The sequence below is a fragment of the Leptosomus discolor genome, chromosome 27 (assembly GCF_034619465.1).
Source record: "Leptosomus discolor isolate bLepDis1 chromosome 27, bLepDis1.hap2, whole genome shotgun sequence".
Classification (NCBI taxonomy): Eukaryota; Metazoa; Chordata; class Aves; order Leptosomiformes; family Leptosomidae; genus Leptosomus; species Leptosomus discolor.
In genome coordinates, this window is record NC_141417.1 from 2,219,575 (window position 1) to 2,280,522 (window position 60,948).

General features: G+C 50.0%; 5 protein-coding genes across 5 annotated transcripts in view; all 5 read left to right on the forward strand.

The window, feature by feature from the left end:
- The window catches only part of LOC104342966 (keratin, type II cytoskeletal 4), a 5,430-nt gene extending 235 nt beyond the window's left edge, over positions 1-5,195 (forward strand). The window contains exons 1-9 of the mRNA XM_086478682.1: positions 1-224; positions 990-1,204; positions 1,534-1,594; positions 2,273-2,368; positions 2,972-3,136; positions 3,228-3,353; positions 3,632-3,852; positions 4,166-4,194; positions 4,717-5,195. The exon at positions 1-224 is cut by the window's left edge and continues 235 nt beyond it. Coding sequence (XP_086334808.1) covers positions 1-224; positions 990-1,204; positions 1,534-1,594; positions 2,273-2,368; positions 2,972-3,136; positions 3,228-3,353; positions 3,632-3,852; positions 4,166-4,194; positions 4,717-5,195 — 1,616 coding nt within the window. The remainder of the gene's footprint in view (positions 225-989; positions 1,205-1,533; positions 1,595-2,272; positions 2,369-2,971; positions 3,137-3,227; positions 3,354-3,631; positions 3,853-4,165; positions 4,195-4,716) is intronic.
- Positions 5,196-19,414: 14,219 nt separating this feature from the next.
- On the forward strand, positions 19,415-26,437 carry LOC104342967 (keratin, type II cytoskeletal 4-like). Its single transcript, XM_086478700.1, has 9 exons — positions 19,415-19,966; positions 21,179-21,393; positions 22,556-22,616; positions 22,939-23,034; positions 23,869-24,033; positions 24,473-24,598; positions 25,030-25,250; positions 25,899-25,927; positions 26,043-26,437. Exons 1-9 carry the CDS (start codon positions 19,415-19,417, stop codon positions 26,435-26,437), a joined length of 1,860 nt encoding a protein of 619 aa, XP_086334826.1.
- Positions 26,438-30,939: 4,502 nt separating this feature from the next.
- LOC104342969 (keratin, type II cytoskeletal cochleal) lies at positions 30,940-35,944 on the forward strand. Its single transcript, XM_086478684.1, has 12 exons — positions 30,940-31,363; positions 31,463-31,635; positions 32,457-32,677; positions 33,270-33,330; positions 33,834-33,929; positions 34,052-34,216; positions 34,338-34,463; positions 34,796-35,016; positions 35,124-35,158; positions 35,400-35,429; positions 35,601-35,735; positions 35,772-35,944. The coding sequence occupies exons 1-12, from the start codon at positions 30,940-30,942 to the stop codon at positions 35,942-35,944; spliced, it is 1,860 nt and encodes a 619-aa protein (XP_086334810.1).
- A 5,278-nt stretch (positions 35,945-41,222) lies between these two features.
- On the forward strand, positions 41,223-47,631 carry LOC104342970 (keratin, type II cytoskeletal cochleal-like). The gene is made up of 9 exons (XM_086478745.1): positions 41,223-41,807; positions 42,405-42,619; positions 44,348-44,408; positions 44,903-44,998; positions 45,284-45,448; positions 45,990-46,115; positions 46,604-46,824; positions 47,182-47,216; positions 47,327-47,631. Exons 1-9 carry the CDS (start codon positions 41,223-41,225, stop codon positions 47,629-47,631), a joined length of 1,809 nt encoding a protein of 602 aa, XP_086334871.1.
- A 7,727-nt stretch (positions 47,632-55,358) lies between these two features.
- On the forward strand, positions 55,359-59,864 carry LOC104342963 (keratin, type II cytoskeletal 6A-like). The gene is made up of 9 exons (XM_009946723.2): positions 55,359-55,862; positions 56,895-57,109; positions 57,647-57,707; positions 57,908-58,003; positions 58,249-58,413; positions 58,632-58,757; positions 58,992-59,212; positions 59,501-59,532; positions 59,668-59,864. Exons 1-9 carry the CDS (start codon positions 55,359-55,361, stop codon positions 59,862-59,864), a joined length of 1,617 nt encoding a protein of 538 aa, XP_009945025.1.
- Positions 59,865-60,948: the final 1,084 nt, after the last annotated feature.

Here is a 60,948-nt window from a genome sequence, read left to right on the forward strand (position 1 = left end):
ACGGTAGTGTTGGAGGAAGGGTTGGCCTTTGTGGCCCCAGGGGATATAGTATTGTGCGAGGGTACCCCGACCGCAAGGCTGATGGCATCCAAGGTATCTGCATTGATGAACGGCTTCTGAAGCCCCTCTGCGTTGGGGTCGACCCGCTGGAACATGAAATACGCTGTCAGGAGAAGGAACAGATCAAGACCCTCAACACCCAATTTGCCTGCTTCATCGACAAGGTGAGTGCAAACCTGCTCCGTGCTTGTGCTTCTTTGAGAAAAATAAACCACAACCAGCTTCCTCCAAAACCCCAGTCCAGGAGTCGCTGGGCTGGGTCCATGCAAGGGTCCAGATTCTCACAGAGCCACGTCGGGTCAGAGTGAGATCTTCAGTATTGGGGAAGGGCTCGTTCCAGCTGGTGTTTGTATCGTGGCACCGGACTTTCTTGCAGGTGACCTCAGTTCAAGGCTGGATTTCTCATCGCAGCCTTGTTCTAGCTCAGCTAGACGGGCTCGTCTCTCTGACCTGTGTTAGACCCTTTTTCCCCCTTTGTCTTTAAATATAGTGGCTGTTCCAAAAACATTCCTGAAGGCAAAGGAGGTTAATCTTGATTCAGGCACCTAAACATTAGATATCTAAGTCTGAGCTGTCACCTTAGGATCCCTTTGTAGAAAAACCAGAGACAAACAGGTTTCACCCTCTGGGGACTCAATCTTGTCCTAAAATACATCAGAGGCATCGTCCAGAGGAGCTTTATTTCATTTCATTGGTGAGAAAGGCAGATTCAGACATGTGACTTTCAGATTTCTAAATAAGGGCAGATAATTTTCTGTTCACCATGGCAGGGCAGATAATTTGGTGATCACCGTGGCATATCACCTCTCGCTTCCCAGAAATGCTATTCTATCACCTGCAGCTTCACAGTGAGAGCAGACAGTTAAAATACGTCCCAACTTATTGCATTCATCTCTTTATTTGAAGAATTATTATATTTTGGCCTGCAGGTTCGATTCCTGGAGCAGCAGAACAAAGTGCTGGAGACCAAGTGGGGCCTCCTGCAGCAATATGTCCTACCAAAGAAAGGGAAAAACCTTGAGCTGTACTTCGAGAATTACATCTGTGACCTGCGGAAGCGCCTGGACTGCTTGCTGTGTGAAAAGCAAAAACTGGGCAGCGAAGAATGTGCCACAAGCCAGCTGGTGGAGGAGTTCAAGTGCAAGTAAGGGCCTTCAGGTCTCCTCTAGCTGTTGGCATTTCACTTCTCTGGTTCATCTCAGGCAACGTCTCCCAGACATGTGGCACATCGCCTTCGGGGATGTCACATTCTTCTGTCTCACTTGCAAACTCTTTGCATTGTTAATGCTGTTGTTGTTCATGAAGGAGCTTCTGATCTTGGCATGGTCTAATGCTTGGTCTCCAGACAGTGATCCTGCAGTGCCTGATGGCAGCCTCTGAGCAAGTGAAGGTTCTTACTTATACCTGATGGGTAATGTCTGTGTGTCTGATAGTATTGCTTCCCTCGGCCCTTTTCTTCTCCTTTTCCAACAGATATGAAGAGGAAATCAACAGGCGCACAACTGTGGAGAATGAGTTTGTGGCACTCAAAAAGGTGAGAAGCTCAAAATACACGAATCATTATACCTATAATGGGTTTATTGGTGTAAATCTTGGCTGAGAGTGCATTATTAGCAAACGCCTGGCGAAAGCGTTACGAGCAGAAGGAGGGAGGCCTGTAAAGAGGCACAGGGTCAGAAAAAGAGGCAAAGGCAAGTAGAAAGTAAAAATAATGTATCCTCAAAGCTTATCCTCAAAGCTTACACCATCAGCGCTACAGCAACAGTTTTATTACTCCAAGCACACTCTTGAAGTGTAATGGGTGGGTGTATTTGTGTAAGAGGGATGGAGTGGGAGAGGTCACACTGGAAAACCTGGTGTCTAAGGTGGTGGTTATTTTCTGACTGTCTCTTCACATCCTTTATACGTGGATATCAGAAAAGCAGAAATTATTTGAACAATATTAAAAAATTGTGTTTAAATACTCATAAGTCAATTCTGAGTTTGTAGCTAGATCCTAAGTAATAAATAAACTAATCCCTGTAAGTCACGTTGGAATGGTTTTGTTTTCCTTTAGGAGACACCAGGGCATCTTGACTCACCCTCTCACACCTTTCTGTTCTTGAAATCTTGTTGAAACTTGTTTCTGTTTTGTTGGCGCTGCCTCTGTCTTCTGTGTGTTTCTCCAATGTTTTCAGCAAGATTGGGCTGGAACACGTCTCCTCTCTTCCAGGATGCAGACTGTATCTTTTTGAACAAGGAAGAGCTGGAGGTGAAGGTGGATCTGTTAAGAAGGCAGTTGGAGTTGTTGAAATGTGTGTTTGAGGAGGTGAGTTTCTCTGGTCCATCCCAGCAGTTTGGTGGTGCCGTCTCATCCTTCAGGTGCTCCAGGTTTCTACAGCTTGAAACCCCTCTTGGACGTGTCTCATCCCAAGCCCTGAATACTTGAAAGCGTACAAGTATGAGGTTGATATAATATTAACATGATTATGCTGGAAATAGGGCGGTTCCCCCTTTCTAAATGCAGCTCCGGGTATGAATTGGCTGTGTCCTAACTCTGCCCTTGGGAAAAGACATCCGTCTGTCTAGTTACTCTGGATTGCAGTTGGCTGATTAGAGCTAAAGAAACTCCCAGCTTAATCCTGTCATTAACATCAGTAAAGCAGCTGAAGATGACAGGATGCCAAGGGTTAAGTCACCCAAATTCCTTGCCCTTGATGTGGACAGATTTGCTGCAGGTCAGCATGTAGGTCAGCAGCTGACATGTGGCAACTCATCCAGCAGGGAGGGTTTTCTGCTGAGCCAACCTGAGGGACATTTCTTGACTTGTTACATCTGTCAGCTGAGCAGTGTGGCTCTTTGTCCCAGCCCTTCCTTCACTACAAAGTCTGAGAATTGCTAAGAGCTGACTAAGCCATTCCCCAACCTGTAGGAACGAGCTCAGGTAGATCGCCAGCTATGCGACACTTCGGTCATCGTGAAAATGGACAACAACCGAGACCTGGACATGGAAAGCATCATCAAGAACGTTGAATGCTGGTACCAAGAAATAGCTCAGAAGAGCAAAGAAGAAGTTGATGCTTTCTACCAAACCAGGGTGAGTAGGAAGCAACCTGGGTGTCTGCCTGGCAGCTTAACAAACTGCAGGTCAAAAAACAAACGACGATTGTCTTGTTCCTCGGTTCCAGTTTCAGGAGCTTCAGGACAAGAGAGGCAAGTACTGCGATGATCTGCAAAGCAACAAGTGTGAGATTTCAGAGCTAACCCGGATGATACAGAAGCTGCAATGTGAACTGGAGAATGTGAAGAAGCAGGTAGGAGAGGCCCAGAGGCGATGTTTCCAGAAAGGGCAATGTCTTGGAGGACAGCTCAGATATGGGGAAAGATGACGCATTGGCCTCTAGTAGACTTAAGACCTTGTCTGGGTTGCAGCTGGAAAGTGGATAGTTGAAAAGTGGATAGAGGGAAGGGACGCTGGTGGTTTTTCTCTCTGTTTGCAATTGGAAGAGTAGACTAATCCAAAACCAGAATGTCCAGGAATTAGGAAACGAAGCCTTGAAGACACCTGCGCTGTTATCCTCCCCTCTGACAGGTCTCCTGCCTGCAAACCTCCATTTGCGATGTTGAGCAGCGTGGGGACTGTGCCCTGAAGGATGCCCGGGAGAAGCACGTTGAGCTGCAGAATGCCCTCCAGAAGGCCAAGGATGAGCTGGCTTGCATGCTGCGGGACTACCAGGAGCTGCTGAATGTCAAGCTGGCCCTGGATATTGAGATTGCAACGTATAAGACTCTACTGGAGGGCGAAGAGAGCAGGTGGGTGACAGAAACCTTGACACTTTTCTCCTGTATATCAGAGGCCAGAAAGATACCAGCTCCCCAGCGAATTTTGCAGCTCCAGGATCCTCCCAGGCTCACAGAAACTGGGGCTGGAGAGACGGCTGGAGGCCACACAGGCCATCCTTGTGCCAGCAAAAACAGTTCCTGTCCTAGGGATAATCAGACGTGTCATAACAAGGGATTAAGTGGGCTGGATGTACGGCTGGAAGTTATGAATAACATCAGGTCTCTAGACGAGCATGCAACTGGTTAATAGGATAACGTGCATTTCTCTTCTCTCCCCCAACAGGATATGTGTGGGGAACCCGGTGAGCGTGTGTAAGTAACCTGAAGGTTTTCAGCCATGTGGGTTTCTCATTTTAGGAAAGGCAGTTTATGGGGTAGCATTATCTGTCTGCCCCACCTCCCTCTATCTCTGCCACCTTTCTCCACGTCAGCCAGGGCTGATGTTGAACGTTTAGTGCCAGAAATCTCAAATACCTCTGAATTTCAAAAAAGTCATCTTTTGGATGGAAGGGTTAAGGTCAAATTCATGACCCTTTCCTACTCTTGGAAGCAACAGCAAGCTGTCCTGGTGAACCCGCCAGTCAATGCACCGATGTGCATTGGACCTAGACAGAATATGCCACCAGCCAGATGAGCAGCGTGGGAACTGGGAGGATCTGTGAGGGGATGTGTTGGGACATGGGGGAGGAGTTGGAAGGAACAGGGGCTCAGCTACGTTGGACAAATCTACAGGAAATCAGGTTTGGTCGGTTCTGGCGTTCATGAAACAACTTGCCTTGTGACAGTCTTCCAGTTTTCCTCTCTAAATAACTAATCCCGTGGGCTGTCTTGCAGCTGTGGTCAGCAGCGGCTACAATATCCCCGATGACTGCGGGATGCTGGCTGCAAACGGGGCTGTGTGCGGCTACGGCTCCCTGGGGAGGCGGTCCGGACGACACAGCTCCCAGAACGGAGGATTCAGCTCCCGGAGTGCTGGGATCCACCCCAAGAGAGTCATTAGCTCGGTGGCCAAGCAGTGTGTCCCAGAGGTGTTTTGCCAAGCTGCAGGGGTCAACTGCAAAAACGGGGGATTCAGCTCCCGGAGTGGGGGGTACCCAGCCCGCACCGTCATCAGCACGGGAAACGGGGGCTTGAACGCTAGGATGGGGGCTTGCCAGGCTGGTGGGGTGGTCAGCTTCGGAAACCAAGGCTGCGTCATCAGGCAGCTGGGGGGCTCCCCTGTCGTCGTTGCAAACAGCCCTGAAGTTGTGGGGTGCAACAACGCCGTGGTGGGGAACTACGGGGTTGTCAGAGACCCCTGTGTTGTTCCGTAGGGCCATCAGCTGGGGAGGTGGCACTGCCAGGAACGTTGGAGAGCGATGCTTAGGCACGCCGTTCCTACCACTGAGATGATGTAGGATAGTTTCTCTGCCCACTAGTAGCAACGTTTGTCACCAAGCCCACTCCCACATCTATTAGCATCAGATATATACCCCACCAAATTACGTCTTCAGAGTCCCTAAGGACATCTAAAGACAACAACCCTAAAGACACATCTAGCAAGCTTCCCCAGCAGATGCTCGACACAGTATTATTTCTCTGAGTTTATACTGTCTAGCTTACCGCAGCTTTAAGGGTTTGCTTGTTGCGCTGCATCCTCTCTCTCTGGCTTTTCCCATAACGAGCAGATTCATTAACAATGTTCTTCCTTACAAGTCACCTCTTTTTCTTCCAGCTCCTCCCAAAGCATTTCAGAAAAGAGAGTGATGATTTAACTTTCCCAGGAGGCACTGCAAAGAGCACGCTCCCCTTTCTCTTTTTTCCTTTTATTTTTTTTTTTTTTTTTTTTTTTGTCAAAGGAGAAACCCTGAGCTGCAAATTTGAGCTTAAATTTTAAACAAGGCAATTTCAACTTTCAAAGCACCTGCTAGTTACACTGCAGCCATAGGCTTTTCGTGGAATTTGCTTACAGATGAATACGTAGTACTTTCATTTGCTTCTGCATGTTAGGGATGGCTAGTTGAAAGCGTGCTGATTTTTAGAAGAGCTCACCCCCTATCCCTACTCCCAAAATACCGAGGGAAGTTATTGGTGCATAAACCTTCTGAGTTTGACATCTTGTACTCACACGAACAGAGCTTCTTTCGTTTGACTGCTCAAACTTCCCAGCTTTTCACTGCGCCTTCAATAAACTGCATTGAAAGTACATGTTTTGCCTCTGATTTTTTCCACAGATGGTATTTAAAGAAATCACAAAATGGGTGAAGAAGTACTCTTTCACAGTCTGTGGGAGAAAGAAAAAAACCAAACAGACCTTTTGACTCTCTTTAGGCTGTTTGCAGCACGGTGGGACTCGGGTGCTGGGAGAGTCCAATGGTGTGGATTCTGTTTTACCTCCTCATATCACATCACCTGTAAGATATTTTATAGCCCAAGTAACAACTGGTGTCAAAGATTGCCAGAAACCTCCAAAATAATTCTGAGTGCTGTAAGATGTCCTCTATGACAAGTTTCCCAGCCTGCAGCTGCACTCACTGCTGCAACCTCAGAACAACATTTTGATCTTTCCATGTCACTGCAGTTGAATGCAGACAGATGCCAACACTGACCTGGGCTCAACGGGCTTGTGATCAGGGTTATGGCTCTGCCGGAGTCACGTGTATTTCAGACATAAATACCTTTGCTTCGGTGCCACCAGGGCTGGCAAAGTGTGACATTTACCCTGTAGGACTTAAAAGGCAAAAGGCTAAGTTATGAGATCTCTTGGCCATAACGGGGTGGGATCAACTTTGTCTCAGTTTTGAAGTCTCCGATGTAGAGCTCAACATGGGAGCTGGTTGCTGGGGGCTCATTTAATGGAATGAAACCAACGTTTCCATGGGGTGATTCATCTGACCAAACACAGGCGCCTAGTTTAGCATGAAGTGCATCAAGCTCTAGACTCTACTGACTGCATCAATTAGATCTCTCCTGGCTCTGCAGGCAGCCTGGGGCAGGGGTATTAGCACAACCTGAGACACCACCATGCAAGACGCCTGCATGTACTCAAACGAATACACCCTGCCTGTCATCCGCTGGATTTGCAGACGCTATTATCACAGTGAGTTTCTTCCTGTCTCCAGCACATGAAGAATTACAGGTCACACAGCACCACTAATCTCCCTGCTCTCACAGGGCAAGATTCTAATTGCAACCCCAAAAAAAAGAGTGAATATTAAAGACTGACACAAGCAAGAAGATAAGCACCTCTGGGGAAGCGCATAAGGTGTCATTTCTATGCTAGGAGTAAAAACTCTTTCATCTAACTTTGACTATCTGCGTGTCAGACTCTGGTTAGGTGAGGCGGACAGTCCTCCACCTCAGCCCCTCTCTCAAACAAGGAAACCCAGTTCAGCCATTACACATTAACTTCTACGTGGCTATGATTAGATGAGATGGAGCCCACCTTGGCGGCGCTTAATGCACTCACCGCTTGCGTACGTAGTTGGGAAAGAAGGCAGGCCAGTGCTTAGAGTCCCTGCTGAGGCATCAGGCAGCCTCAGCTAACTGCCTGAATGTCACCGATTCCCCGCGCGGTTTCAAGACGTCACTCGGGGCCACGGCCAGGCGGCGTGTGCAGGATGACTGCCCAGGAACCACCGTGGCCATCCCTTTGCAACCCATAGCCAGAACAGCTCGGTTTGGCTTTGTTTCAGAGGCCACTTCTCGTTGGGTTTTGCTGTTGCTAAAAAAGACGGTTGCTTGAGAAAGAGGAGGTGGAGGAAGCCACAGCTTTGGGACCTGGGGCTAGTCCTCACCAGCTGCTGCTGGTTGACTCGACCAGTTGGTCTTGCCGTGGCTTTGCATGACGTTCCCAGCCTCGAAGGGGTGAAAGCCCAGTAAGACCCAGGTTTTCCAGAGCTTTCCCCTCCTGACCATTAAAGTTGGGACACCAAAGTGTCCCCAAATAAGAGAAGACACAAGCCTGGGCTCTCAGTTGCAGTGCCTGATTCTCTTGCTTCAGGGGTGAACTGCAGACAGGAGTCTAAAATAGATTCCTAACATTAGCAAAGGTGACTTCTCCCATCCCAACCGAGGAAGCAGTAGGCAACTGCCTAATTTCAGTGGGAGAATAATTATCTTTTAGTGGACTGAATAATAGAGAGAAGAAAGGGAGATGATACTACCTCCTCCAAAACAAGGGCAGCTCCTTTCCTCCTCATGTTTGAGCCAACACCCAAATATTCTTAGCTATAATTTTAGCAAACCAAAGAGGAAAATGAAGGCTGCATTTATTTTTTCTCTATGGCTACAGCCGAATGGGCTAGCTCTTAAGATTTTGTCACAGTAGCAAAAGGAAAAGGTTCATCTCAAGTGGCTTTCAAACTATTCATTAAAGCTTGTATTACAAGCTCAGGAACATTTCCTGGTAAGTGATTGCTACCTTTCCTTCCCATTTTTTTTTTTAAATCTTGAAGATTGTTTCAACTATTTTTTTTCTCTTCTTTCTAATAGCAATTATCTTAAACAAACAATTGTTTTAAGCTGGGGAACTGGATTTTCTGTCAATTAAAAATAACCAGACAAAACCTTTTGATAATTGAGAAATGCTTCCATTCAGTTCTTTCAGTAAAAAATATTAATAATTTGAAAATATCGTTCCGGTGATTTTATTCTCTGAAATGTTTTGGTTTTGATGTTTCGGCTGACCAATAAAAGCACCCCAAGCCAAAGCCTACCATGGTCAAGGAGATGAAGAAGCAAACTGGAAGAAGCAAAGCCATCTAGACTAAGTGTATAGTCCAGGTCTCCTCCATCATCCATGGGGTGACTCGGAGGGTGCCCCCTCCCAAAACCAAGCATGTCTTGGGTGTGTTGTGAAAAGAGTGACTCTACTCCTCTGTCAGGCAACCTCCTGCAAATATGTCACCACCCTTTATAACCAGTATTTTCTATTTCAACCATCCTGTCCAGGGTGGAAGATTTCTGCCGTAAATTCGTCTCCAAAAAAGAAAGCCTTATCACACTGACCCGCTCACCCTGAACTTAATTTATGGACCAGAAAGGGTGACTCACCTTCTCCTAAAGCATCTCTCTCACTAAATACACCAAGACAGTAATATGGGAAGAGGAGGAAGAGGTGGGACTCTTACAGGAACAGAGAGAAAGTCATCTCCAGGAAAGAGATCTCCACAGTGTGTCCCTGCAGTACAAGGCAGAAGAGACGGCACAACCACAGCAATCAACTGAAAGAAGACACTTTGCGGTAGATAGTTGAACTGGTAATTAACCCCAGTGGAACACATTAAACAAGGAAATGTTCTCCAGGCCAAGATTGGCATTTAAGCTTTTTCACTTGCTCATTATTCCCTGAGCGTGTGTGATAGTTACCATAATGTTTTTTCATGTCGAGAGCAGACACCAATTACCACCAGCCAAACAAAACCATGCAGGCTTAAAAGCCGTTTATTTCATCCAGCCATGTCCAACATAAGGGATATTTTCAAAGTCCGCCACTAGACGGGCTCTTTCCCTTCCTGCTCTGCTCCTTTCTCCTCTCTCTACCTGGAATGAGCTGAGGATGCCAGACCTCTGCGGTCTAGCTTTGGACAATGGGCCTTTGAAGCCTTTTTAGCTCAGAAGCAGCAGGAAAAAAGCAAAAGCACATTCATCCAGGCTTTGAATCAGTAGCAACAGCAAGAAATTTGAACAGCTTTGCTGGGACAAGAACCCTCTTTGGCCTCTGTGCAAGTCTATGGAGACCTTGGTGGTGGCCCACACACAGGATTCAACGAGGGCGGCACAAGATGTGGGAGTACGAACCATAGTTTTGGCTTCAAGGATCTCGGAGACTGCGGGGACCCCAGTGAGTGCAGAAGGTTTGGAGTTTGCAGCAGCAGAGGAGCTTCCAGGATGAATCATGGTGATGGTGATCCTGATCCCACCCACTCTGCAAGCAGTGAAAACAGCCAAAGCATCAGCCGAGATGAAAGCTCCCAGCAATGGTACAGCTCTGGGGATGATTCATAGATAAAGAAACCTCAGGAGCAAATCTGCCTGCTTTGCTGATAAGGTAGGAGCAGGAATTTTGCTTTATTCTGTGGTGAATTCCTTACACAGCCAAACTGGGAAGCTCCAGACACATCAGAAAGATATGGGTTGGAATATTCCACTTTAAATAAAAAATCAAAAATCAACCTGTGTAATTTCAGCTTTTTATCCTAGGTGTTAAAAAAAAAGTTTCGATAGCCCAAAATTTCCTGGAGGACAGAAGTTGCATTTTTGGGGCCTGACGAAGCGGATGTAGACTGATTGAATTTTTTACCATTACTCCCGGAATTATTATCAGGGATTATTTCCTTTCTTTTTCTTTTTTCTTCAGCTATCCAATTTTCAAGCTATGTCTCCAGCTCTCAGAAAGCACGGTGAGCACAGTGGTTCCATTTCTCCTTTCTGGTTCCTGGACCAAATGAGATGGTCTAGCTCTCCTCCTGACTTGTTCCTTTCTGTTCGTTAACGAACGCAGCATCTGCTATAATTATTACTATATTATTATTTCTCCTAGCACACAGAGGAGGCAGACAAGCAGGGCGTCTCGTGGCTGCGCAGGTGGGAAAGCCGAGGCTGTATTTTCAGGCCTGCATCTGCAGCCCAAGGAAGCGGACAGACACTTTGCATGGCAGGTGGGAACAAACGATACCCAAAGAGCCTGCCACAAAGCAGACCGTGGATAAATACAGGTAAGAAATTAGCCGGTAATTAGCTCCCTCTGTGAACACTCATTCCTTGCAGCCAGACGGCTCCACAATCCACATCATATTCGAAAGCAAGTTGTTTCTTGTGATGTGGTCAACGTTACTAACGGGAGGCAGGGGGAAGGCTTTAGTCAGAGATCTCACTTGGGATGGATCAGGGTAGGAGCAAGATATTCTGGGCTCGTGGTCCAGGCTCAGCATGCGGGTGGAGGATTCTCCATCTCCTTGGGTACAAGCAATACAGGATCACGCTGGACCTTTCTCGCCTCTGCTTAATACGGTATCTTTCCTTTTAAGGTGAATTTAATAGCAACCCCAGTTTTCTTTGGATGCTTCAACTCAGCTGAGCTGGAACAAAGTGAATGTTGGACCTTTGGTGGTCCAACCAAACATCGGGGTAAATTCTGACCTGGCTGTCCCTAAGCATTTTCGGGGGTTCAAGCTTTCTCTTCTACATCAATGAAACCTTTTCAGGGGGTCTGCTCTTCTCAAAACACGGGCCAGCAGATTTAACTTTCCTTCTCCACTTTTTCTAGGCTTATGTCACCGAGGTGGCTCGAGGAACCTCCCAACCGCAGACAACACGATCCTCAAGTCTGCTTAGAAGAAATGAAGGGAACCCAAACCTAAACCAGCCATGCAAGCCAAGTGGCTAGTTGAGTGTGAGCTGCTCGGTGTCTGCATGCAGCTGGTCCTGTGTCGGCTCCCGAGGAGCCGGACAGTGCACGCCATGCCGTGACAGAGCCGCGGGGCAGGGCGGATTTGTTGAGGCAGGAGCTGGAATTGCTGAGATGTCTGTTGAAGAGGTAGCAATTCCTCCCTTTCTGTCCCCAGGGAAATGCAGGTTATGTTTTTTTTTCCTGGAAACACCCTCATCTTTAGCACAGCCCAGTTTAGTGTAGACAGAGTTGGGTTTCGGAGGTGGACCGTCTCCTTACCCAACACACTCACCAATAGGGCTTGTGTGCTAGCTGCATATGGGAACACAAATTCCACTGATATTCTTCAGGGTTCAGGTGCTACCTACACAGGGAATCCTCTGCCTATACCCAACGCTTGGTAGCTGTGGCCCAGTTCAGGAGGTGGATTTATCCTTTTTCAGGACGAAAGGAGGCTTGGTATATTCCTCAGTGATGAATCACTCCAGGTCAGATCGTAGCTGCAGGATGAAGACTCACATTATACAATTAGTTCTGCATTTCCCCAAAAGCGATGCAAATGAGGGGGAATCGCCCCGGACTGCAGCTTTTTGCAACCTTTAGGCACAAGCTTTACAATGCCTCCATCGCTGTGAAAATGACAACCGATGGCACCCAGGCACCGGCAGAAACCCCAGCACTGAGCAGAGCTCAGAGCGCAGCAGGCATCAAGGCTTTGTACCATCAAGCGAGGACCCGTCAGCTACTGAATACCATCGCACCAGAGCAACCGCCAGCTCTGGAGGAGCCCAGATGTTGACCTAGGATAGTGTATGAAACAGGAACTCTGCCAGCTTTCTTGAAACTGGCTGTTTTACACAACAAGCATTAAATTAAGAATGTTATTACGAGAAGAAAGCAGGCAGGTGGAAGGATAAAGCATAAAAACCTTTTACATGGGCTATTTTATACAAGCAGCATTAAATTAACAAAGTTATGGTGAGAAGAAAGCAGGCAGTGGAAGGATAAAGCATAAAAGCCTTCTACATTTTACAGAATCTTTCAGTTCTGGGGTCCAGGAAAGAGGATTCAGTGAGAAACTGAGAAACAGGGTCGGAACACTCAGCATCCGAGACCTCCGGCTTTAGAGACCAGCCCATGAGTGTGCCCCACAGTGCTCTGCTTGTGACAGCAATGACGGGTTTGGGTGGGAAGGAGGTGCTAAACCTCTGCAGAGCAACAGGCAATTATGCGAAACCCAGTAGCAATCTCACGAGCAACTGGTTCTCTTTATCATACGCTCTTGGAATAACTTGAAAGAAGTCACTCAAAGGGGGTATGAAGTTTTAGGGACAGCGCACCTTGGGTGTTTGTCAGTCCTTAATTGAAATGAGGACAACGAAGCCACAGTTGTCATGCTCAGTAATTAAAGGGAAAGTAAAGCCACTCGTCTGTCCTTTGACAGGTAGCCTGTCTGCAGACGGGTATTTGTGAAGCTGAGCAGCGCGGTGACGGCGCTTGCAAAAACGCCCGGGAGAAAAAAAACACGAAATGCTCTCTGCGTTCAGCCAAGGAGGAGCTGGAAGGCCAGGTGTGCAATTATTAGGATGTCTTGAACACCAAGCTGGGTTTTGGTCACTGAGATTTCCACATGCAAGCCATTTCTGGATGGAGAACAAGAGAGGCAGGTGCTTAACAATCCCTGGTATCACACGCAGTGCCCAGCAGGCAGATTACCCCGTCGGAGAAAAAGCAACCACATAATAACAAGAACAAAGAGAGTAACGAGGCAAAACACCGATGTGTGGCTGTTGCTTCAAGAAATTACACCGGAGTTCCCCAGACGGATCTCCTCGGCATGTGCATCCCCACTGAGCGGAGGAGGAAGATGGGTGCCTGATTCACTCAGGATCACCCGGGTGCAGAGTTAAGAGTAGCCGTTAAACGAAACTGTGAATTTCTAAGGTCCCACTCAGTGCAGTTTCTTCTGAGAGGCGCAGATTTGCCTAATAGCACATTTCCTTTTATCCTCCATCATGGCCAGGGACTCCTGTTGACACAGCTATGAACAAATGTATGATTCACATGAAGATTTTCTCTTTTCCATTTCTCTGTGCTGTTTCTGGCCTTCTTGTCCAGTTACTGAGCGCTGGGTTTTCTGGGTTCTCAAAGTTTGGTGCAATGGATGGTAATAGTGGCCCAGTTGGATTTCAAGCTCAGAGTGGTCATATCTCTGGCCATGGAAGAAAGCGTTTCCTAAAACAGGAGATTTAGGCCAAGAAGTGAAGAAATGCACCTCAGAAACATAGTGAAATCAAAGAGTGACCTTGCATCTCCGAAGGCATAGGGATCCCTGCAAATGCTGGAGGACACAGCTGCAGCAGAGAAGCGTTTGGCTTTGGGAGGAGGGAGTACCAGTCCAGAGGTATAATCGTTACCGTTGCTTGCCTTTATCTCCCTGAATGTGTGGTTTGCTAGCAATTCAGAGAGTTAATCTCTGGAAATGGAGGTTCCAACCCTGTAGGCTTGCTGAGCTGCGGAAATAGAGGCTGTGGTGCCCAACGTTTCAGCTGGCTGTTCTCCAGGGCAGATAGCACCTGGGCTTTAGGTAACTTTGGAGCACGCGTTTCTGAGTATTAGGGCTGTGATGAACAGAAGTTGGTTGCAAATTCCTCTAGGACAAATCCTGATCTTTATCTCTAGTTAACCCAGTGGAGACAACCATAATGCAGAGCTTATGGTCCAAGCTGCCACCTCTGGAGTGACACATCGTGAGTTTTTTGCGTGTTGGTGGCAAAATGAATCACAAAAGTGACTCCAACCATTCATTAAGATAATAGGTACGTCCTCTAGAAGCTGTACCTGCTGTAATCTCCTTAATCTGAGTGTCCATCTGGAAAGCTTAATGAATAGGTGCTCATAAACACAGCATTGTTACTTCTCCTGGTTCATATTTGTCCTTTTATTTCGCTGAGGCTGGTAGCCGCATACAGGTACCACCTCTGCTCTTGAATCATGCCCCCATGGCCCTGCAAAGTGTGACTCCTTGTCTCCAGGTTCTCCTGCACCGGTGACTTTAGAAAACAACCTTGTGCTTGATGATACCAAGTTCTTTCATTGACTATTCACGGTGCTCATGCCTCCAGCTTCAACTCGGTGACTAGTTTTTAGGCCGCTGAATTCAGGTAAGAGGACTCCCACGCTAGAAGTGGTTTTATCCTCTTACGTTGTCTCGCCTGCCAAGTCGTTTTTACAAGGCCAGTAATAGGGTTTGCTCTCTACCGAACATCTCTCCTTGTCCCTCTCTGCAGAGGGATGCTTTTTAATTCGACACGGCACACAGAGATCGTGCTGCCGATAAAAGCTCCGCGTTCTCTGCTCTGCTGCCAATGAACTGCACGCAATGTTTGTGTGTCGTCTCTGCTTCACTTTTTTTTAAAGAAACCTGTTTGCAAAATTAACTCTATTACATTAACCACACACACTGAACAGCTACTTTCTATGGTCATTATTATGTATATTCATGTGCACACACAAGCATAGATTTACAGACCTATCGATGGGAACTAGTCGAAATTCAGTGGCTGAATTTCCCTCCTCCCACACTCTCCCCTTTCACTCGGCTGCTGGAGGGCATCTCTGGACTCCCTGGTTGGCTTAGCACATGAAGGAACATGCTTTTTGGTTAAAAAAGTCTGTATCATAGAAGAGAAGAGACAACTGTCCCGTGAAACAGCACAGCAGTATTTCCAACCTCAGACGTGGTTCTCATGGCTGCTTTTTACAAGGATTGCCCAGCTTTCCCCAGAGAAACACTCCCAGTGCAAACCTCGTGCCCTTGGCAGGCAGTTACTCTCCCTCTGCTCAGTCCTGGCTGTTGTGCTTCCACCATGACAGTGCCATGCCATTTCCACCCCATTACTCAGAGCCACAGAGTCGGTCAGATGATGCAAAAGCCTTACAAATTCCTATGCAAAAGAGAAACGTTACAAAGGAAGGGGGTGGACTCCCGTGGTGTTTGGTAGGAAACCTATTCGTCTCTTGCAAAATAAGACGGTAAATTAGAATTATGAAGGAAAGTTTCTCGGCTTAGGTCACCTGGTGACACCATCGAAGCAGAGTTTTTAAAAAAATCCAAACAGGCTGCCTTGTGGTGCTGGTGGCACCCTGCCTATGGCAGTCAAACAGCCAAAAGTCAGAGAAGCTCTGCCTGAAAGACAGCAGCTCTGCCTCCAACACCCACATTTTCCATCACACGGATAAAGAACCACCCAGAATATGACAAAGTTGCCCTGAATGAAGCACCTGTATTTGCAGTCAGGGCACCAAGCATGGCCCAGTGCATCACAGAGGACACAAGCAGGGCAGACATCCAGCTCTGGCTAGTAGGCGGCTCTCCATGTTCCTTGCATGAGACATCACCTTTGGGAGCAATAACCTCTTCTGCTTAGCTGACTGCCATGATATCCCAACATTCCATCCATCCTGGTGACGCGACCAACATGGGTCACCCATAGTTTATTACTGTCCCGCAGAAAGAGTGCAGGAGGGTAAAGGTTTTGTCAAGGCCTTATCTGCCAGCACTGCAAATGCAGGTGGTGCATCTGGGCAGTGACCACCGATGCTCATCATGGGAAAGGCCTGGAAGGAACCTCAGGAATTATCTTGTCCATCTTTTTGCCCCAAAGCAGCATAAACGGCCAGGGAGAAGCCAGGCTGAGGGTGAACAGCTACTGTGGAGCAAGGTTGCTGGGAGGAAAGCAAGGTGCCCAGTGGCGATGGAAGGAGCCCAGACCATCATCTCTACCCAGGTCCCCACAAATCCACCATCTGCTTTGATGTGGGAGCAGAATCAAACTGCACCTAAGAGACTGGGAACAGCCACCTTTGGAGGATTGGACCCGTGAAACCAGAGGAAGATGTCCCAGGGGCCTCATTAGCCATTTTAATGGTGACTTCGCGGTCCCTTTCACAAGGAGCCACAAAAACTGCCCAGCCTGCAGGGAGGGAGGGAGAGCACTGGCGCGGCCAAGCCCTGCCAACCCTGTTTTCTCAGGAGAGGGTCTTCAAAAGCGGTTTTCTCAATGGGAGAAATCAGACTTGGATGGCAGGGCTGTTACAGCTGGAGTTGTAACAGGAGGTTGGAAAAGCCCCTAGGCTCTCCCTATCTGCACGGATGGCTCAACAGGTCCCAATTTAGTAAGGTGCTCAAGCAAAATTAATTTGTCCTAATGCATCTGCGTACATGTAAATCTCAAAGGCTTAAGTCTCATGGAAGCCACCACAGTTTGAGGCACATTTAGGGCCAAGGACCTCAGGGGTTTCCCTGGTAAATCTGGGTGTAAGCTGCTGCTTTAAAACTTTGCTGAATGCTGTCAGCCTGAAAACAGCGGTTTCACCTCTTCCTCGTAAAGGGGAAGGTTAGTCCCTTTCTACAGTTCTTCAAACACTATCTGACCTGCAATCAGCTGGGACAAAGCGTGGAGTCATGAAGAAGGCCTCTGTGAAGAAGGCATTTGCATCTGACTCGAGCCAGTGCTGTGCGTGTGCGTGGCCGACGAAACAAAAGCGACTGCAATCCTTCTCTTCAGAAGACCAAGTCACGTCAGGGTGCTTCCTCCTTTGAAGCTGATGTAACCAGTGCTCAGGGCTTCCACCATGTGACTGCGAACCGGCTTTGTGAAAGCTCAGCAGATGGAAACCACAAGCGCTGCCCTGAACTGTCTCCCTCTGATGTGCAAGGCTGGGCACCTGGAAGAAGCCACTTCTTAGGGCTGCGAGGAGGAGCCAAAGGTTGAAGCGCAGGTTTGTTGCTTTCGATCCGAAGGGAAACAGCCAGGGAGAAGGGATCTCAGGGCTTGCAGCCAGTGGAGGAACACAGACGATTGGCCCACGAGCGGCATTTTTCCCTGCTTTCCCAACAAGACCGGGCGCTTGGATGGTCTACAGCCCTCAAATGGTGTGTGTATCGCCCACGCGGCACACGGCACTCTACGGTGGGCGGCCGAGCAGAGATACGGAGGGTAGCAGGGACCTGATCCGAACGAGACCCAGATTTCTCACAGCTGGAAAAACCGGCAAGCCGCTGCCCTCAAGGACGAAGGGCCACGTCTTTCCTGCCATGAAAGGGAGCTGGAGTCTCTCTCTGTGCTCGGAGCAGTGGCTGCTCCTGGTCACCATCCCCAACGCCTCGTCTCTGCCCCACAGCAGCCGCATCAAGCCAGCATGCGGGGCTGAGGCACCCGGAAAGCAGGACTACAGCCACTTGAGCCAGTAATCCGACAGCCTGGCTTCTCCCCTGTGTCTTGGCTTGCCCATGGTTATGCCCACCTAAAAGAGCTCGTGAAAGTCATGTTGTACGGACCGACCCAGAGGCTAAGAGATGCTTCAGCCCATCCGTGAATGCCCTGTTCCCAGGCGGTTCTCCAGGTGTGGCTGCAGACCACACACCCCATTGTCCTCTACAGCACTTGCACCAACGCTTCAGCACAAAATAAAATATATTTCCAGGCTATTTCCCCCTTTCAGTTATTAGCAAGAGATCCTGGTGCTTGGATTACCGCGGGCAGAATGATGTGAAGGACACAGTGCCCAAAAGCTCGTCTGCTTTCTCCAGCTGTCTCAATCTCACAAATGGAAGTACATCTCGTTGCAAGACGTGCGTCCTAATGTACTTGGACCAACCCATGCAGCTACAACGGAACTACTGCATGATTATAACTGCACGTAGTATTTTATAGTTCGTTTCAAGCCATTATGAGACCTGCAAAATATAAGGAAGATCTTTACCCAGAAAGACTCCACAAATATTATAAATCATCCTAATTCCTTTGCATTATTTTTAATTCAAGACAACCTATTTCAAGGTTACAATAGAATTGACTAAGAATCCTCCCAGAACCAGTTAATTTTGCCCCAGCAAAGATGCAAAGACTTCTTAGGGCAAGCTATGCAATCACTTGTGATTCTGTGATTAGACCCCTTTGTTAAGGCAAAAAAGGAACTTTATTTCTTTCCAAATAAATTCAAAAATATTTTTAAGAATTTTAATTAAGACGGTACGGCGCCTTCTCATTAACAGATATTACTAGAATAATTTAATGTCAAATAGGTGTGTCACAGGAATACGAGGAAAAAAGTTCACTCCAGCTAACATTTCTCAACCTGTTTGTAACACTTTGCTTCACGTCTCTGTTGCATCCCCAGCTATCGCTTGCGCGAATTCGCCGTGTGCCCCAGTCGCATCACACCCAGATACTAAACACAATTATCACCTTCCCCAGGCACATAATTCGGCAACAAATCGCTGTCTGCAGCGGAGCGTTTCCCAGAAATGCCTCCTCTTCAATCCCACATATTCAAAGGGGCACATGAAGCTCAGCCGGACCAGTGCCTCGACTTCATGTGCACGAACCCCCAGTTTGCCAGAGCATCCACCCCGTGACCGAGTTCCTCCTCAGCACCACCTCGCGCAGCTCACGCTCCATCGATAAAGAAACCACCAACCCCATCCTGCTCCACTTATCGGCACATGAGCCGGCAGACACGGCCGCAACCGAAATCGCCTACGAGAGCCGTAGCCGTACCCATGAGAGGAAGAAATGAACGCTTACGAGAACACTCCCGCCAACGTCAGTGCTGTGCTTTGACAGATACACCTTCCTGCTCCCCTATCGCCACCGGTCATTGCTCAAGAGCCAGCCCTGAGCTGGCGAGAGACCCTGGAAGAGGCGGCATCGCCACGACATTTTGCAGGAGGTCCTGAAACATAATTAAATGCTGTGGTGAAACCGAACCGTAAACAAGCCATGAATAAAAACCCCTTGAATTATTTTGCTAAACTATAATTACACAATAAGGAAGCAGATTAATTAAGTAAAATATAAGTCCTGAAACTGAAGCTTGCAAGCAAAGCAGTTTATTTTAATTTCCACATTATTTCGTATGAGATAGAAGTGTTTGCTGTGGGTTTAAAATGTTGGAAGCCATTCCTTGCTGCCAGGCAGACCAAACCCAGTGGATAAATTAAATTTTTGCATCTCAGGCACCTCCTGAAAGGTATATAAGGAGAAGGGCTCTGCCTCAGAGAAGCTAAAGGAGATCTCCTTCTTTCACTCCCTGCTCCTCTCTTGCTCTTCTGCTTTGCCGTTACCGCCTCACCTCCCGTCTCCCCCAGCCACCATGAGTCGACAGTGCTACACCTCCAGCTCTCTCCTGGGAAGACGGGGCTTCTCCTCCGCGTCCGCCGTCTGCGGCCTCGGCAGGGGCAACAGCAGCTCAGCCTCCGTCTGCCAGCCGGTGGGACGGAGATGTGGAATCGGTGGCTTCAGCAGCCGGAGCGTCTGTGACCTGGGGAGAGGGCAAAGGATTTCCTTCGGCGGGAGCTGCCGCAGCGGGGTCTATGGCGGCGCCGGCATTGGACGTTGCGGCGTGGCTTACGGCGGAGGCCGCTTTGGCGTGGGCACGGTCGTGGGGTTTGGTAACTGCGGAAGCTACGGGGGCCTGGGCAGCTACAGAGGTCTCGGGGACGGCGTGGCTATCGGAGGCTACGGTGGCGGCATGGGCATCGGCCTCGGCGGAGGTAGATCCGAAGGGATTCGGGGCGTCAGCATCCACCCGGAGCTCCTCAAGCCCCTCTGCGTGGGGGTCGACCCTGAGGAGTGCCAAGTGCGGACCCACGAGAAAGAGCAGATCAAGAACCTCAACAACCAGTTCGCCTGCTTCATCGACAAGGTGAGCCCCCGCTTCCCTCCGCGCAGGCTGTCTGTCTCGTGCCTCCAGGCTCTGATGGATGGATTGTCTCCAGACAGACAGTGTCGGTAGCTACTGCTCCCGGCACCCCGATATTGTAAACATTTCTGATAGACCGTGGGGGTCCTGACCTGGAGACTGTTTGGATTTAAGCCTTGCCCCAAGGGAACCGCACCGGTGTTTTACCTTTCGATGCTCACCAGTCTGCTGAATAGCTAAGTCAGGAGCGGCTCCAGGGATACAGTAAACCAAAACTTGTGGGAGAAGGGATGGAGACGCAGAAATGAAAAAAGGCAAAATAGGAAGTTTTATTACAAATGTATAATCTGACATTGCAATCACGCCTCTACAATCTCCAAAGGACTTTTTGCATTTTTAAAATAGCCTACGTGCTTCATCGAGGAGATGTAGGAAGACAGATGTTTAGCTAAAGTGAGATGAACGATTTGAACTTCTCTGTCCCTCCACTCTGTGAATGAGATGATTTGGTGATTTCCTAAACCGATGCAATTTATCACTGTGTTCTTAGCTAAGCCTAAGGGTTTTCATTACTCTTGAGAGATGCGTTAGAGGAAATGATTTTTCAAACAGCAGAGAAACCTTTGCTCTGTCTGATCTTGATTTTCCTTGTGACTTGTTCTGCAGCTGGAAAAACCAAAACCACGTAAGAGGAGCAACTCTGCTTCCTCCCATTTGAAAAATGACTTATTCATGATGCATAAAGGTTCTCAAGTCCTAGAGAACCCTTTAATCTAGAAGTGAAAGGCATGATAAATATCGGTGGTTAGAGTTTAAATCAGATACATCCAAATGAGATCCTGGATGGAGCTTTTAGGGCTGCTAAAGAGTCATTACTGTATTCAGCCCATCGGGGGAGGCAGTGGATCCTCCATCAGCCAGTTATCGCAGGGAAAGAGGTGGTGTTGGGTTGAACCGAGCTTTGGTCAAACAGATGATTGGCCTCAGCACAGAGCAAACGCACCAGCGTTGCTTGGTCTGCCATATGAGTCCTGGGTGGGACCAGGTTTAGCTCAGAGAAGATGCTGGTCTCACTCAGGCTGCTGAGAAATCAGCACTTCACCCTTTGTGTTTCTGACTCTATTTTTACTTTTTCCTTTTGGAAGTGGAGACCCAAAGCGCCTTTGCCTGAAACAGGACGGGGTTGCATGACTCTCACATCTCTTGCTTCCCCAGGTCCGGCTGCTGGAGCAGCAGAACAAGGTGCTGACCACCAAGTGGGAGCTGCTGCAGCAGTATGTCCTCCCAGCCTCCAGGAGAAACCTGGAGCCCGTTTTCGAGAACTTCATCTGCAACCTGAGGAAGCAACTGGAGTGTGTGCTGGGGGAGCGAGAGAGGCTGGAAAACGAGGAGCGGTGCCTCAGGGACCTGGTTCAAGAGTACAAGTGCAAGTAAGTAGCACACAGGGAGAAGCTGCAGACCTGGGTGTTTGCTGGCCTGAGTGGCATTTCTGAGCGTGAAGCCAACGCAATCGCATTGGATGGGTCCAAAAACTGGGGCGCAGGGAGGGAAGCAGGGCAGGGCACACCAGTACCGGGCTGGTTTCCTGTACTGGGATTCCACTGCTGTGCCTCAGATGCTGGTGATGGACTGAGAGAGCTTTTCTGCCACAGTGTTTCCTTAGGGAAAGGGACAGGGAACCACTTTTCTTCTCCCTAATGCTCCTGCACACCTCCGTGGTTTGCCATATCAAATCCCCCAGATCACCTGTGCCTGTGGCTCCCCCAAATTTGTCCCCAGTGCCATCCGTTCCCACAAAACCCTCAGCCTGTTTGTCTCCACCCCATGCCTTATCCACCTTATCTCCACTGGGGTTCATTCTCTCTTCCCAGAGGGAATGTGGGAATTGGTTTTTTTAATTTAAGCTGCAGATATTCCCTAACGGCTCCCCGTGTGCTCTGCTAAGCCACAAACCAGGACACTTCGTGGCTGGTGGTATAGAGCACAGGATAAAAGAGTAATCGTTTCTCCAGAGACCTTACAGTCAAGCATCTCAGATGTTTTTCCTTGCTGAGCCAGCACCAAAGGAGGTCAGACTCATAGAATCATAGAACTGTCTTGTGAAAGTTCTTCTAGGTCCCAATTACTTGGTCATTATGCCCTGGCTTTCCTTCCCATTGCACCTGGGAGTTTCAAAGGTTGCTCAAGCTCCTGACCTCCCTTGAGGCATTTTGGCCACAGTCTCCCCATGAACACTCAGGGCAGCGTCCTGGATGCTTCACAAAAACATCACACGAAGCAGCAGGGCTAGAAGACGCAGTCCAAGCCTTCAGCTGAGGTACACGGTTCTGGGTTTCTAGTGGTTTGGCCTGATTTACTGCCACCTCACTCCAGCCACTGATACTGCCAGCGTGGACTATTTAGAACTGCTGAACAAAGCCCAGTAGGGAGGAAAGAAAGAGCAACAAAGCAAAAATCAAAAAGGAGGGACAAAGCGAATAGGGAGAGGCTCTGGTTTTAATCACACTTCCCATGTTCTGCATCGGCTGCTTGCGTGGTGGGGATGGGACCCCCTGGGGCTCTTCATCCCACCCCTCTCCTTTCCTCCTGCAGATATGAAGATGAGATCAACAAGCGCACGGCTGCAGAGAATGAGTTTGTGGTGCTCAAGAAGGTGAGTCGTGCTAGGGACAACGCTGGTGAGACCAGCTGAGCGTGGCAGACGCGTGGGCAAAACCTCGGTGTGGGGTCAGGGAGAGAAACGGGGAGTCCGGGCACCGTGGCATTGCCTGAGTCCTCACTGGGTAGCCCCAAAATAGAGGCAACTCAATGAATTTGGAGAACCTCTATCAGGTTGTAAGCACATAGAACACAAACCCAGAGAGTCTTAAGGGCTGGAAATAGTGAGGTTTCCTCCAAACCTAACAGAAAACATGGGCTTTGCCACAGCCTTTGTTTCTTCACCTCTTTTCACCGAACACGTGGTGTCTCTCCAGGATGTGGACTGTCTCTACCTGACCAAGGAGGAGCTGGAGGTGAGAGTGGGCCTCCTGCGGCAGCAGCTCGAGTTCCTGAAGTGCATCTACGCTGAGGTAAGAGCTCCCAGGTCCCTGCCTGCTGCCCTGGGGATGATGCATCAGCTACTGCCCCTTAAACAAAAACTTAAAACCAAAAAAACCACCCCAAAGTAAATGCAGGGAAAGGTGTCTTTTCTGAAACTCCTGAAACTGCATCCCAAAACTCTGTATCTCTTTATATGTATTTGATAACAATGCTATTGCACACACTTTGGGAAGGCAAAGGGCGTTCTTGGTTGTCTCCTATATTGCTGGATGGAAAGGGAGGGAACTTTTGCAAGAAAAAGACCCTCAGATTCGAATCCAAACCATCCCTGGGAACCTCCGAAACATCTCACTCGTCAAACCCCAAATATTTTTAGCACTTCAATTTTTAAAGCTACGTTAGCCAAAATATTTTGATGAAAGCAGCTTCTGTCTAAAACGTAGCAAGTTCTTAACAAAACAGACAGGGGACACTTCGTATTTTCTAGCCAAGCACCCCCCAGCAGTCTGCAGGCAACGGGGCCCAGAGCACCCACCCCTGAGGGGTTCACAGCCCAGAAAACTGCTGATGCAGCCAGAAACGCCGAGTTGCAACGGAGCGAGTTGCTCCACCAGGACTCCCCACCCTACCTTAGGGAATCGCACGCAGCAATCCCACATTGTGCCATCAAAACAGGTCCCAGCTGCCAGCTCTTGCTGGAAAGCAGTCACCCTCCTGGAGAACCCCATGCTCTAGCTGGGTGTTAATGGGACAACCTCCCCCAACCCTCCACCTTCTCACCAGACCCCCCTTTTCCAGAGGTACCTGCATGCCTGGCTTGGGCTGGTTGAGGGAAGGGGACTGACATGTGATGGCTCTTGCAGGAGAGAGCTCAGCTGGATTGCCAGCTGTGTGACACCTCTGTCATCGTGCAAATGGACAACAGCCGGGACCTGGACATGGAGGGCATCATCAAAAGTGTTGAGTGCTGCTACGAAGAGATTGCCCAGAAGAGCAAGGCTGAAGTGGAGGCTTTCTACCAAACAAGAGTGAGTATTCACACCACCAGCACATATAACAACGAAAATCCTTGGCCAACAAAACTCTGAGGACCATTTCTGTCCTCCACGGTGCGACTTAAACCCACCCCGCAGTGTGCATGCACTGTAGTTTGCTAAAGAAAGTTATGCCAACCCAGCCCCCTCCCAACTTAATGCTGTGGTTTGAGACTTTTCTGTAAAAACAGCGCGTAGCAGATCACAGTGTTGCTTCAGAGAGGTCTCCTCTGCGTGCACGCATCAGGAACACCATCCCCTTCCCAAAGGGCAAGTGCTCAGCACCTACCCAGGACTGTCGCCTTGTCTGGGCTGAGGTCATGTCTGGGTGCTTCCCCGGGAGCACCAACGTCAGTGCAGCTCCGGAGAGCTGCCACCTTCCCTGGAAGGGGCAATTCGGGCGCATTAACATCACCCTCTTCCTGTGCAATAGCTGGAGGAGCTCCACAGCAGCAGGGGCAAGTTCTGCGACGACCTGAGAAACAACCAGAGCGAGATAGCCGAGCTGAACCGGATGATCCAGAAGCTGCAGTGTGAGTCGGATAACGTGAAGAAACAGGTAGGAAGAAGGGCTGAACGCTGCACGGGCAGTGGGGGGTGCAACTTCTCCAGCAAAGGGCTTCGTCCTCACCAGCTTCCACCATGCTGAACTGCAAAGAACCCCCCCAACCCAGCTTAAGCCTATATTTGTAGCTTCTCATCCGCTGTCGATACACAAAGAAGCAGATTTATTTCCCTCTTAGCAAAAAAGCAGAAGCCAGTTGGTTTGGCTACAACAAAAAAAGAGTGTTTGCTGTACGCTTCCTACTGGGGTGCAGCCAACAGGTCCCCTCCTCTTCCTCACAAATAGCTTGGCCACCACATGTGTCCAGCCTAAATCTAGGCTCTCTGGCAGTTCCTAGCTGAGAAACAAGGGGCTACACGAGCAACCCTGCGGAGGTGCCTCTTAATATCCCCACTGGTCACCCTCTTGCCCGTTACTGCCCACAGATCGCAGCTCTGCAGACGGCCATCTGCGACGCTGAGCAGCGGGGCGACTGCGCCCTCAAAGACGCCCGGCAGAAGCTGGTCGACCTGCAGACTGCCCTGCAGCAAGCCAAGGACAAGATGGCCTGCTTGCTGAGAGACTACCAGGAGCTGCTGAACGTCAAGCTGGCCCTGGACATTGAGATTGCCACTTACAGGACACTGCTGGAAGGAGAAGAGAGCAGGTAGGAGCATCCCTGGCTGCACCTTGTAACGATAGCCGGTGAGACGCTGGCACAGGCTGCCCAGAGAGGTGGTAGAAGCCCCATCCCTGGAAACATTCAAGGACAGGTTGGACGGGGCTCTGAGCAACCTGATCTATCTAAAGATGCCCCTGCTCACTGCTGGGGGGGGTGGGGGTTGGACCAGATGAGCTCTGAAGGTCCCTTCCCACCCAAACCAGTCTGTGATTCTATGATAAAACCCAACAGGAAGAGGCAGTGAGAAACGCTGGGTGGAGGCAGCTCCCCACAGGCACAGAGGGGAGGATCGGCCCTTTTTCTCCCCATGGGTGCAACGGGTGCATCGCCCCCAATTCCTCCTCATCCTCCCGGGGCAGCTGGAGCGCAGCGCAGCCAGCGTGCTGCAGTTAGATGCCCCGCTTGCGGTACAAAAAGAGGATGGGATATCAAGACATCTGTGGGGTTTGGGGATCCAACCCCGCAGTGCTTTGGCAGGCAATTTGGACCAGCACCTCACACCCGGGTGCACAGATAAGCTGAAGTACCTGCAGGGTTTCTAAGGAGGCAATAGCTGTGCAGCACCTCTATTTGCTTGTGTATTTGAGGAATATTCCCCTAAATACATCTTTGAGACATTTCTTTTCTTCGCAGGATATGTACCGGCAACCCTGTGAGCGTAGGTAAGCTAACGAAGTGTTCCCTTCATTTCCTTACAAGTCTTTCAAGCTTCTAAGTTTCCTCATAAGCTGGGTTTTAGCTGCCCTGGGAGTGACTGAGCCTGTTTTTCTCCCACAGCTGTGGTCAGCGGCGGTGGCACCGTTGGGGAGTGCCGATCCCTATCTGGAATTGGAGGCAAATGCGCCGTGAAGACAGGAGGGGCCGGTGCGGGGTTAGGGGTGGTCTCCTCCTTCGGTGTCGGCGGTGCTGGCTTTAGCACCCGGAGCGTAGATTGCCTCCCCAGGGTGGGGGGCGGATTTGGGGCGAGGAGCGCCGTCAGCTGCGTGGGGCGAGAAGTCATCTCCGGCGCGGAGGGGGTGCAGTGCGCCACCGGCGTGGGCAACCTGGGGAACGTCGTGTGCGCTGGCGTGGAGCAGTGCAGCCCGGGAGCCGTCATCATTCCCGGGCCAGGGGTCTGCGGCACCGGGAGCAGGTACAGCACAGCTGTGCGCGTGGTCAGAACAACCCGGTAGAGACCGGAGGGCAACGACACATCGTATTTTAAAATAATCAGCATTTCTGCAATAAAACAGTATTCCCCTTCCTCCTGACAGCTATAGGGATCACACAACCATGCGCTGCCCGTGACCACACAACTAGGCTAGTTGCTCTGCGGAAAACTCTTTGCATGATCAAAACCCACCTTCTCTTGCGCGTCCTTCTCAGGGGAAACTTACCCCCACGGTCTCAGCCAGGCGAGATTTTCATTTCAGAGTCCATACCTGTCTTCACCCATCATCTTGGCTCTTAAATCAGTCTTCTCTGCTTGACCCCATTTCAGCAGGGATTTTCTTCCCCTAATGCAGCTATTGCAAAAGGATGAAAAATTTGGTCATCCCGAGTTCAGAAAGAGAAGCCACATTTTAATTGTCCAAGATGAAGCTGCATCTATTATTTAACTTCTTTAATTACACCAGAAAATCCAATTTTTCCTGTTTACGAGAGGGTTGGTAATGCTTATGTAAATGGGTCCAAGTTGCTACACCAGGTTTGGTAGAGCAGATTTTAATTACACACCGACGAGCACCTTATATTTCTGTAGTTAAATGCATGCGTTGTTTTTCCTGTGTGTGTACCAGATAGACGGATTTAATGCTTTTAATGTGTAAGTGAAAAGAGTTGATTATCCTTCGCTTACTCCAAACTTTCAGCTGTACCTTCAATAAACTACATGCATAATTCATGCTTTGCTTCACGGCTTTTGTTTCCCTCCCTGACATTGCAAAAGCATAGATACTTTCTCAAACACGAAGCTGCAAATGGGTGGGGTTGGTAGCTCGCAAGAAGTGGAGTTTTAACGAATTTTTTTTTTTTTTTTGAGTCTTTGCTCTCCTTCCTGATGCACTTTTGCATACCTTTATTCCATCCAGAGACTAGTGTGGCCACAAGGAAGTCTGGAAACGCAGTGTAAACCAGGATATTTAACCGCTCCTGGCATGTGCGGCTCGCTTGGGATCTCTCACATTGTCTGGGATCTCTGGAGGCACAACAAAAGAGCAGCCAGGCCCTTGTTTAAAGAAATGGGTGAGAACCAGCTCAGGTAGTAACTAAAAGAAAATAATCCCACACCCCATTCCTGAAACTCTCTCACAAGAGTAGGTTAATTTTAAAAGAAAGCAAGAGAAAAGTGTACCTGCCCAAAACGCAGCATCAGGGCCTTTCTTCCTCAGGCGCCCACCTTCCCTAAAACCCATGAACTTACATGCAGAACAGAGCCTGTAGGATGTGCCCGGGCGTCCCCCTCCAGCATCCCCCGCAGAGAGGGCAAAACCTTGTCCCCCCTGCCATTTCAGGAGACTGGGATTTAGGTGGGATCAGGTCGCCCCCCCTCCCTTTGCTCTGCAAGGGTCCCCAGTTTCCAAGGGGCAGTGACCCACTGACGGGTCTATAACAGGGCTGGGAAGGGCTTGCCGTGGTGGCACTCATCACAGCTGGATGCACAGCCGGATGCCGGGAAAACCAGCTGTCCCTGCTGGCTTCTTCCCTCCCACGGCTCGCCTGGGCACAGCCGAAGGTCCCTGCGACAACTTCGCTCTGAATTGCCCTTTGGAGGGAAAATCGGTCTCTCCTCACCCAGTCTGGAAGCAGCACAGGGTGCGGGCAGGTTAATTTACTCCATGAAAGGTACAGCGAGGACCGGGTGTTGTAATTTATTCCCCAATGTCCCACTCCGCTTCCTAGACTTCACTGGTGACTCACGGCTTGTCTGCCCCAAGCTCTCCATGGCTGGAGGATGAGTTCAACCATCCCGACAGGCTCGGTCTGTCCACGCCAGCGTGACGGTGACGAACCCACCACTGGTTGAGCATCTGCCTCTACTTCTTTCCCGGCAGAGAGGCTGCGCCGAGCGTGGTGGATTCAGGCTCCCCACGTCTGCAACGCTTTTCTGATGGAAAGCCAGACCTGATCAGCAGGTAGCAGATCACTTATTAGTCTTTAAAAAATGACATGCCTTAGCAACCGTGTTTGGGCTGGGGAGGGGGAGGTGGTGAAAGCCAAATGGATCAACTCTTGCTGAGGAGGCAAAACCTACCCACCTAAAGAGGATGTTTTTTTGAAATGATTATCTTCATCTTTTCTGTTTCAATGCATACGACTCGGACTTCATCTCATTTGTATGCAAATAACAAGCAGAAACACCCAAACAAGAAGCTTCCAGTGCCCCACAGCTCATAATTTATGTTGATCACCTCCCTGCAAAACAATACTTGCGCACCAAAAACCAGCCAGCTCCCCAGGGTACCAAAGCAGCCCAGCAGCTCTTGCATTGAAGGCAGAATACCTTTAATCATCCCTGCCCTTCTCAACCCCCAAGTATTACAAAACCCATGTTTTTTGAAGCCTCCTTGAAGATGTTCACGTAGATCAGGCTATTTTTGAGAGAAAAAAAGGCCAGGAGCATGTTTTGGGGGGCAGTTTGGAGGCCGAATCCTGCTCGGTGTCACTCTGGACATGTCCCTTGGTAGATCGACCGAGTCTAGTAGAGCTGATCCAAACTGAGAGATGTAAAGAGTCACATCTTCCTCTGGGTATGGAGCCCACAAACCTCAGCTCCTCCACACAATAAACCAGCTCAGTAAAGACATGGTGCATTTTTCACCCAGACTTTACAACACTCACATACCTTGTGGACAGTGGGCTGAAGGAAGAAGAGTGTGGGAGTCTAAAATGACAATTCCCTCTTTCTTGTTGGCAGCCCCACCTTTAATCCCATTATATTCATTCAGCTCTAATATCTGATCCGAACCCGTTTGTCAGCTTCAGGACAATCTGCCTTTACTGGGGTCAAGAAAGCATGAAGGCAATCTCATTTTCCCATCGCACCCGGGCTTTGAATTTTATGCAAATAATCAAGGCAATAGATGTTCATGAATTTCAAGTGACATCCCAGGCAAGATTCAGACCAACATTTTCCAAAGAGAAGCAAGCCGACCTGTGCCAGCCGGGAATTTCACACTGTAATGGGAAATTTTGTTTGAGTGACCCAACTCTCCCAGTTGGAGCCTGCCTGGCAGCATTTCTCCAAGGATAATCAGATATTTGGTCTTCTGTATTGAGTAGAACATGAAGCACCTGTTTAATTTTTCTTCCAGAGATGCCAGTGGGATTTTAGCTCATACTTTAATGGTTTTGTAGCACTGGGGCACATGAATGTGTTTTGAAGGGCATGTAGAGTCCTGTCCTGCAAATATGTTTAAGCTCCAGTCATGCACAGAGCACGGGCAATGCCACCAGCACAGCAACACGCCGTAAACGAACTGAGCTCTTAAATACGAAGCATAAAATACTCTAAACATTGCAGACCCACAAAGTCTGAGATGCCAGAAAATGTCACCGCACCCTATTGAATTTGCTCTTTTCCCCAAGGACTCCAGGAAGTGAAATAAGGAGAATTTGTGGGAGTGTTTTTCATGCTGGTTAAACCTTTGCTTTTGGCAACGTTTTGAATGGAAAGGTTCAAAGGTCTTTAAAAGAAATCACAGCCGTAAAGAGCTAGAAACTCGAGACTGATTGCATCTTAATGTTAACATGCAAATAACACCGTTCCTCAAAGCTGGGCAAAGTGTTTTTCAGAAAATCTGCCTCTTTCATTGAAATGCTTTCTAGATCAAGATGAAAATGCATCGATCGCACCATCAGCTGCCTGGAGACATTGCGACGGCAACCTCTGGGTGGGATGGAGCCGTCCTCTGCAGCTGCCACTATCTCTAGAAAGGAAGCCTAGGAAACCTGCCATAGACTAAATACCTAAACGGCCAATATTTGAGGTGACATTTCAATACAGCGTCTCAGGGGAAAATCGTGGATCAGGACCTCTTCGCGCTAGTCAGCTCAAAAAGACGGTCTCTGCCTAGCTAGCGTGAACAGGCAGGCTGGATCGATTAGAGCCCTGAAAGAGATGTCAGGCTTCATGAACATCACACCCTCACTCTGCCTTCAGGTGAAGAAGGCCCATGAAATATTTTTTCATTCAGATTTAGCCATTTAGCCTCACTGCCTTTCACTCAAATTAATTCAGAGGATTCTCCACTAAGCTCTATACTGATCCGCTGCATCTTATAAGTTGCATAGGGGTATCTGGGTAGCTGTTTCTCTTTTTTTTCACCCTCTTTTATTTCTTTTCTTTTGCTTTGCAGCGGGGACAGAAAATAATACATCTCTGCAAGCACACAGAGGCTTTGCACTAAGGCTGAGCCCTCCCTGCCAAAAATCAGGGAGTTAGATAACTCTTCTAGCTCAGTAGATTTGCACCGGCTCCGATAGGTGTGTTTGAGTGCCATCAGTGTTCAACGAGTTTCAAGAAGACAGCTGGCTGCCTGGCACGTCAAAACCATGAAGGCACTAAATTGATCGCTGGACTTCCATGCAACCAAGCCCAGATCCCCAGAGGGATAAAAGGGGCATCCCCATCGGAGCCCCGCACTCGCTCAGTTTGCTGCTTCTCGCCGGTGCCGGGCTGTTATCTCCTGCTGCAATGAACCGGCAAACTTACAGCATGAGAGCGGGAGGTGGAGGCAGATCTTACAGCGCTGCCTCGGCTATTATTCCAGGTGGCAACAGGGCTGGCTTTAGTTCGATGTCTGTGGCACGAACTGGAGGAGGCGGAGGTGGAGGTGGTTTTGGAAGGCTCATCGGAGGAGGAGGTGGTGGCGGTGGCGGTGGTTTTGGCAGCAGGAGCCTTTACAACCTTGGTGGTAGCAAGAGGATATCCATTGGTGTTGGAAGCAGCTTCCGAGCTGCTTTTGGGAGCGGAGCTGGTGGTGGCTCTGGCCTGGGAGGTGGTGGTGGACTTGGAGGTGGAGTTGGTGGTGGTCTTGGACTTGGTCTCAGTGGTGGAGGTGGTGGGTATGGCTTTGGTGGAGGTGCTGGTGGGCTTGGCTTTGGTGGTGGGCAGGGAGGTGGCGGAGGGTTTGGCTTTGGTGGAGTAGGGGGGCTGGGTGGATTCAGCGTGGGACTGGGTGGTGGGAGGAACCCAGCGGGATTTGGTGGTGTCCCAGCGGGATTTGGTGGTGTCCCACCTGGAGTCGGTACAATCCAAGAAGTGACTGTCAACCAGAGTCTCCTGGCACCGCTGAACCTGGAGATAGATCCAAACATCCATCAGGTGCGAAAAGATGAGAAGGAGCAAATCAAGACCCTCAACAACAAGTTTGCTTCTTTCATTGACAAGGTGAGACTTGATCAAGTGCTGTGGAATTGTGATAGAGGGAGCGAGACAGTCTTGTAGCTACAAAAATACAACTTCATAGATCTACAGTCTATTGCATATTTCCTATCTGCACGTCTTCATTAAAGTAATCAAACCAGAACATTCTTATAAACAGTTACAAGGCAGAAAACTAGACTAGAGACCAGTAATAAGAGGATTAGATCCAGGTTTTGTGCCTGAGAAGTAAGATCTATTAGCTCAAATGGAGTAAGCCAGTTTCAGGTCCAGACCTAGCTGCTTAACCCAGCTCTCTCTGTGAGGAATCACAGCAGGCGTGTCAGTCCTTCTTGCTTTACGGCCTACAAGCCAAAGTCCTTTTTATATTGACTCAACTTAAGTCCTTCCTTGGCTTTTACTTGGGTAAATACACAGCATATATGAGCAAAAGGAAAGGCAATGAAGTACTTCTCTATTAACCTGTAGAACTTAGATCTTAGCTTTAATGAAGGAAGATAAATATCTCTTAGAAAGAAAGAAAAACCAAAGTATGTTAAAGAAAGCAAGTGATGAAAGAGCTGAACCCACATTTTCTAATGATTGCTCATTGGGTTGCTAAATTAAATTTCTCTAAAGAGAACTGCCCACTGAGGGCAGATTTGCTTAGCTACTGGATGGGCTAACATAGCCCTAGATAAGCTGGAGGATATTCAGAGCTGGATTTAATACTCTTGGTTTGGGATTTTCTTGGTTTGTGTTGCGCATCGGTCCCAGTTACTGATTATTGGCCATCAGCATGCTCAGGGTTATCTTCTGCTAAGCCTCTTCTGCTTCCCAATGCTCAGGTTCGCTTCCTGGAGCAGCAGAACAAGGTGCTTGAGACCAAATGGACCCTCCTGCAGGACCAGGGTCAAAAAAACAACTCAGGCAAAAACAACCTGGACCCACTCTTTGAGGCTTACATCAACAACTTGAAACGGCAGCTGGCCAACCTGCTCAATGAGAGAGGACGCATGGATGGGGAGCTGAAGAACATGCAAGACCTCGTTGAGGATTTCAAGAACAAGTGAGTGCCAAGTTAGCGGCACATCCAGGCACCCTGGGGTGAAACGGGATGCAAACGGTTCAGCTGGGCATTAGGCAGTAGGATTAATCTCGCTTAAATTTAGCTTTCTGAAAGTCAAACATCTAGCCTGAGATATCCATCAAACTTTCTACAGGAAAGGGAAAAAAAAAGTACCTCCAGCCTGTGCTCTAGCCCATACCATAGCACGTAACTAATCCCCCTCTAATATACCACTCCAGTGAGGTATCCCTCCCTGCGGAACCCGTCTTCCTGGACAGCAGCAGAAAGGTGGACCACCGACATTTTTCCAATCGGAAAAATGCAGATTCAGACAAGACACAACAACTTGTGATGGCATCTGCCACAGAAAAATCATCTAAACCAGCTTTACTCTCCTTGTTCCATCTGCATTATGTCAAAATGTCATTTCAACCCTTTGAGAAATGGGATTCTCATAAATTTGAGCTGGGCGGTTTCCAGGAGGTTGATTTGGAGACACCATACCCAGCCCAGATAACCTGGCAGTCCTACCTGCACAACTCTTCTGCTTGCCGAGCTATGATCCAGCACGTCTTTCCCTTTATCCCTGCAGATATGAAGAGGAAATCAACCGACGCACAACAGCGGAGAATGAATTTGTGGTGCTGAAGAAGGTGGGTGAGACAGGAGGTGCCAGGGATGCTGAGCTAACCCTAACCATTGCACAGGCTGGGAATGTCTGAAAGGATGGGAGATCTCATGTTGCTGCATACCCATCCTGTAAAAGCTGTCATTTGGATTGTGGCTTTGGGGGGAAGGAATGGAGGGGCTTGGAGGATGGAAGTAAATTCTTGTCCCATTCCTGTCCCACAACATTGGTCAAAACAGACCATGTCGAAACAAAGATGGTCAGCAGTGCCGGGAAACCCAGGTACCAAGGCCAAATGGCCTGCACCCCCCCCCTTACCCCCTAAGGAAGTTACGTACAGCACTTCCTTTGGCCAAGAGATGTCCTTGTCCTCTTCCAGGGGGACATGCCAGGCACAGCTTCTTCAGTCAGGCAGCACCACTGCAGCAGTGAAAGGGGTAGCCTCATCTCCAGGCTTGGCCAGTTCTCGGCTGAGCTAAAGAAGAGGTACCAGGCGCTGCAGAGGTCCCCACGGTTGCTCTTTTCCAGGATGTGGATGCTGCCTACATGAACAAGGTGGAGCTGGAGGCCAAAGTGGATGCTCTGACCGATGAACTCAGTTTCCTCCGAGCTCTCTACGACGCGGTACAGACACCCTCCTCCCCTGATTTCTGCGCTGTTGTCACCCCCCGGACAGTGACTGCCGCCGTTCGTGGCATTTGAAAAGGTAAGTGCAGCTGTCCGGGATCCCGTGTGCTTCCTCGCAGGAGCTGGCTCAGCTCAGCGCACAAGTGTCCGACACCGCTGTCATTCTGTCAATGGACAACAACCGGGACCTGGACCTCAGCAGCATCATAGCTGAAGTCAAAGCTCAGTACGAAGACATCGCTAACAAGAGCCGGGCCGAGGCGGAGGCTTGGTACCAAACCAAGGTGAACAGACCCATAGATGCATTTCTGGGGAAAATTACCGCTGTCCCCATATGAGGCTGTTCCAGCCACACCTGGTCCACCTGGACATCTCAGATGGTTTACTCTTCCTTCTGAACCTCAGTTTGAGGAGCTGCAGGCCACGGCTGGGAAGCACGGGGACGACCTGCGCAACACAAAAGGGGAAATCTCTGAGCTCAACCGGCTGATCCAGAGGATCCGGTCAGAGATAGAGAACGCGAGGAACCAGGTAGGAATGGCAAAAGGAGCCCACGGAGCCCTGTTCTGTGGTCCCTTACCACCACGGCTCTGTTTTGCTTATCAGAGATTTTAGCAGCCACTGAGTATGATGTAACTCATTAAACGCGTTGAATTTCCTCCTGAAAAGGGTACCATGCTGTAACGTGTATTAAATCACTCTTGCCAGGCTGGCATTTCAGCCCCACCAACGTTAGCTACGGGTGAATGACCTCAATCATAACTTTTTTCATTAACACCCCGATCGGAATGATTTTCTTCCTTGGGTAACACTTACCCAGATAGAAAAGCAGCATTTAGGAGTCCCAATCCCTCCTCTTGCAGTGTGCCACCCTGCAGACAGCCATCGGAGACTCGGAGGAGCGTGGGGAGCTGGCCCTCAAAGATGCCAAGGCAAAGATGATTGACCTGGAAGACGCCCTGCAGAAAGCCAAAGCTGACATGGCTCGGCAGCTCCGTGAGTATCAGGAGCTCATGAACGTCAAGCTGGCCCTGGACATCGAGATCGCGACCTACAGGAAGCTGCTGGAGGGCGAGGAGAGCAGGTGGGGGCAAAATCCCTGCAGGAATAACTTTGCCCCTGCCAGAAGTTTGTCCTCCTGCCTGTCTCCTTCATTTTGCTCTAATCTCACCTTTATCTGCCCCCCAACAGGCTGAGTGGAGAGGGACTGAACCCCATCAGCTACTGTAAGTATCGCAGTGCTTGTCTTGCTTTGGGCCTGTTGGGAGCAGAGGCTGGGAGCCACCTTGGGAAAAGGGATGTTTCGCCCAGTATAAGACGTTCAGAGCCCTCCACCAGCGTTAGTGGCTTGTGCAGGGGAGAGACGCTGGGTTCAAGTCCTGTGGGTCAAGGTCCTGATAATGGTGCTTTCTGGAAGTGGGCCACTGCCAAGCAGATGTCCAACCCTCTGGTTGCTTGTTCTTGCAGCTGTCATCAGCTCCAGCGCTGGCATGGCTGGCGGAGCTGGGTTAGGAGGAGGATTTGGTGGACTGAGCCTGAGTGGAGGAGGCGGCGGCGGCAGCGGTTTCAGTCTTGGAGGAGGCGGCGGAAGCGGTTTTGGTCTTGGAGGAGGTGGTGGAAGCGGTTTTGGCCTTGGAGGAGGCGGCGGAAGTGGTTTTGGCCTTGGAGGAGGTGGTGGAAGCGGTTTTGGTCTTGGAGGAGGTGGTGGAAGTGGTTTTGGTCTTGGAGGAGGCGGCGGCGGCGGAGGCTACAGCTTTGGAAGTGGAGCAGGACTTGGACTTGGGGGTGGTGGTGGTCTCGGAGGTGGATCTGGAGGAGGCAGTGGTCTCAGCGTTGCAGGTGGTCTTGGCTACGGAGGAGGTGGCGGCAGTGGTCTGAGCTCCAGCGGAGGGAATTTCAGCTCTGGAAGCGCAAAAGGCACCAACCCAGGTGTGAAAATAGTCTCCAAAACCTCCTCCAGCAAAAAGAGCATAAAAAGCCAAAGCCTGAAGAATGCTACACAGCCCGAGTAAAACCAACACCAGGCCCTCGCCAAAACCATTGCTCCCACACCGCTCCTGCATTACTCCTGTATCGCTCCTGCACACCACCACCCCCTCCACCCGCCTCTGTCCCAGCTCGTCGCACCAGAGCTCTCAAGCATTTGGATCACAGCTCAAGAAAAGCAGCAGAGCATGCGTTAACCAGATCTCCCAAAGTACCTGAAACGGGATTAAAAGGAAAACATGGGCCTCGGTGATTTTCTGAATGGGGAAATCGTTTGTTCAGGGTTTTTTTCGGTTTGTTTGCTTTTCATGAGGCTGAGCAGCTTGTTTGTAATTGTGGCTAGCTGACAGCCATCAGCCGAGACAGATCAAATAGCAGCGAAGATGCAGTCACTTGGGTTTTTAGCTCAGTTCTGGCCCACAGAAGCCCAGGGATGGGCTGGGAACTTGGCTTCCGTTCAGCCTGCTTTGCCTTCACTGCTGGGATGAACCAAACTCCTTGAAGTTAAGCAACTCATCTCCAGCAGAGATGTGGGTTATTTTTCTGCTGTGTAGAAATACCCTAGGAGGTTGCTGGAAGATCCCAGGCAGTGGTTTGCAAGCGGGGAACCCCTCTTAAAAAGACCCCTTATTATGGGAGCAGAGAGCCCGTTAGGAGTCATTCCCGAGTCACTTGAGTGCAATGGAAAAAACCCCTCTTCTCCCCATTCACAGCTGAGCTTCACAAAAACCGTGTTTCTTCCAGATGTGCTGAGCACGGCAGCTGTGCGAAGTCAGGCACACGAGCCTGGCCAGTGGGTCAGAGCCTCATATTAGGAAAACAATCTGAGAGAGCTCCAGCTCAAAAGTACCACCCAGAGGGATGCGCATTCAACTTGCAATGAGCCTACCTAAAAGGAAGCCCAAACTGCTCCCCCATTCCTGTCCTTTCTCTTCTAAAATTAAAGTTTGCCCACAGTGGCTCCTTACACGTAATCTCATCGGTGTGTTTTGCCAGAGGAGCCACGAGCGACTGATCCAAAGCATACGGAAAAGGCCTGGTTTTCTAAATTATAGGATTTTTAAATTCTAAATAATAACTGCGGCAGCGAGTTCTTCAAAAGCAAGATCGGTGTTTGCAGTTGCATTGGGTTGCTGTCCCGCCTCATGCTAAGTTTTGTTGGAACGGCTTAAAAAATGCCCAAATCATCCAACAGTCCAAGTCTCGCTGCCTTTCCCCACTGTCTTGGTAGCAGCAGTCGAGATGAAAGTCTGAGACAGTGAAAATGGCGCTGAAAAAATCTGCACGAAGGGCCATGTCCACGCTGCTCCTGTGGGTATTTCAGCATCTCCCCTAAGTGTGGGTTTCTCTGCCAAAAGACAGACACTTGGTCAACCGAGAAATGCAGTCAGGTTTCAGCCCAGCACATGGGAAACGAGGCAATTGGGAGCAGGAGCCCAAAGGCACACCAGTGCCCCAAATCAGCTTTCCCCTTTCATATGGAGTTTACCCCTCTAGCCTTCCACGATGCCTTTTCATTTTTGTGAAAGAACCATTAAAAAAGAAAATTGCAGCTTTTTATACTTCAATGATAGTGATACAATGCTGTGTTTTCCCTCCTCTCTCTTTTTGGAATGTGTTCAATAAAACTGGATTGTAATTTATTTGTTTCTACATCTTTTTATTCTAAAACAGAACCAGTAGCATGAAATATTCCCAGCCTTCAGCAGAGTGAGCTGGAGGAGGCTTTGGCTTTACTTTGGGGGAAAAGTCTCAAAATTCTCATAAAATTGTAATCGAAAGCTTGAAATTGGTTGTCCCAACGCAAACTGAAGAATAGGAGAAAAGATGAGGAGGAAGAGGAGGGTGGGTAACAGATAAGTTTTGCCACTTATCCATTAAGTGCTAGAAAAAAATTGATCACCGTTCATTTCTTAACATATGATTGGGGTTAATCCAAAAACCTTTCTTCCACGGAAGGGCGGGTCTGCTAGTTCGGGCAAACCCCCAGTATTTCATTCTTGCTTTCTTAAAAAGAGGTAGCAAACCCGAACATACACTGGGCTCTGGGGGAGGATTTTATCAAGATGATCTAGATTGAGGATGGGTTTCGGTGAGCTGGAGCGGAGCAACTCACCAACCGATGTGGGTTATTTTGGTCAGCCGTTGTTGCAAAAGGAGAATAGAAGAGAAAAAAAAAAGAGGAAAAAAAGCCCCTCAGACAAACACTCACACCTTATTGCATTTCAAAGAGTCAGACGCTTCGCTTTTCCCTGACCTCTCGCCGTCTCGGCTTTACATAACTCAGCGCAGCAAATGGGAAAGAGCAAGCGAGCACACGCCGGCCCGGCAGGTTCACAGGAGACGCTCACAACCGCTTCAGCAAAACCTCGCTGAAACCCAGCTGCACCGAGACACGGGAGCATCCCGTCTCCCTTCAGCCAGAAAAATCAAAGCAGCCGCAGTAAGAAAAAGACCAAAGCCCGGGGACAAAACCCACCTCCTCGGTCTCTGCTCTCCCAGAGGATGTTGCAGCCAGACAGGCCAAAAAATCAGCGAAGGTTAAAAATAAATGCTGAGTCACCTCGATTTTGGCACTCACCTGAATTACACAGCACGGGGGTGAGGAGTTAACGCAGCTAACGACAACCTGACCTTAAAAGTCCCAAATTACTTTATTCCAGCCTGCGCAGGAGGAAAAAAAAAAGCAAATAACCGAGTCCAACGGTGGTGCTCACGGGCAGCTGAGCTCATGCAAACATCTCAGCTGGCCCCGTTCCTCCTCCCTTTGCTCTGCATCCCCAGCCCACCCCCGGGCAACCCCTCTGCAGCAAATCCTGCCTCCCCAGTTGGCATCCCCTCTGCAGGGGGACACGCAGCTCCCCCCCTGCAGCCCTGAGCGGCTTCGGGAGGACGATGCATGTTGAGCGCCACAAGCCAAGCAAGGAAACTGCGTGGGATTGAGAGATTCTGCAAGATTTTTCCTTGTTTTGGGGCCTAAACCACCATTTGCCTTACTCTTCCAAATCCTTTGTAATATTCTCCTTAATTACCGTCGTCTGCAGCAACAGGCTTTCCTAGAAGAGCTAGGGAGGTAATGACTGCGTTCAACACGAATCCTTTCTCTTTGCTTTAATTAAAACATAGTTTGCAGCCTGTGCTCTGGTTCCCAGGTGTGACTTTGCATAGCTCTTTGGGAGTCAAAGGCAGCTCCCTGCCTGGCCCCCGTCCATAGGATCCGGCAAACATGTGCCAATTCGCATCTGCCGGCTTAGGAAAGCGCAACTCCACGCATCTGCCGCGCTCGTGACAGAATTTATTTGCTTTCAACATCAGCACAACCCCAGTGCCGCTGCTATTGAGGTTACCTGCCGCCGCGCAGCACCTGCGAAACGGGGGGTTCGTTGCTTCTGGCCCCGCGAGCGCGGGTGCAGTTTTGCCTGCGAATCTCCGCGCGGTTCCCAGCACCCAGGAGGTTCCCACGTCTCCACTCCCGAGGCGAGAGCACCCCCTTGCTACCGCCCAGCCGCCTCCCTTGCAGCGGGAAGGTGCCTTGCAACAGCCCGTCCAACGATCCCGCTTCCCGAAGGTGCTGCGGGTGCCGGTGACTCACGTTATTGGCAATACGCAGCGATGGGAGGGCTTGCAGCAGATGATACTTGTGAGCGCTGCCTTTTTCCTGATTGCAGCGAGAGAAAGAAACCCAACGCAAACAATATAAAACAACAAAAACCCCTCCCTTTGCTCAGGTTCTTTCAAGTTCCCAGACGGAGAAAACGGCAGTTGGAAACACGTCAACAGAAACAAGCTATGAGATGCAGCAGATACCCTTAAGCCGCTCATTTTGGATTAAGCTCCTGTACTTATTGCTCACGTAGCCAATTTCAAGAACCTTTTTGATTTACCGGCTCGGGGTTTCATCCCTCTGCCCTGCACTGATGCGTTATCTGACACATAACATGGCCGAGGTGGGCAGCCCGCGTGGCGCGAGGATGCGGCTGGCGGGGCAGGATCCAGTTTGCAGAGTATTTTGGGTGGGAGGGAGGGCTGCCTTCTCTCCTAACTTGTGTCCAGCTCTTTATGGACACAAGAGGAGAGCTGCCCAGCTCTTCTGCCTTCACACCATCCTAAAGCACGACCCAGCCTCATCACGGGGCAATATTCAAGCTCCTAGGCAAGGGTTTGCCCAAGAGCCCAAGATCAAGAGGCAAAGGGTATTTTAGAAATTTTTTCCGATTGAACGATCTCAGCAGAGTGAAGAAGGGGGTGGGAGGGAGCTGGAAGAAAAGCGGGTGAATTCCCCTTCACAGAATCTCTTTGAGAGGCAGCAATGACGTGGAAACTGCTGGTTAAATGCAGGGGGGCGGAAAACAAGTGATAAAAATACCACTTCACAGGGAGCTTTTGAACTCTGAGCCTGACAAGGAGCTTCAAAAGAAGAGCAATCATTTCAAGCACCTTTTTAACAACTATTTTATAAGTCTTGTAGCACCATTTAATGTAATTTGAAGTTATTTTGGAAATGGGATTTACTCGCTGCCTTTGAGAGCCGCGCTAATTAATTTCTCAGTTTCCTTCGCAATGAGGGGAGACAATTTTTTGGTAAGATCCCAGAAAATACTGCCACAAGACAGCTTCCACTCGGCTCATCTCCGCAAGCCCGTGATCATTCAGATCCCTTTTCCGAAAGAACTCCAAAGAGCTGCACTGACAAGTAAAACCACCTTCAGCCCCAGCTTTCCCGAGCCGACAACAGCACATGCACGTCCAGTCCCAGAGCCGGCAGCCTTGAAAAAGCCCCTGTTCATGCCGCCCTGTTTGCTGTGCAACACGTTAAATCCTAAACCTCACCTTGCAAAAGCTCCAGCGCAAGGAACCTTACTCAAGCGAGCGAGCCCTTGGCTCACCTAAGGAAAACCGGCTCCCAGGGTCTCGGGAGAATCGTGTTGCATCCTGCCCCTGAGCGCCGACCTCAGCGAGTCGTCCCATTCAATTCTAATTTCATGACTCAGAGCGGCAGGCTTTGGTAGAGGGGGGAGCTCCCTCACTCCGTTACTTTCTTGCCTGCAAACAATGCATTTTTCAGCGCCTCGCCGTAGCCTAGGTGTGTTTGACAAGGCAAGTTGCTGCAAGGCACGTCAAGTTCTGAATTCCCGTGCCAAGTTTTCCAAGCAGATAAAAGAGGAGGCTCCCAAGCTCTCCCATCACAGGGGTTTCTGTCTCCGTTGCCCTCTGCTCTTTTCCTGCTGCGCAGCTTTTATTCACCAGCCTTTTTTTTTTTCCCCCCCTCTCCTGCTCTTTGCATTTCCAATTGAACAAGCCACCATGAGTCGGATCTCTTTCAGATCATCTACTGGAGGGGGCATGAGGGGCTTTAGCTCAGGCTCTGCTATCGTAGGAGGTGGCGGTGGTACCAGAAGCAGTTTTAGCTCCGTCTCTGTCTCCAGAGTTGGAGGAGGAAGAGCCGGAGGTGGAGGAGGATTTGGAGCTGGTGGTGGCTTCGGCAGCAGAAGTCTCTATAACCTAGGTGGAAGCAAAAGAATTTCCTACAGCTCAGTCGGTGGAGGTCTACGGAGCGGAGCCGGTGGTGGATACGGCTTTGGTGGAGGAGCTGGCTTTGGTCTTGGCTATGGTGGTGGAGCAGGCGCTGGTTTTGGCTTAGGAGGAGCTGGTGGTGGTGGCGGCTATGGGCTGGGCAGTGGATTTGGGCTGGGAGGTCCCGGATTTGGTGGTCGAGGTGGCCCTGGGTTCCCTGTTTGCCCACCCGGTGGCATCCACGAAGTGACCGTCAACCAGAGCCTCCTGGCACCCCTCAAGCTGGATATCGACCCAGAAATCCAGAAGGTGCGAACACAGGAGCGGGAGCAGATCAAGACCCTCAACAACAAATTTGCCTCCTTCATCGACAAGGTGAGTGTTTGGTCTTAGACAGCAAGCCAGGCACATTATCAGTTGGGAAAAAACAACAGGAAGAAACTTCGTTTGGATTTAGGGGCTTGCCTGAACTAATCCCAGCCGAAAACCAGCGGGGATTTGGCTGAAAACTAAGAACCGTTCTTCTGTTTCCTCTTTGCAAGGATGAGTTTTTCGGTGCCTTATTTTATTGAGAAAGAAAATCCCCTTCCTCCTTGCAAAAAAACCCATCCCAGGGGCTGGATGAATCTTCTACTGGTTGTAAAATGGCAACGCTCTACACAACTCAATGGGATAACACCAGTTTAAACCCGTAAGGTGGGCTGAGCATCTAGTGGGAGGAGAAACACCTAAAGTTGCAAATACATGTGCTTGCCCTGAAAAATCTTGCTGAACAACTTAGCTGCTTTTGATCCTTTTGAGAATTTGGTGCCCTAAATTAGGACGATCCTAACCATTTCCCTCGAGTGTCCCAGCCCCTCGTGACCTTTTCTTTCTGTGTTGAACGATCCCTCCCTTTCCTGGCAGCAGGGTTTTTTTTTTGCGCGTTGTTCACATGGGCTTCAGCACGTGCCTGTTTTTGTTTCTCCCCAGGTGCGCTTTTTGGAGCAGCAGAACAAAGTGCTGGAGACCAAGTGGAGCCTCCTCCAAGAGCAAGGTCACACAGTCACCAGGAAGTCCCTTGAGCCCCTTTTTGAAGCCTACATCAACAACCTCAGACGGCAGCTAGACAGTCTTGTGGGAGAGAGAGGGCGGTTGGACTCTGAACTGAGGAACATGCAGGACATGGTGGAAGACTTTAAGAACAAGTAAGAAATCGTGCTCTGTAGCATAAATGGTTAACAGGAAAATCAGGGCAAGGAGCTCGTGCTCGCTGGTGCACATCTTGCGTTTGCACCGGGTTCCTCTCCCAGTTTGCAAAATGAACGTCTAAAAGCAAAATTTTGTTTCAGAATTACCTCTAGTCATGTCAGATTTCTTGCGTGCGGGATCAGCGTTTAGCACAGAATTCACGCACCCGTGGGAAGCTGCTCCCGTGTAACGGAGGTCACGGTCTGATCCCTTGAGTGTCCCGAAGTAACACACCCGGAGACAGAAAAACGCACACCTCGTGCCTATAACGGACACGCAAAAAAGGAACGAAACGTAGCCATAAACTGCCAGCTCCAGAATCCCCCATTTCTCTTTCTGCAAAGGAAACCCCAGCCTTTCCAGAGGGCCCCAGGCGACTTGCGTGTGCTCGGCCTCGCTCAGCTCCGATCACGTGCAAGATGCTCAGCTCTTTTCTCTGATCGTTGTCAAAGAGAACGTATCTCCCTGCGGAGGCAATTAATCCCATCCTGAGACAGTGTCCAGCAGAAGTGGGATGAATCATTTTGAGGACATGCCAGTTGGCGTCTGCTGACTATAAGGGACGTTTAGGTGCTTTTTTTAGGCGAGGCCATTCATTTTTAGTTGGCTGTTGTCTGGTGAGAACAACCTCTCCCTTATTCGAGTGCAAATTTGAGAGAAAAACCCTGGAGGCCTGAAATGTGTCTATATTAGTTAAGCAAGTAAAGAGACAGATTTCTGGGCGGGGGCAGGGGGTAACAGGGAGAAGGCACTTAGCGCTGACAGGATGGACGGACACAGCTTCTGGTGTGTTGTACATGGGTGCATTTCAGGTCTCGATCTATATTACAGGCTTCTAGAAACACCGATCGGGCCAAAAATGACAAATGATATTGTCTGGAGTTTGGAGCTACTGCCTGGGAAAGAGAGCACATCTCATTTCAAGACTCGAGTTGGCTCCCACTCCACTGGCTAATTTCCACTTCTTCCCATGTCCGCTCGGAGAGCCATCTGCGGGGATATCTCTGCCAATATTAGTTAGAGGACTGGCACGAACCTGCCTTCAAAAGCCAGGTCTTTGCCTCAAGAGCCTACATGTTTTGTCTACTTTCAACCTATGCCCTGCCCTGATTATCTGATGAGAGGATGTTGCTCAGAGCCATAAAAAGTCCACAGAAACAGTCTGAGGCAGAACCATCTGCTCTTGCACAACCGCGGCTTAAGAATTGCAGGCTTTTTTTTTTTTTTTTTTTAATTAAATGCTGCAGCGGGTTATTCAGAGCCATTAGCTTTATTACAATATCAAATATCGAATTGTTGCATTATTATATATTTGTGGGCATTGCAACGCAGCTTCGTTGAAAGCCTTTTGCATAAGTTTGCTTTGAGCAAAGGTCACTGCTCCTGCTTCCTACCGAAACGGGCTCTGATCCTGCACACATTTATGTATGAGCTTGCCTTTAAGGGCAGTGATTAAAATCTATTAATTTTAGCTGGGACTACTCACACCATGGAGTCTTGCAGGTTCAGAGTCAGTAAGCGTTTGCTCTGCATCTGCTCTGGACTGTAAACAGGTGGGAGTAAGGAACACACGTATCTGAGAGCCGCAGCTGACAACTTGGGACTGGAGTGGTCCCATCTCTGCTTCCCATGCCGGCTCTGCTCTTCGTTTCTGCCGAAACCCTCTCGCTCTTTTATCCTAACAGGTACGAAGATGAGATCAACCGGCGCACTGGTGCAGAGAACGAATTCGTGGTGCTCAAGAAGGTGAGTGAACTGGGAGTTATGGGACGGCCAACGAAATTAGCTCGTCATGCACAGAGTTTAAGCAAAGCTGATGGGAGCTGGGGTCCTCCAGCCTCACGGCTGGGTCAGGCTATGCTGTTGGCAGGTCTAGGAGTAAGTGTGGGCTGGGTCCTCCTGAGGCCATGAATGGGCATAACCTTCTCCGTGCCGGCGGAGCTGCCCGGTTTTCTGCAGATAGCTCCTCCGGTTGCAGTTGCGTCTGGCCTCTCGTGGCTCAGTTCAACTCTGTCTCTGGTCACATGCCCATGAGTCAGCACTTTGCTTTCTGCCCGAGAACCTGGTTCTGGCTCGCAGTAAATGTCCAACATTACATTTAAAAAAAAAAACCCACCCAACCCTTGATCGTAGCGATTTAAAAACAAGCCTAAATAACAGACCTGGAAGCAGAGAGATGGTCCCACTGGTATCCCGAAGCTCGTGGTTTCATCGGAAGTCTTGTGTTTTCTTTTCTTTAGGATGTGGATGGTGCTTACATGAACAAGGTCGAGCTGCAGGCCAAAGCAGATGCGCTGGCAGACGAAATCAACTTCCTGAGAGCTCTCTACGAAGCGGTAAGCAGTCAGCCCTCCCCGTGACAGCATCCTCCGCAGCTCCCTGCCGTACAGCTCTCCACGCCCCGGAGCTCCAGCCACCATGCTTGTGCTGTACGGCAGTAAAAGAGAAGGTGATCACTGCCTTTTTGAAATTCTAACGCAGGCATAAGATAGAAAAGGGCAGAGAGCAGGGGAAAACGCAAGAAAATGGCTCGGGGAGAGGGCTCCTGAGCCACCTCTTGTCGGCACAGTTTCCACCCCAGATACCAGACCATTAACTTCATTTTTTTGCATCTTCTGCAGGAATTGTCCCAGATGCAGCAGCAAGTGTCCGACACCTCTGTGGTCTTGTCCATGGACAACAACCGTAACTTGGACCTCAACAGCATCATCGCAGAGGTCAAAGCGCAGTACGAGGACATCGCCAACCGGAGCCGGGCAGAGGCTGAGGCTTGGTACCAAAACAAGGTGGGTAACCAGAACGACTGACTGATTTCTGTGGCTCACGTGGCATCACACCAGCTGATGGGAGGCAGGACTGACGGAGGAAGGATCACAGCGTTACTCCAGAGATTAATTTATTTTCTATGCGTGTTGCAACAGGCTCTTGCACACAGATTCTCAGTGTTTGCTTGTGGACCACTACCCCTGACCAGCCTTATAGTCCTTGTGGTGAAACCAAGGGACAAGTTGCTTAAATGCCTTGATCCTGGACTCATAAGGAGTGGCTGGTAGATCTGGCTGTGGACACAGAGCACTCCTCTTTCCCTTCCAGGTTCTTAACAGCAGGTGACAGCCATAGGTGCTCTATGCAATGCAATAGCTGCTGCCTTAGCATATATTGATAACTAAGGGCAAATCCCATTATTCCATGGGGAGGTTGCTCAGAGGAATGTCATCCCCCACCCTTAACCTGCATCCAGACCCGCACTTTGTGCCCCGAAGCCCCCTCGCCCTTCCCTGAGCCCCATGGTGCCTAACCAGTGCTCTCCTCCTTTCTACCTACCAGTACGAGGAACTCCAGGTCTCTGCCGGGCGGCACGGTGACGACCTGCGTAACACCAAGATCGAGATCTCAGAGATCAACCGGATGGTCCAGAGGCTGCGAAACGAGATTGAGAGCGTGAAGAAACAGGTATGAGGGGGATGCTCCCGCAGAGCAGCTGCTGCACGGCGGAGGGCAAGCGGGAGGTGATGGTGGCCAGGCACAGCAGAAAGAGCCAGCTCCTCGTGTTAGAGCAGGGCGTTAAGGTCAGGCTTTCCCCCCTGCATTAAAGGGAGCATGGCCATCTCTGTCTTTGCCCGCCAGAGAAGGTCTCTCAGTGCAAGGATGCGCTGCGATAGCTGCTTTCTTGCTGGGGAAGCAAACTGTCAGCTACTAAGCTACCCCAGCAAAGGTGTGTAGCAAAGCAGAGATGTAGATACCTCTCCTTTTCTTGGGGGCCAGGAGCATGGCTGCAGCTCCCCAGTCACCCACCTTCAGATACCTTCCTAAGGGCCCATCAGGAGCTTTCAGTGCCATCCCGGGAGGCACCAGCCAGTATCTACAATACCATAGCCATACTCAGGAGAGCAGTTTGGGGCAGCCCAAGTTAAACAACTACCTGTTTTCCTCGCTTTCAGTGTGCCAGCCTCCAGGCCGCCATCGCCGAGGCAGAGGAGCGCGGGGAGCTGGCCCTCAAGGATGCCAAAGCCAAACTGGCCGAGCTGGAGGATGCTCTGCAGAAGGCCAAGGCCGACCTGGCCCGGCAGCTGCGCGAGTACCAGGAGCTCATGAACGTCAAGCTGGCCCTGGACATCGAGATCGCGACCTACAGGAAGCTGCTGGAGGGCGAGGAGAGCCGGTGAGGACAAGCACATGAACCTGCCGTGTGCTGCTCTTCAGAGCAGGGTGCATCTCCTTGGGCTCAAAGAGACGGCTCACCCCAAGGGGCTGAAGCACCAAGTGATGCAAAGCAAGGGCAGAAAGAGGGCTATTTTAAACTGTGAGCTTTGTAGGAAAAGATTAGTTTCTCCAGCCCTTGGCACCCGATGCACTAATAAAAACGAGCGTTGTCACCTTTCACCTGCAAGAGAGACATACCCCCCCAGAGGACAGCCCCTATTGACGGCCACGAGAGTCTAATTAGATGGTGCCAGTGGCTAATCTTACATCTTGTCTGTGCTCTGGCGTTATTGCTTACTTTCCCCTTTCCCAACAGGCTTGCCGGAGAGGGAGTCGGAGCCGTGAGCGTCTGTAAGTATCTCCCCCGCTTCCACCCCTGTCACAGTGGTGATGGCGCAGGTCCCCCCACCCTGGGGAGCCAGCAGGACCCTAAAGCGGGCGTGCGCCGTGTCTCCCCGCAGCCGTGGTCAGCAGCTCGAGGGAGACGGGCTACGGCGGCGGCAGCGGCCTGGGCGGAGGTCTCGGCATGGGCGGAGGTCTCGGCATGGGCGGAGGTCTCGGCATGGGCGGTGGCGGCGGCGGCGGCAGCTACAGCATGAGCAGCAGCGGCGGCTTCGGAGGCGGGAGCGGAGGGTTCGGAGGGGCACTCGGCTACGGCGGAGGCAGCACCTTCAGCTCCGGGAGCAGCCGAGGTGTCGGCTCCAGCACGGGAGGCAGCGTGAGGATCGTTTCCAAGACCACCACTAGCAAAAAGACCATCCGATAAGGACGTCGAGAACGGGGCCCCCCTGCGCGGACGACGGCGTGTTTCCTGCCTTCCGAGAGCAAGTGCTGCCCTACGAATCAATGGTGTAAATAGCTGCGCTAGACCCTCTCCTTACTCCGTCCTTCACCCTCCACCCTTGGGGCAGCGGGGGAGAGACCAAGACCCCACCGCAAGAATCTGGAGCACATTTGGCTCAAGCATAGGTTGTAACAAGTCACCGGCAGGGCTTTGGAGAGCCGTCGTGGACCCCGGCGGTGGCCCTCTTTCAGCACAGTCCTTGTTCTTCCCTCGCTTTCCCCCCCCGGAGTCACGCGTTCAAAGCGAAGTGGAAGCACTCTGCTGAACGGGGACAGCCGCGCTCGGCCACGCACATTCATTTCATTCGGCCCAAACCAAGGGTGACTGCCTTGCGAAACCGCAGTCCCAGATCCTCAGCAATGAAAATAGCTCCAAGACGCTCTAAAAGCCTCCGCTGGCAACACGTGTTACAACCACCAAATGTTTTGTCTGCAACTAAAGATTTATTTCCAGCCCCTTCTGTCTTCTCAGGCACCTGTGGGAAAGGTTATTGCTTTCTGTGTATATGAATTGCCACACTGATTTCTAACTCCTTGCCCTCATGGCTACAGCCTCTTCACTTCCAAGCCTACTGTACTGTACGGTCCAATAAAGAGCATTTGTCATTTTTAAAATCTGCTGCTTTTTTGGCTTTTCTTCTCCGCTGCTCCGGTTATCGGTGCGTGCTGTGCCCCAGCTGCAGTCGGGACTCTCTGTAGGCAGTTTGTGAGAAAGGATCGTTGCCTTGAGGAGACAAAACTCAGTTTTAGGACTCGGGCTCTGGGACAGGCTGGGGAGGGTGGAAAGGAGGGTGGGATGGATGGAGAAGGGAGGCACGGGGAGGAAAAGCTGCCTCAGGGCTGAGACAAAAGCTGGATGAATCCCACTGCGGCGGTTAACTGCAAAGCTGCCCTTTCCGTCCGTCACTGCAGGAGTGAGAAAGCACGGAGGAGTGGGAAGAGGAAGGTGATTCCCAAAGGTTGAGCTGGGATTCATGAGTTAGCACATGCAGGGCACGGCTCAGCCCAGCCGTTAGTTAATACAAAGAGCAGCAAATCTCACGGCAGGGGAAGCCAGCTCTGGCACCGCGGCAAGAACGGAGGGGAATGGAGCAGCCAAACACCGCCCTAACCAGAAAGAGCAAGTGGAGGGGGGGCAGCACTAGCAAAGAGGGGTGGGCACAGGGCGAAGCGCCCAATATCCGCACACGCAGTATTTGCCCATCGAGGTTTCCCTGGCACATGCAAGTACCTCACTAAATATCCTGCTGCTCCTCTGGAAGGGCTGTTTCGGGGCCTCAGCTTCATTTTGAATGAACCTGAGGACTCCCAAGGCGCCTGCGGCAGCCGGGCTCCCAATTCCTATCCAGCCCCCCAGGGAGGTTTCAAAGACCTGCCTGAACAGAGGGTTTCAGCCAGGCTCCCGCACCGTTCCTGGGCTCCCTCCTGCGGCTCCAAGGGCATCCCTCGGCTCTTGCTCCCTGTGAGGCTGTAGGGCCAGGCCTGACTCCTGGCAGCAGTGACTGGGAAGCACAGTGCGAGGTGGGAACCCAGCCCCGAAGGCAGGAGCTGGAGCATGAACCAAGTGAAGAAAGGGCCCAGGGCAGGAGGGGAGCAGACTTGGAAGAGCCCACAGCCTATTGGGGATGCTGGTCCCAAAAGGAGACCGGTTGGTGTCCACCAACCCGCCCCTCATGCCCTGCAAACTCCAAGGAGGGGGTGCACCCAGGCAGGACCCCAGGGAGAGAGAGGAGAGGGGGCCACCAGCCACGTCTGCAAGGCAAAAGCACCTCACGCACAGCGTGCCGGAGCGCTCACCGCAGGGAAACACCTCCGAGTTCCTGAGCCGATGGGACCCCACGCACCCGTCGCGCTGCGCGGAGGCGTGCAAGCACCAGACAACCCAGCACGGTGTCTCCAGCAGGTGGGGGCCCCGAGCAAGAGAAAGACATGGTGCCACCCTGCAAGGGCTCGATGCCCTGATGGTCCTGGGGTGGGGCTCACACCCACGAGTTTCCCCTCCCGCACCCGGGAAGAGGCAAAGGAACGACGGCTTTGGAAAGTCGGGGCAGCCTGTTTGCACCAGAGGAGGTTTTGCGAAGGGTAAATGGGTTGGGCTTCATTCATTTACAGTTTGCACCAGTTTTCAAGCATCTGACCATGTTTCTCAGACTGTTTTAAGGGAAGCAGAGCGAAGCAGAGGCATTTGTAACAGGCAGGGCATCCCAACCGGGCTCTTGTTGCTAAAGTACATTTTGTTGTGAGCTTTGCTTTTCTTTAATTATTGAAGATGTTAAATATGAGTGTGTTTTGGTTTGATTTGTTGGGTTTTGGTGTTTTTTTTTTAAACAGTGGCATGCACAACACATTGCTGTGCCATCAGCCGCATCAACACGTGGGCCACCACCAGCACCGAACCCTCCACGAAACCTGTTTGTGAGCCGCGCTGCCAAGCCCTGACCCACCCCTGCAGTACCTGGGCAGCCCTGCAGCCCCTGTCAGTCTGGTGCCACAGGCGGCTGTCGGGCCCTTCTCCTGCGGTCCGAGGATGCTACTGAGGCAAAAAAAGCACCGAGCAGCCATCAGTGTCTTCTCTGTTTCCACGGGAAGTGTTTTAAGAGGCCAACGCGGCACTTCTCTGAGAAAGCAGACAGCAGACGCAAAAAGTCACCTTCTATAGTTACCTCCTCCTGATTTGCAGAGACCTGGAAAACTCACGCATTCAAGCCAAACTTGACAAGTAATTTCAGCTGGCAACTTAAACATTACGTGAAACATTACTTTAAAACCAACATTTAATTTCAACATTTTCTATGGGAATGATTCTGCCTCTGGAACGCTGAAACATCTTGCCTTAACATTTCCCAAACGAAACTTTGCAGCTTTTTGAATCAAAAGCAGAATTTTCATCAAAGACAATTATTCTGTCTTCATTTGCAAATGGTTTACACAGCCTGCAAATGAAATAAGGCACAAAATGGCTGCAGGGAAGGTAGCGCAGGACGCAGCAAAACCAGCAGCGGAACAATATTCCCAGCTACCATCTGCGAGGCATGTTCAGTCTGCGCGTTGCTATTTAACCAGGGTAGCAATATCCCGCTGCCCAGAGCGGTTGGAGATTGGAGCCTGGCCGCACACGATGCCAAGCGCCGTGGGACAGCAGCGGGGACCTCCGGGCTCACGTGGAGCGCAATACAGCGCTGCGCGGTAAATTGACGTGAGGCCCCGTAAAACTGGTGCGCTGGGACTGGGCACACTTTCCAGGACACATGAATAATCCTTGTTTATCTTACCAGCTCTGAGGGCAGCACTGTGTGGATCCAGTTTGTTTTAACAGGGAGAAATTAAACGTCCCACGAGGGCTACGGCGCTTTGCAAGGGAACTCGAACGAGGAGCGGCACTCAGCGCAGGATGGAGCTGAGGGACAAGCCACGCGCGGGCACAGAGCTGATCCAAAATAATGGGACTTTCCAGCAACACCGCTTCCAGGGCTCAGTTTATCGGGAGAAAAGACGTATCCTGGGGCCAGGAGAACGGACGAGACGCTACAACACTGCTGCGATCACCTTCAGTGCCGAAGGATCTTGCTTTCCATGCGGAGCTCGGTGGAGATCACAACCGCAGCAGCCCTACTCAGGGATTAAAGACAGGCTTGGAAAGCATCACAACGCAATTTGGGATATTTAGGTTTCTTTGGGTACCGCCATCTAAGCACCAGTGTCGCACGTAGAATAGGATAAAGGAGGTATCAGCTAATACCCACCTAAGGTCAGAGGTTCTTTCAAGATGCAACAAGCCACAGGGGGAAACAAGACCTCCCCGCTCTGTATAAAGCATCTGGCAACAACAGCAATAATGAAGGCAAAGCTATTCCAAAACCCTGGGCTGCATCGGTGTCTCTGTGCTAGCCCAGAAAACAATTATGTGGAGAAAGCAGGTCACACCTACACTTCAAAGTCATCTAGTAGTTATAGCTGACTGGCCTCCAGATACTGCTGGGAACAGGCTCAAAGGACTGCAACACCCATCACGGGGCAACACCTATGGGAAAGCTTCTGAGGAGTTCATCCTAATTCATCCCTTCGGGAAATGAGATTCACGGACACTCGCCTCCCGCTGAGGAGGTCTCTCAGAGGTGCTGGTCCCCGCAGCACAGGGATGCTGCGAGTTGCCTGGTTCCCCGTGGAGAAAGCACGGGGCTGACCCGCAGGACTTCATTCACTGGGGATGAAATAGTAAATTACGGTCAAAATGAGTAGGGTTTGAATTTAGGTTAGGAGCCCAAGTTTAACCCAAAGGCTTTAATTTAAGCAATTAACCTAAATTACAGCCTTGACTTTACTGATAATTAAACTGAGATTAGGTAGCACAGGTGAACCAACCCAAGTTAGCAAAACATGCTCGTATTTTACAAATACACGTATTTTTGTGAACAAAACACACAGAGGCACTTCCAAATATTTCAGCCTTGTCTGAGAAAGGGCATCCACCATCAGGCGCAGGCGGTGGAGAGGAGCAGCGGTGCGGAGAGATGGAGAGGAGGTGATGAAAAGCTGTTGGAGGCATCCCCTGTTCACAGGCTGGGTCCACAGAAAATGGCTCAAATTTTCTCACCAAAGGGGCTGGAGTTGCCTTTATTGCCCTGATAGAGTCAGAACCCACTTTCTGAATCTCAAAGGAGAGTTATTACCTTGATTTCAGCATGATGCGGGAACCAAACTCAGCCAAGACTTTACTCCTGGGTTTACAGCATGGTGTAAAGGGATCTCCTGTCTCTTGGCCTGGGACTTGCACCCGCTGCTGCCTGCCCCCTCCGCTCAGCCTGGTAGGAAGAAGTGAGGCAGGAAAGGGAAGCAAAAGGCTTTGGAGCCTGCTCAAGCTCACAGACGGCCTCTGCCATGTCAGGGGGGCTCTCGCCCGGCGGGACCTGCGCAAACACAGCTCCCTTTGTTTGATGAGGAGGAAAAACTCCAGAGCAGCTTGAGTGAGCCCAAGCATTATCCTCTGGCGGAGGAGAAAAAGAGTGTATCAGAGCAAGCTATCTGCATCAGAGCTGCAAATTCATTACATGCCTGGAGCTGCCGGGTGCATGGGAGACACTCCCCCAGGAGCTACCTGGAAACCCTGTGTTTCATCAACAGAGCAGGGTGGGGGCCCCCCTTGCCATCACCCCATACCCCAAACCTGTAGCTACAGCTCCTTGTGCTCACAGTTCTGCCTTTTGTAATTACCTCTCAAATTCCTTCCAGATGAGTGACAACCACATCACCTCCACCCTAGTGCAAATGTGAAATGGAAAGAAATTAATTTCTTTTTACTTGGTTGGAGGAGCTGTATTATTACTATTATTAACAATGGACTCCAACGCAGTTGGTGTATTCTTTAGCCAAAAAAGACAAGTTTCATATGTAAAAGGAGCCCGAGGGCAAAAAGGAAAGTACTGACGCATCACGCTGTTAGTAACCGAGGGTGGGTTTCAGCCTGGCTAACTCTGCGGAGCCTGAGTCAGCCATCTGGTCTACCCACGTAGTGTTGGTGAAGGTGGAAAGCCATCTTCAGGGGCCTCTCCGTCCGTCTACCTTAGGGTGGGAGAATCTGCCATTTGGTGGTATCTCCGCCGAGTACACACAAACACAGAAAAGCTTTCGGATAGTCAAAGTTACGTGAGATGGGTAGCACCCGAGAGCAATTCCCAAAGGAGCCACAGGCATTTAAGAAGGCTGGCGACTTGCACCTGCCTTTGAATATCTTGCTCTGTGGGACTTGCATCTATATGAACCAAGCACACTGCGCTGGGGGGGGGAGGGAATCCATCTCATGCATTCAAGTCGTGACATCTGCCAACTGGTGGGAAAAACCCTAAGGCTGATCAATAATCCGCTGCCTTCCAGATGCGGAGCTGTTGGTTGCAACCCATTTACTTCCACTTCCCATGGGTGCAAACGTGCAGAGAGTCGGACCCAACAAGACAGACCCGCCGGGCAAAAAGCACAGGATTAAGCCCTTCCTTACAATAAAAGCTCCGTCTTGTAATAAACACCAAAATAAACTAACAATTGCTGTTTACTCCCCCTTCGTTTAAAAACTCAATTTTGAATGCAACCCATCTGAAGGAAAGCAGCTGGGGAAACAACGGGGACTCAAAGTATTTCTGGGAGCCTCCTTGACCCAGCTACCTTGCAAGACAGGGGCAGATCGGAGCACAACACCCCTCCACCATGGTGAGCCCTCAGTATGATGCTATTCCTATAGTGCAGCAGCTGCTCAGACTCACAGACAACACAAGAGGAAGCTGTTCGGGGGGGATGTGTTTGCAAATTCACCCTCTTGTATAAATAAATGAGGCATGAATCATCTTTTCCTGAACAACCCGAAACACAATGAGGGCCAGAAACACTCGCTGTCACTCAAAATGAATTATTTTCCACATTTTTGTTACTCAAACTGCCTGCTAGGCTAAATGCAAAGCAAAGGGCTGCGCTGGTACCTGCGGCCGAGCGAGGAAAGATCCGGGACGTCTTACTGCGTCCAGACCGCCGTGGATCTGGGCAGAGGGAATCCTGCAGAGCGCTTTCCTGGTGGATTCAAGCGGGCAGGATCACGCTTTCAGATGTGCAGTGCTGAAAGAGTTGATTCAATCTTTAGGAAACTACATCGTGTTTATAACCTGTGAGTCGGGAACAGCCCCGGAGCACTCCATTTCCATAGAGCCAGTGGATTCAAAGTAGCTCCCATTCCCACAATCTTTCCTCCTCTTTTTTTTTTTTTTTTTGGTTGTTGTTTGTTTGTTTCCATCCTGCTAAAACACTGAAGTCCAAATCTTCAGAGCCGAGGTACCAGCACAACTACTTGTTGTAGAGCTCAATGGCAGCTGTCAAAACCCCCACACAAACAAAAGACCTTGTCAAAACGTTTCATTTTCATCCCTGGATTTTTTTTTAGTGACAGAAGAAGAAGCCTGCAGAAGCAGGATTTTTCAGAAGAGATCAGCTCAGGGAGCTGAGCCTTTATAGGGATGGAAGCAAAACTATTTCTGCAGATGTACTGTGGTGGCAAAGAGGGGACCATGCAACACGCGTCACAAAAACCCAGGACAGAACAATTTACCGCAGGGCTTGCTGTACGACGCCACTCTGCCCAGCATCAAGCCCTTTCCTAAAATACAAGGGACTGTCACTTTTCAAAGCCCTGCTTGTGAACAGAAAAGGGGTGAAAGGAATCCCGAGGGATGAAGTTTTCAAATGAGGGAGGCGTTGAGTGACAGGCATCTTGAACGGTGTTTTCCTCCCTGTGCCCAACGTGACTCATCGCAACTTTCGAACGCTTTGATATGGCGAAGAGCCTGGCTGTCTACAAAGACGGCAGAAGGCGACAGTTATTCCCAAACAATACCACTGTTGCTCAGAACCCGGCTATATTATTTCAGAAGGGCGTGTGTGCGGAGTGAGTTCACTCTCCAGAATGCTGTTGGACATGCCAAGCCTAATTAATCAGAAAGATGATCCACCTCATCAAACCCATCCCAGTCTCATACATGCATAAAAGGGCTCTCCTGAGCCCGTGGAGAGCACAGGTTCATCTTTCTCCTTTCCCTCCTACTCCTTGCTCCAGGCCAGCACCTTTGCTCCTTTATTCTTGCTGTAGCATCCATCCCAATCCAAAAGCCAGCAATGTCTCGCCAGTCCACCGTGAGGATTCAGAGGGGAAGAAGTGGCTTCAGCGCTGCTTCGGCCATCGTCCCCAACACCTGCCGCACCAGCTTCAGTTCATGCTCCGTCACCCGGGTCGGAAACTGCAATGCTGGCAGCGGGTTCGCTAGGGTTGGTGGTGGCTTTGGAAGCAAAAGCCTCTACAATGTTGGTGGATGCAAGAGGATCTCTGTGGCTGGAAGGGGTGGTAGCTTCTACGGATCTGCAGGTTTTGGTGGCGGCGCCGGTAGCGTGTACGGTGGTGGCTTTGGCATGCCAGCTAACCTTGGCTATGGATATGGTGCGTTTGGTGGTGGCATGGGTGGCCCTGGATTCCCAGCTGGGGGCATCCACGAAGTCTCCATCAACCAGAGCCTTCTGAAACCTCTCAACTTGGAGATCGACCCTAGCATCCAAAGGATCCGAAAGGAGGAGAAGGAACAAATCAAAACCCTCAACAACAAATTTGCCTCCTTCATTGACAAGGTGAGACGTGAGCTTCCCTAAATATCTTGTCCTGATTTTTTTGATGGGGACTCTTTTCTTAGCTGCTTTATGAGCACAAAAGCTGATCAAGAAGGAATAGAAGTAAGGAATGAGACTGGAAGATGCCCAGTCCCCAGAAACTCCAGGGAACGGTACCTGTTACGTAGTGGTTGCTATGAATTAATCATCCAGCATTCGAGGTCCTCCTCATTTGCTGCTTGACATCCCATAGGCAGTGGAGAAAGAAAGCTCTAGAAGACAATCCCATCCCTCTGGAGATGTTGGGGTCTCTCCACTGAGCATTACAGGAGCCTCAATAACAGTTTTTTAGATGGTTAAAGTGAGATGCAAGCAACCTATTTAAAATGACAAAGAAAGGAATCACATGAGTTGGCACTAGGGAGAAGAAAGCTTCTCATTGCTTGAATTTCCTCAAAGGCATTTAGAGCTACCGCTGCAACAGTACCAGCATGTTTGGACTGTTAGTTCAAAATAGCAAAACCTGATCTGACACTGTCTGTCCACTTCATTTCCTTGTTAACTGTATTAAACGCACAAGAGCATCTGCTTGGTTTCTGCTCCGGTTGAGCCGCTCCTCTTTGGTTTCAAGGAAAATGCTACACCATTTTGGAGCTTTTGTGGGGGGTGGGGGAGCTATACTGAAGGGAAGGAGAAATGGCACTTTACTATTGTTCTCTTAATAGGAGTGCGAACCCTGTTTCGCTCCTTATCTGATTTCAGATGCACTCTTCACACAAAATGCCTGCGCTTGGTCTTGATTTAGCAAAGCAATGAAGGGGAAGCATGGTGTGGGAAAATCCATAGTCATTCTAGAGTTTGTTTGCAACACTAGGCAGGGTCCCTGCAGTCAAACAGCAAATTCCTTCTTCTACCAGATGAGAATTTGGCTATGAAAACCAGCTGGAAAGAGTATTTCAGCACCTCAGCTAGTACTGAGACCCCACACTTGCAAGGAAAGCTCTCCATAATCTCTGCTCTTTCAAAACATCTTCAGGATATTTCTGCTTGCAGGTCCGATTCCTTGAGCAACAAAATAAAGTGCTGGAAACCAAGTGGAGCCTGCTTCAGGAACAGGGGATGAAAACAGTTAGGAACAACCTGGAGCCGATTTTTGAGACTTACATCAACAACCTCAGGATGCAGCTGAACGGTTTGCTGAGCGACAAGGGAAGGCTGGAGGGAGAGCTCGTCAACACACAGTACCTGGTTGAGGATTTCAAGAAGAAGTAAGTCTATTGAGTTAGTGGTCTACTTACCCAGGTAGGCGCAGCCTTTCTCCATTCAACATCCTGAAGCCAACTGGGGGATCCAGGAGAGTCTGGGACACAGGAATTCCTGACAGCGAAGGCTGCAACATTTTCTCAAGATAAACGGTAACGGAGTAACAGATCCAAATGCACAAACATTTAGGGAATAATTTAGAATATGATCAAAGACTTATTAAACTAAATTACCTACTGAAAAAAAAAATTACACGGTTGGTCTGAGAGTTTCAGGACGGCATGCTTAATTTGCTTAAGACAGGCAGAAGGAGCATGACTAATGGCCAGAAATAGGAAAAAAAGAACAGATTCTTTAAAATTTAGGTACTTGTTTTAACTAGTTTAGCCTAGAAACATGCTCATGGTCTCTTATTCAGATGCTCTGCAGGAGAAAAGAACATTGTATGCAAAATGCTCTTAAGGAAGTTCATTCCAGCGAACCGAAATCACCTCCGTCTGTTACTTGCCTAAACAAATGCTCCTTCTGCTCCCCTCCATTAGGTATGAAGATGAAATCAACAGGCGTACAGTAGCAGAGAACGAATTTGTGACACTCAAGAAGGTGAGAGCAAATTACAGAATGCCATCTGATGACTATTCGTAGAGCTCTAATCACCTGTTCATTCACAAATCCACCCATTTGTATTCCAAAAGCTGCTTTTTTTTATGGTTTCTTCCCCGGACTGTTATTGCAGAGATATGTGTGTTCCTGACTTGCTAATAAGAGTTTAAACCACATTACCTAAATCTCTCGTCCTCCAGGATGTAGATGCTGCCTATATGAACAAGGTGGAACTACAAGCCAGGGTAGATGCGCTGATCGAAGAAATTAATTTCCTGAGAGCCCTCTACGAAGCAGTGAGTATAACCACCTCCCGAGACATCTCAGCCCTCAGTTAGGAGCTTCCCTCCCTCCTCTCCTCCAAAAGCCTGTAATTTCTTCCCCCAGGAGATGCTAAATCCTTTACCTCTTCAGTTATACCAACCGTCTTAGCTGTTTAGATAACAATCTGTAGCCTCTCCCAGGTCTGCACGCTCATCTAAAAGGATGAAAAGGCATCTCCCAAGCGAATTAGCTCACCTAATCCCCGTGCACTTTGCAGGAGCTGTCTCAGATGCAGACGCAGATCTCTGACACCTCTGTCGTTCTCACCATGGACAACAACCGAAACCTGGACCTGGACAGCATCATCGCGGAGGTCAAAGCGCAGTACGAGGACATTGCCAACAGAAGCCGGGCTGAAGCAGAGTCTTGGTACCAAACCAAGGTGAAGAAACTGGGGGTTTCCGTGCTGTTATCTTCATGTCTTGTCTTGAACAGATAAAGATCGACTCTTCCAAGAAAACCTTCTCAAATATTGCATCTTACACAGCAGCACTCGGGCTGCTAGTCTGGGTTTGAGGAGGGACCCATGCTTTCAGGCACCTGGGTTACTCCAAAACCAACGGATTTTACCTTGACTGGTTGTTCCTCTCCCTGTGACAGTACGAAGAGCTGCAGGCTACGGCAGGCCGGCATGGGGACGACCTCCGTAACACCAAGCAGGAGATCTCCGAGCTCAACCGCCACGTCCAGCGGCTGCGGTCTGAAATCGACAGCGTGAAGAAACAGGTAAAAAGCAGCAAACCCCACGCTTTTAACCAATTTACCCCCTGACTTTCAAGGGAGAGGAAGGAAAATATCAGAGGCAACGTAGGCAAGTTCTGCTTTTTCTCTCGAAAAGAGAACTGTCCCTAAAAGTGGTTAAGCTGATGGTGCTGGAACAAGACCTGGTGATTTCAGAGCAGAAAAAGAACAAGTCTAGGTCTTGTACGGGGAATCTGACAGGGGGGTTCTCTCCTGTAGTGTGCAAATCTGAAAGCAGCCATTGCGGACGCCGAGGAGCGTGGGGAGCTGGCCCTCAAAGATGCCAAGGCCAAGCTGGCTGAGCTGGAAGATGCTCTGCAACAGGCCAAGGCTGACCTGGCCCGGCAGCTGCGCGAGTACCAGGAGCTCATGAACGTCAAGCTGGCCCTGGACATCGAGATCGCGACCTACAGGAAGCTGCTGGAGGGCGAGGAGTGCAGGTGGGTGGGAAACAGAACCCTTCTAGTCCTGGTGTTGGAGGAGCAAAGCCATGCAAGCACTGGAGATGCTCAGCATTTCTGACAGGCTAAACAGGGCATTAGGAGGTGGGGAGGGGAAAGATTGTCCTAGCTAATGGAAATAACATTGTGGGAGTCATCCCTGAATTACACTAACTCTTCATTTTTTCTCCCCAAAGGTCTCTAGGAAATGTAGTCTATTTTCTCCCCCCCTACCCCCCCCCAATCAACAGACTTCTTATCCTTTTTGTGTGTTCTGTCCCCTAACAGGCTGGCTGGAGATGGTGTCCCAGTGAATATCTGTAAGTCTCTGAAATACTTTACAAAAAACTCCCCCAAACCCAAAACTTACAATTACCCCATTTCAGCATCAGTGTGTCTGCACCAAGAAGCCAATGCCCAGAGAAACGGAAAGCTTTTTCTTCTCCTTCTTCCAGCTGTGACCAGAACAACTGTGGGAACGGGATACGGAGGAGGAAGCAACCTCAGCATGGGAGGGGGAATCTGCAACATGGGGAACAGCTTCAGCTGTGGAAGCGGTCCCGGCGTGAGCAGCACCACCCTCGGAGGCGGCAGCAGCTCCAGCGTGAAGTTTGTCTCAACCTCCTCCACCAGAAGAAGTTACAGAAGCTAAAAGTTTCCTTTCAGACACCTTCACTCGCCAGAAAACACCTTAACGCTGGTCCTTTACTAAAGCATAGTTGGGGTCAACAGAATGGGGGCCACCTAAACCCTATGTCTTGTCGCACAAGAGCCTCACTTTAGGAACTCACTCTGTTTGCTGTCTAGCACGTGTCGTGTAGGGCTCTGCTACTGAACACGAGTCCAGCTGTTTTAAATTTGCAACTTGCTTGTTACAGCTCAGCATTTTTTGGCCGGATTTTGTATATAAAATGTGTCCCATGACTGTTTGTCTCTCTTCACTTTCTGGTGTTTGTCTAATAAAAATGCATATGTAATTTATTCTATTTCGTTTGACCTTTTAATTAAAAGGCACGGAACAGCAAATGCAAATGCAGATAACAAGCACTTTTCCTAGGGCCCTGCCCAGTTAAAGGCTCAGACTTTTGCTCCTCATTCACATTTCCTGAATCTCTCCACTAGCAGCCAAAACACACAGGCACGGCGTAGCACCAAAGGGAGGTTTGCCGTTGATTTCAATGCTCTCCCCACCGTGCAAGTAAAACGCCTGGAAGCTGAACACAGGGCACGCCAAGGCAAGAGCCGGGCACAGGGGAAAAGGTCTAAGATTCATTTACTACGCAGCTCCCAGCCAACACAACATCCAACAGCCTGGCTGCCAGGGGGTACAAAGGGTAGCGCCAAGTGTGTGATGTACCAGCATAAACTTCTAACAATGGGGAACTAATTACTAGGGGAGTCAGAGCAACCGCCCGACTCGTTCAAGTATATCAGTCCATCTCAAAACCCCTTTTACTGTGAGCTGTCTCCCCTAAGCCTCGGTGCCAGCAGTGCTATCATCTGCCCGAGAGGGCTGAAAGCACTCCCTTTCTGCTCAGAGCACTGGTTTAGGTGTTTACCTTGGCTCTTGATGCCGATGTCCCCTCTCCTTTGACTACAAGCAGGTGGAGGATCTGGTCCATATGCATTCACGTGCTAAGTTGAATTAAATACGGCTCATCCGCTCGCTATAAAAAATATTCAAGAATGGGAATCCTGTTGGAAAGTGAAAGTCTTCAAGATCCAACGTTTCCTCA

What these genes read in the sequence shown, in the direction of transcription:
- LOC104342967 (XM_086478700.1), top strand. Translation starts at nt 19,415, where the DNA reads ATGAGTCGACAGTGCTACACCTCCAGCTCTCTCCTGGGAAGACGGGGC. An exon ending in GTTCAAGAGTACAAGTGCAA is followed by an intron (nt 21,394 to 22,555) that starts GTAAGTAGCACA and finishes TTCCTCCTGCAG; the next exon opens with ATATGAAGATGAGATCAACA. An exon ending in TGAAGTGCATCTACGCTGAG is followed by an intron (nt 23,035 to 23,868) that starts GTAAGAGCTCCC and finishes TGGCTCTTGCAG; the next exon opens with GAGAGAGCTCAGCTGGATTG.
- LOC104342969 (XM_086478684.1), top strand. Translation starts at nt 30,940, where the DNA reads ATGAACCGGCAAACTTACAGCATGAGAGCGGGAGGTGGAGGCAGATCT. An exon ending in CTGGAGGGCGAGGAGAGCAG is followed by an intron (nt 35,017 to 35,123) that starts GTGGGGGCAAAA and finishes GCCCCCCAACAG; the next exon opens with GCTGAGTGGAGAGGGACTGA. An exon ending in CTCCAGCGCTGGCATGGCTG is followed by an intron (nt 35,430 to 35,600) that starts GCGGAGCTGGGT and finishes TTGGCCTTGGAG; the next exon opens with GAGGTGGTGGAAGCGGTTTT.
- LOC104342970 (XM_086478745.1), top strand. Translation starts at nt 41,223, where the DNA reads ATGAGTCGGATCTCTTTCAGATCATCTACTGGAGGGGGCATGAGGGGC. An exon ending in AATTCGTGGTGCTCAAGAAG is followed by an intron (nt 44,409 to 44,902) that starts GTGAGTGAACTG and finishes TCTTTTCTTTAG; the next exon opens with GATGTGGATGGTGCTTACAT. An exon ending in AGTCGGAGCCGTGAGCGTCT is followed by an intron (nt 47,217 to 47,326) that starts GTAAGTATCTCC and finishes GTCTCCCCGCAG; the next exon opens with CCGTGGTCAGCAGCTCGAGG.
- LOC104342963 (XM_009946723.2), top strand. Translation starts at nt 55,359, where the DNA reads ATGTCTCGCCAGTCCACCGTGAGGATTCAGAGGGGAAGAAGTGGCTTC. An exon ending in TGAGAGCCCTCTACGAAGCA is followed by an intron (nt 58,004 to 58,248) that starts GTGAGTATAACC and finishes TGCACTTTGCAG; the next exon opens with GAGCTGTCTCAGATGCAGAC. An exon ending in TGGTGTCCCAGTGAATATCT is followed by an intron (nt 59,533 to 59,667) that starts GTAAGTCTCTGA and finishes TCCTTCTTCCAG; the next exon opens with CTGTGACCAGAACAACTGTG.